This window comes from Lonchura striata, chromosome W (assembly GCF_050655825.1).
Source record: "Lonchura striata isolate lonStrDom1 chromosome W, ASM5065582v1, whole genome shotgun sequence".
NCBI lineage: Eukaryota > Metazoa > Chordata > Aves > Passeriformes > Estrildidae > Lonchura > Lonchura striata.
In genome coordinates this window covers 11,962,794-12,034,671 of record NC_140743.1, presented here as the reverse complement: position 1 = coordinate 12,034,671, position 71,878 = coordinate 11,962,794, and the positions used below count along the sequence as shown (strand labels likewise).

At 46.6% G+C, this 71,878-nt stretch overlaps 1 protein-coding gene across 1 annotated transcript; it reads right to left on the bottom strand.

The window, feature by feature from the left end:
- Positions 1-35,102: 35,102 nt before the first annotated feature.
- LOC146763062 (protein FAM219A-like) lies at positions 35,103-62,950 on the bottom strand. The gene is made up of 5 exons (XM_085571137.1): positions 62,927-62,950; positions 62,151-62,183; positions 37,988-38,088; positions 37,559-37,613; positions 35,103-35,258 (listed from the first exon to the last, which is right to left on the bottom strand). The coding sequence occupies exons 1-5, from the start codon at positions 62,948-62,950 to the stop codon at positions 35,103-35,105; spliced, it is 369 nt and encodes a 122-aa protein (XP_085427263.1).
- Between the last annotated feature and the right edge of the window lie 8,928 nt (positions 62,951-71,878).

Genomic DNA, 71,878 nt, shown 5'->3' with positions numbered 1-71,878 from the left:
TTTCCATGCCTGGACACTGAAGGCAGTGTCGGCATCAGCTTCAAAGTCCTGTGATTTACAACATATCAGTAAACTATGAAGGGCATAATCAGAAGCTTGAACATTTTTCCTTTTCAATAAAGCTTTCCACATGGACAAAACAGTCTTTTCCTCATTTGATAAATTATTTTCCATTATTTTTCCCAGTCACTCACCTCAATTTTTTTTTCTCTTTTTTTTTTCTTTTTTATACAGCCCAGTTGTAATCACGATGGATAGTCACCAGTTGTCGCTATAGAGAACCACACGGCGCAAAGCACCAGAGCTCTGTCAGAAGGCTGTTTAGACTTATTTATTGAAGCAACATGTTGCTTTTATAGTTTTACAAGATATTTATATTTACTAAACAAACACATACACTGCTGTTTAAGTTCGACAAGACAGGAATCTGTGAAGGAGGGCTAAAGCCTCCTGTGCAATGGAGAAGGTAAACCCCCTCCCTCTGAATTATTAGGAGTTTTAAATTAAAAGGCTCTCAGGCAAAGATATGGGAATGGGAGTAACAATTCTTTATTAGGAGGAAACTAGACAACAATTTAAAATGGCAAATGCAATTGGTATAAACAAAACCAGTGAAAAAGTCCAGAACTTGAGGAGTCGGGGTGCCAGTAGCAGTCCTGCTGGGACGATTGCTCCCCTTGCAGTGGTTGATGAATTGCAGCTGCAGTGGTGATCTTTTGAAGGGTACAGTTTTCCTCTGAAGATTTGGTGGCAGTGGGGCCGGTCTTCCTCTGCGCCGGGGTTGCCTCTGAGCTCTGCCGCCGTCGCCTCAGCGCGCTCCGGCTGCTTCGCTGCGAGTGCCGCTGAAGAGAGCTGTTTTTCTGGCAATCCCCCAAAGTAAAGAGCTGCTCTGTCCCCAAAAAGGTACCCCCTTATATCTAATAAAAGAGTGCTTGGCTTCCCCCTCTGGGTGGAACATCTCACAATAGGATGGTGTTACGTTACCAGCCCTACATTGAATCAGTCAATGGCCCACTAACAAACTATTACCTCTTAGGAGCAAAACCGGTTCTTGGAAAAGATAACAAACCTGCCCAACAGGTTTGCCTTCAACAGATGGCAAATAGAATACAAGCTTATCTTACAACCCAGGACATTATCCACCCCTTATTCTACTTCCATCTGCACACCATGAAATCTTACACCCAGTTCTCACTTAAGACTAAGTTTCCCTGTGGTACACAGCGGGTCTCCCCATCTTTCTGCATTACTCACTAAGTGTAACTAGGTCTTTGAGCAAAGACAATCTCACGAATGGGTTGGTCTTTGCCTGAGGCGGGATTAATCTAAACAGTTTTCCCTAAAATATTTTTCATATGTACTACAGGGACCTTATCTCCATCTACTGCGTGTAAGGGTTCTGATTGGGCAGGGCCAGCTCTATTGACAGACCTTCGGGTGTTGACTATCTAGGTTGCTTTTGCCAGGTTAATTTCTCAGTTTCTAAATGTTCCCCCACTAAGTGCCTTTAGGGTAGTCTTAAGGAGTCCGTTGCACCGTTCAACTTTGCCGGCAGCTGGAGCATGATAGGGAATATGATATATCCATTTGATACCATGTTCTCTGGCCCAGGTGTTGATAAGGCTGTTCTTGAAATGGGTGCTGTTGTCAGACTCAATTCTTTCAGGGGTGCCGTGTCTCTACAGGACTTGCTTTTTTAAGCCTAAGATGGTGTTCTGGGCAGTGACATGAGGTACAGGGAAAGTCTCCAGCTATCCAGTGGTGGCTTCTACTATGGTCAGAACGTAGCGCTTGCCTTGGCGTGTCTGGGGCAGTGTGATATAGTCAATCTGCCAGGCCTCTCTATACTTGTACTTGGACCACCGCCCACCATACTATAGGGGCTTTACTCTTTTGGCTTGTTTGATGGCAGCACACGTTTTACAGTCATGGATAACCTGGGAAATACTGACCATGGTTAGATCCACCCCTCGGTCTCGTGCCCACTTGTAGGTGGCATCTCTGCCCTGATGACCTGAGGCATCATGAGCCTATTGAGCCTGGAACAACTCCCCCTTATGGTGCCAATCTAAGTCTATTTTTGACACCTCTATTTTTGCTGCCTGATCTACCTGCTCGTTGTTTCGGTGCTCCTCATTAGCCCGACTTTTGGGGACATGGGCATCTATATGATGGACTTTCACCGTCAGCTTTTTCACCCGAGAGGCAATGTCTTTCCATATATCAGCAGCCCAGACTGGCTTTCCTCTACGTTGCCAGTTGGCCTTCCTCCACCTTCCCAGCCAGCCCCACAGAGCATTGGCTACCATCCATGAATCAGTATAAAGGTAGAGCTTTGGCCACTTCTCCTTTTCAGCAATGTCCAGAGCCAGCTGAACGGCCTTGAGCTCAGCGAGTTGGCTTGATCCACCTTCTCCTTCGGTAGCTTGTGCAACTTGGCGTGTGGGGCTCCATACGGCTGCTTTCTACTTCCGGTTCATCCCTACAATGCGACAGGAACTGTTAGTGAAAAGAGCGTAGCAGGTCTCTTCTGCTGGTAGTTGGTTGAATGGTGGAGCTTCTTCAGCCCTTGCTACTTGTATCTGATCCTCATTATCAGTGAGACTAAAGTTTTAACTTTCTGGCCAGTTCGTAATTATCTCTAAAATCTCAGGGCGATTTAGGTTTTTAATACGGGCGTGTTGAGTGATGAGGGCAATCTATTTGCTCTATGTGGCGTCAGTGGCATGGTGGGTAGTAGGAACCTTTCCTTTAAACATCCACCCCAGCACCGGTAGCCGGGGTGCCAGGAGGAGTTGTGTTTTTGTGTCAATTACCTCTGAGGCGGCTTGAACTCCTTCAAAGGCAGCTAAGATTTTCTTCTCTGTGGGAGTGTAGTTGGCTTCAGACCCTCTGTAACTTTGGCTCTAGAATCTCAGTGGTCGGCCTCGAGTCTCCCCAGGCACTTTCTGCTAAAGGCTCCAGGACAACCTCTGCTCCTGGCTGCAGAGTAGAGAACATTCTTGACCTCTGGTCCCGTTCTGACTGGGTTAAGGGCTATAGTATGAGCGATTTCCTGCTTGATCTGGGTGAAGGCTTGTTGCTGCTCAGGGCCCCAGTGGAAATAATTTTTTTTTCGGGTAACTAGATAAAGAGGGCTCACAATCTGGCTATACTCAGGAATGTGCATTCTCCAGAAACCTATGGCACCCAGGAAAGCTTGTGTTTCCTTTTTGCTGGTTGGTGAGGACATAGCTGTGATCTTGTTGATGACCTCAGTGGGAATCTGGCGCCGTCCATCTTGCCATTTTACTCCCAGGAACTGGATTTCTCGGGCAGGTCCCTTGACTTTGCTCTTCTTGATGGCGAAGCCAGCTTTTAGTAGTATCTGAATGATCTTCTCACTTTTCTCAAACACTTCTGCCGCTGTGCTCTCCCACACAATGATGTCATCAATGTATTGCAGGTGTTCTGGAGCCTCACCCTTTTCTAGTGCAGCCTGGATCAGTCCATGGCAGATGGTGGGGCTGTGTTTCCACCCCTGGGGCAGTCGGTTCTAGGTGTACTGCACGCCCCTCTAGGTGAAAGCAAACTGAGGCCTGCATTCTGCTGCCAGAGGAATGGAGAAACACGCATTAGCAATATCAATGGTGGCATACTACTTTGCTGCCTTGGACTCCAGCTTGTACTGGAGTTCCAGCATATTCGGTACAGCAGCGCTCAGCGGTGGAGTCACTTCATTTAAGCTACGATAGTCTACAGTCAATCTTCATTCTTTGTCAGATTTGCGCATAGGCCAGATTGCGGTGGTGTGTTTTTCTTTCATTTGATATTTGTTTAATATCTGTTTCCCCCCCCCCATCTCCAAGTGGTCAATCCTCCCTTTCCCTGCCCCTTTCCCTAGAACCTTCCCTGTCATTCATTCTAGCCCTCTCCTCAGCTTCCAGATGTTAGTTCTGCCCTAAACTCCTCCCCTTCTATTCTCTCATTGGTTGCTGTTCCTACACCCCTCCTCCTGAGTTCTGTATAAAACCTTTGCCCCCCCGCCCGCCGGGGTCTTGGGGCTCAGTGAATAAAACCATCTCGTTCACCCCCAAGTCCCGTGTCGCCTTCGTCTGTCCCCGCGCGCCACGAACTGAACTGCAGAGCTTGCAGGGGAAAGCGGCCGCCCGTTCTCTTCCCTCACCGCCCAGCCTGGCACGGCTCGGAGTGCCGCGGCGAGAGGAGCGCGTACCGCGCCACAACATATGGTAGCAGAGGATGGTTCCCTCCTTCGTCTTGTAAAAAAAACGGGCAGATTCGTGGGGGCGCCCACCTCACAGAAGAAGAAGGAGGGAAGAGGAACATCTACGGCCGTAAAAGCTCTGCCTGATGCTAAGAGGAGCTGAGCGCCGAGCGAAAAACTGACGCTCCGGGACCCTCTTTGTTCTCGCCATCTTCCCGCCCTGGAGCAGCCGCGCTGCATGGGCAGCCGGGCTGCAGAGCTTTTTGGTGGGCAGACTTACCCGAGGACACAGAGAGAGCGGTTCTGGCAGCGGCTCGGGTGAGCCTGAAGAAAGACTGACCGAGAAGATGTTCGTTCCTCTGTCAGCAGCTGCAGTGAGACCAACGGAGGCTGATAGTGGCCGAAACCAAGGCTTCGGGGACGAGTCTTGGTTTAACGGGAACACCCAGGCTTCCGGAAGGGCCAAAACTGGGAAAGAACATCCCCAGTTTTCAGCGCGACTTTTCCATCGAGTCGAGGAGAAGATTCAAGCCATCTCCGTCCGAGCCTGCAAGGTAAGGTAGGCTACACGGGGTGGAGGTCGCCCCGACGGACGGCTGGGTTTGCCGCTTTTTTTTTCTCGCGTTTTAACCCCCGTCTGCGCCCAGACTGGGGCTGTAGCCTTGCATGTCCCTGGCAAGCAGGTGGGTTTTCTTTTTCTGGGGGAAGCTAGCACTGAGTGCTATCCTTCACCTAGTCTTCTGTGGGGACCTAGATTAGATCGCTTTTTCTTCTCCTCGAAAATGTTGTCTTCTCTATCCTCCCCTCCCCATTCTGGGCTGGACGGAGGGGGTAGAAAAGACACCAGTAGGGAACAGCTAAGAGGGCGACACGTTAGCTATAGGAGAGTTGTTAAAAGGGGCCCTTTACACCCACGCATTGCGCCGACATCCAGCTGCGTCGGGCGCCCCCCCCCCCCCCCGCCCCTATAAATTTCCCCTTTTTGCTTCTGTGAAGCTCCCTATGCCCCCATCCCCTCGGACTTTCCTAAAACCCTTTCCTATCCTCCCTTGGGGATTGCTGTGGCCGAGCCGCCCCAAGTGCCCTGCCGGACACTGCTCAGGCCAAGTTCAGTGTATCTGGCACCCCCTCCCAAGATGGCGCTGGCCACGCCGCTCGGGACCCATTTCCCGCCTTGACCCTTCTTTTCCGCCCCTGGTTTCCCGCCAGTCCCATCTCTCTCCCAATAGCCCTGCACCGTCCCTGCACGAGGCTAGTCCCTATTGTGGGGAGGCGGGGTTGGATATTCCCCAATCCTTCTTCTGGCTCTTCCTCCAGGGGGAAGGTTGGGAGGGATCTTCTTCCGAGGAAATGGAGCTGAAACCCGGGACTGAGGATCCGTCATTTTGTCTTCCCCGTAAAATGGCGGCGCCCCAGTCCACCCCTTACCGATACCCCCTGTTAATCATGGCAATCACTAATTAAGTGATTGTCTGATTCCCCTATCCTATTCCTTAATGTACCCTACGCAATACTCCTTTTTATTTAACTACAAATTCCTCTTTTTGCTTTTGTTTATTTTTGAATAATCTGTTTGTTGAGTTATATTTTATAGAAAAAAAATCATCCCAGTTAATTAATACTCAAGATATTATGCCCACCTCGCAAACAAACATTCAAATTGAACAAACCACATCGCTGTCCGCTGACTCTGCTTTAAGACAAGCGCCGTTATCCGCTGACTCTGCTTTAAGAATTTGAGAAGCTGAACATCGCAGGCGCCGCGACGAAGCAAATTCTAAATCAGATGAAGTCACAAATCCTGCTGTGCTTTGTACCCTTAATTTGGACTTTCATTTAGGACAATTTTATATATTCCAGATGAAGTTTTTATATGTTTCAGATGTTGTAATCACAATTAGTTTATCATTTTTTAATGTCTTTCAATTTATGTTTTTTTAATAATATGTAATGTTACAATTTGATTTTATATTAAGTTATTTTGTTGTAATTATAATTAATTCAGTCTTTTCTGATATTTTTTGACTTAAAGGCTGTGTTTAACCATTATTGCTACAGGAATCACTCAGCTACTATATCGCTTCAGGCTTGCTGCATTGCTGTGAAATTTAAAAATTTATTAGTTATATGTAGTTGATTTTTTATTATATTTAATTCCAATAATTCCATTTAATTATTTTATTTAAATTAGATAGTTGTAATTTTAATCATTCTAATTAAATTTTTTAGTTTAATTTCTGTCTATTATTTCATTATATTTCAATAGTTTCAATTATTTGCATTATTCTAGATTGTTACTCAGAGCAGCAAAACAGCAAGTTTTGTACAGTCTTATGTCTGATTTAGGCTGTTACTACTCTTCCTGCCCTATAAATGCAATAATGTGTCTTTCATGTCCTTTAAGTAATTTACAATGTTATCATATGATTTTATATTATTTGCATGTTTTATTAATTTACTTAAACCACAAAATTCTCCTTCTTTTTGTAAAGGAAAAGAGGGAGATGCGGTGGTGTGTTTTTCTTTCATTTGATATTTGTTTAATATCTGTTTCCCCCCCCCGCCATCTCCAAGTGGTCAATCCTCCCTTTCCCTGCCCCTTTCCCTAGAACCTTCCCTGTCATTCATTCTAGCCCCCTCCTCAGCTTCCAGATGTTAGTTCTGCCCTAAACTCCTCCCCTGCTATTCCCTCATTGGTTGCTGTTCCTACACCCCTCCTCCTGAGTTCTGTATAAAACCTTTGCCCCCCCGCCCGCCGGGGTCTTGGGGCTCAGTGAATAAAACCATCCCATTCACCCCCCAAGTCCCGTGTCGCCTTCGTCTGTCCCCGCGCGCCACAAACTGAACTGCAGAGCTTGCAGGGGAAAGCGGCCGCCCGTTCTCTTCCCTCACCGCCCAGCTTGGCACGGCTCGGAGTGCCGCGGCGAGAGGAGCGCATACCGCGCCACAACACCAGATGGGGTTGTTGAAGGGTGAGTGGGTTTTGCTGACCACCCCTTGGCTCTCCAGCTCCTGAATTATTTTGTGGATGGGGATCACGGCATCTCGATCCGTCCGATACTGCCGGCGGTGCACTGTCGAGATTGCAATTGGCACTCGTTGCTCTTCTACCCTTAGGAGTCTTATTGCAGAGGGGTTTTCTGACAGTCTAGGCAAGGCGTTCAATTGTTTAATGTCTTCTGCCTCTACAGCGGCTATTCTAAAAGCCCACTTGAGTCCCTTTGGGTCTTTGTAATAGCCGTTCCGGAGGAAGTCTATGCTTACGATACACGGAGCATCTGGGCCAGTCACTATAGGATGTTTCTTCCACTCCTTCTTAGTCAGGCTCACCACGGCTTCTACTAGAGTCAATAGTTGTGATCCCCCTGTCACACCAGCAATGGAAACAGGCTCTGCCCCCACATGTCTTGATGGTATTAGAGTACACTGTGCACTAGTATCAACTAAAGCATCATATTTTTGTGGCTCTGATGTGCCAGGCCATCGGATCCACACTGTCCAGAAGATCCGGTTTTCCCGTGCCTCTCTCTGGCTAGAGACAGGGCCCCTCTAACACTGGTTATCATTCCTTTCCTGGGCATACATATTAGAGGTCCCTTTAAGGGGGTCTGACAGATCGTACCTACAAGCTTGGTCACGGGAGGTTGAGGCTACCTTTACTTTGGTGGAACTCCCACGGTTAGAGTTTCCCTCCTTAAGTTGACGGACCCGTGCTGCCAGGACACAAGTGGGTTTCCCATCTCACCTCTCCATGTCTTCCCCATGGTCACGCAGGAAGAACTACAGATTAGCCCTTAGGGTGTACCCTCTCTCTCTAGCTGGGGATTGTTGGGCGCTGATTCTGGGGCCTGTGACTCTCACGGGTGCTGTATTAACTTTCCTTATCTCTTCCCTCATCTCCTCTTTAAACTCCTTAATCACGGCTGAGATATGAGCCTGCATTGGGCTATTAATCATACTCTCATAATTTTTAAGTTTGTTGGCAACAGAACCCACTGTCTCTCGGTGAGCGTCAGCATTGATTGTTGCAATGAAGGTGGTGTATTGAGATGGCCCAAGATTTGCCAGACTCCACAGCATTTGTCCCGTACACCTGACCTTGTCGGGGTCATTATTGTGTCGTCTATCCCTCTCAAAGAGTACCTCTAATATTGCCACTTCCCTCAGCTGTTGGATCCCTTCCTCGAGGGTCTTCCAGCGCATTCTATGATGGTGCTCTTGCATTCTCTCTCTGTGGACAAACCTCTCCCTGACACTCATTAAGAGCCGCTCCCAGAGAGAAAGGGATCCTGGTTCCCTTACAAAAACCTGATTTATACCCGAGTCCTGGGTCAAGGGTTCTAAGTTCCTTGCCTCACCACCATCTAGCTGCACGCTTTTACCCATAAGATACCAAACCCGGAGTAGCCAGGTAGCATAAGCCTCACGCCCTCGTCGCACAATGTCTTTATGCAGATTACGAAGACTTTCGTACGTCAGGGACTCGGTGATGATAGCAATCTCTGGGTCTCCTGTGGGTTGTGAGGTTCCTCCATTCCTGTCCCTATCTGCAGGGTGCTCTGCTTTCACCTTAGACTTCCTTGTTTCTACCGGGGCAACTGCTGCTGACCGTGACTGCTTTTGTGGTTTGCTGGAACCTGGACAGTTGCTATATCTGTGAGTTCTACAGCTGTACTATTAGACTGTCCCTCCTCAAGGCAAAGGGCCGGTTTCTCACCAGCTGGGGAAATGCACTCCTTCAGCATCTCTCGTATCTCCTTAACCAGAACCCTCACCCAATCTCGGCGGTTCATTTCTGAGGTGGGCTGTGGGGCAGGGTCAGGCTCTGGAGCAGCAGCATCTTCAGTCTGTGGTGTAGGTGTGAGGGTAGTTATCTAGGTTAATCTTCCCTTATCTCTGAATGCTAAATATAACAGGCCTATCAGCAACACCACCCAATGTATGGTATCATTAGTATTTAGAAAGGATCTTAACTCTTTGAGAACTGGTGGAGCAGACCCAAAAAGATGGTTAAAAGGTTGGGAGAAAGTTTGCCCAGGTGCTATTTCCTCGCAGTAGGTACCGTTATTAAAGTAACCCCAAAAACATACAGTTAATGTGTGATAGCTATGAATCCATGTACTTGCCTTCCAGAGGAAATTAAAGATCCATGAATTCCTCACCCAATTAACCCAGAAGCCAAACTTGATAACAGACACCGTAGCCTTAGTTATAGGACCCATTTTTAGATAAGGGTCTGCAAATGGGTAAAGTATAGCTACGATCACATGCCACCCAAACCAAGGTAAACTAGACCACATGGTGATGCTGAAGATGTTTTTACACGCAACAAAAACCCAAATTACTTAAGAACTGTTAATCTTTTTTCCTTCTCAATGCCCTTGAGCCCCACGTTGATGCGCCAAAATCTGTTTAGGTTCGACAAGACAGGAATCTGGGAAGGAGGGCTAATGCCTCCTGTGCAATGGAGAAGGTAAACCCCCTCCCTCTGAATTACTAGGAGTTTTAAATTAAAAGGCTCTCAGGCAAAGATATGGGAATGGGAGTAACAATTCTTTATTAGGAGAAAACTAGACAACAATTTAAAATGGCAAATGCAATTGGTACGAACAAAACCAATGAAAAAGTCCAGAACTTGAGGATTCGGGGTGCCAGTAGCAGTCCTGCTGGGACGATTGCTCCCCTTGCAGTGGTTGATGAATTGCAGCTGCAGTGGTGATCTTTAGAAGGGTATAGTTTTCCTCTGAAGATTTGGTGGCAGTGGGGCCGGTCTTCCTCTGCGCCGGGGTTGCCTCCGAGCTCCGCCGCCGTCGCCTCAGCGCGCTCCGGCTGCTTCGCTGCGAGTGCTGCTGAAGAGAGCTGCTTCTCTGGCAATCCCCCAAAGTAAAGAGCTGCTCTGTCCCCAAAAAGGTACCCCCTTATATCCAATAAAAGAGTGCTTGGCTTCCCCCTCTGGGTGGAACATCTCACAATAGGATGGTGTTACGTTACCAGCCCTGCATTGAATCAGTCAATGGCCCACTAACAAACTATTACCTCTTAGGAGCAAAACCGGTTCTTGGAAAAGATAACAAACCTGCCCAACAGGTTTGCCTTCAACAGATGGCAAATAGAATACAAGCTTATCTTACAACCCAGGACAACTGCCCATTGGTCATAAAGGAAAAACAAAGCTTTCAATAGGTTAAAGGAGCCATGCCACAGTGTAAGCCAAGCAAAGACCAGATTTCTTTGCTTACACTTTTCTCTCTTTCTTTTTCGCGCCGTTTTGGTGATAGCCTTTGTAACTTCTTTGAGAGGGATATAAGGCTTTCCTTATCTTCAGGAAGCCTTTGCTGGCTCACAAGAACAGCACAGAAATGTCTTTCCTACAGAACAGCCCACTAGAATGGGGGTACTCAGAGTCCTGGAGGGTCCTGGGGTGCCCCACTGGCTCAGCAGCACTGTGTGGAGCTAGAGGCTCTTAGCCCACTCAGGAATGGGAATGGGGCCCTGGTACCTCTGCTCCGCCAGCCCAGCGTGGTGCTTATGCCACTGGTGATGTCATAGTGTGAAACCAGGGAGATGCATTCCCAAGAATAGCACCCCCTGGGTCAGGGTGCAGCAATTGCTGACTAAATCACTTCATGGGCACAGCTTCGCCCTCCTGTGGCAGCAGCTCTCTGGCTATAGAGAGCAGCACACAATTTTCCCAGGCATTGCCTGAGAAAGGCTGTGAGAAGATCAGAGAAAAGAATGATAAATAATTCTTATCTTCACTTGCTGCACCTGTTGCTGTGAACATGTGGAATGTGTTATGGAGATTTGTTTACCAAAGTGTGGTTTCTTAATTAGCCGATCATGTTTGGATTGAAGGACCAATTGTGTCCACCTGTATTGTGACTGTTTATAAGGGCAATTGGTTCCTTAATAAGTATAAAATAATAAAGTAATTGATCAGCCTTCTGTGAATTATGAAGTCAATGCTAATTATGATGACACCCTCCTGGCTTTGTCCTGGCTCTGGGCTTTCTCCCCTCCTGCAGGCAATTAGCTTAACAACGGTAGGAAACAGTTACAAGATAATTTTATTTTGGGAGGTGCAGAACTGGCAATTGTTGCTTTTCCAGCCCCTCTCTCCCATATTTCCTTGGAAATCCTGCAGCAACCCAGCTGCATGTACACAGCACAGCACTGCACCCATGCAGCCAGTGGTTAGGGCACAGCACCAAGTACTTCTGACCCAGCCTGCTGGGGTAGCCAGGGGAATTGCTGCCTGTTCTATATGCCCTTTTAAATTAAGAAGATGGATTTGGGTGACCCTTTGTGAGTTGTTTGCTCTCTTGTCCTGAGTGCTGTGATGGGCTCTGCAATTGGAGTGGGCAATCAGAATCTATCTCATCACAAAGGCAGCCGGCTTATGCCAGGGAGGGATTTGCATGAACTAGGTTTGCTTTTCACTGAGACAGGGAGCCAAGCAGAAACCCTCCTCTCTCTTGGCTTGTTGCATAGTGTCCAAGATTGAAGCACCAAGATGTTACCTATTACCATCCAAGTAGCAGTTGCCTCTGGGCAGTTTTCCTTATCTCCTGTTAATAGGCCCATCAAGGTCTTGCCACATGACTCAGAGATAACACTCTCCAGGAGCCAGTTGTGTTTAACAGGTAATTAAGAACACACCTCATGACTCAGAATAACATCAGCCCATTGTGGGATGCTCCGCCCAGGGGGAGGAGCTAGGCGTTCCCACCTGGATAAATCCGTGGATTTCTAGACAGAGAGGCAGCCTTTCCACAGGTTTCTGGGAAGATACAGAAACCATATCTGCCATTTCAAGAGGACTGTGGCCGCTCCAATTTGGACTGCTACCAGCACGCTGGCCAAAGGGGTGTCAGGTTGTATTCTGACTTTGTCAGTGGTCTTCCTTTTGTATCATTGCATGTATTTTTGTCTTTTTTTCCCAATACATTGTGTTTCTGACTTGGAGTCTCTCACTGGTTTTGCTTTCAAACAAGAACACATAGTACCAACTCAGAGCCCCACTCTGCTTGAGGCTTCAGCCTTCTGAGGGCTCTCAGAAGCCATACCCCTCTGCTGTCACATTTTTGGGGATGATGGGTAAAGACCTGTGTCTGTCTTGGCTGGGTGGGTGCCAAGCCATCCCCCTGAAGGGCTGCTGAGCCCTGCCCTGTTGAAAGGAATGCTGGGTCTGGGCATCTGGGCAAACATGATTAATGAGCCATTGAAATGAAGAAAACAAGTTGCTTTTGATATTTAAACCCAGCTGGTCTCTGTTGAGCCAGGATCATGCTCTCCATCAGTCCTGTCCCCTCCTGGGAGCCAGTAGGAGGCTGGGTGGGAAGGGTGGACCCAGGGATGTCAGTGATGCTTCCCCCTCCCCACTCCCATGGCCTCAGAGCCAGCTGAGGCACAAGATCTGGAGGACATCACTCTGCAGAGAGATAGGGTTTGAATCTCTTGGTTGGGGGGGATTCACCCTGCGCTAGGTCAGCTTCCAACATGAGACAACTACATGAGGTTCAATAAGGCAAAGTGTGGGGTCCTACACTTGGATCACAGCAACTGCATGCAACAATACAGGCATGGGGGTGTGCAGAGGGAGGTAAGATGTAATTGAGCTACAGGCCGTGGGATGTGCCTGTAGAATGCCATGGCTGCACAGGGAAGCTCGTCTCTGCCTGACCTTGGTGGGAAGAAATGCAACATGGCAGACACCCTTCAGGGAGGAGCCTTGCCAGACAAGTGATGATCACCCCCATTTAAGGACATTAGGAAAGTATGTTGCTGACATGGCAATGTATGATATCTTATTTAGTGAAGAAATACCATATAAGGAAAGAAATACAGTGTCTTGAAGAAGTGTATAGAAACAGCTTGCTTTTCGCAATAAACATCTCAGTATCTCCATCGATCTGAGTCCATGCAATCAGTCATCACAGGGAAGAGTAGCTTGAGAGCTGTTCAGCAGAAAGGGACTTGGGGGTGCTGGTTGACAGCTGGCTCAATATAAGCCAGCAGTGTGCCCAGATGGCCAAGAAGCCTAATGGCATCTTGGCCTGTATCAAGAATAGTGGAACCAGCAGGACTAGGGAAGTGATCATCCCTCTGAACTCAGCACTGTTGAGTCCACATCTTGAGTACTGTCTTCAGTGCTTTTAAAAAGGACAGGGGAGCTGAAGTGTGTCAAGAGAAGGGCAACACTTGTCAAGGACCTAGAAAGCATGTCTTATGAGGAATGGCTGAGGGACCTGGGGTTGTTTAGTCTCAAGAAGAGGAAGCTCAGAAGGGACCCCATTACTCTACAACTACCTGAAAGGAGGCTATAGTGAGGTGGGGGCTGGTATCTTTTCCTGTGCCTACAATGAGAGGACAAGAGGAAATGGCCTTAAGTTGAGACAGGGGAGATTCAGATTAGATATTAAATCATTTTTTTCACTGTTAGGGTGGTCAGACATTGGAATAGGTTACCTAGAGAGGTGGTGAAGTCACCATCCTTTGAGGTGTTTAAAAGGCATTTGGTTCTGGCACTGGATCATGTGGTTTCAGTGTTACAGTGACAGTGTTTGGTTAACAGTTAGACTTTATACTAGAGAGACTTTTGATGCTATGGGTATTGAAACTAATTAGGACAAAGTTGAATGCCTATGGGTAAGAATTAAGGGGAAGGCAAACAATGCTGACATCCTACTGGGAGTCTATGATCCACCCAACCAGGAAGAAGAGGTGGACAACTTATTCCATAAGCAGCTAGAGAATGTTTCAGGATCACCAGCCCTTGTTCTTGTAGGTGATTTTAACCTACCAGACATCTGCTGGGAGTTTAATACAACAGAAAAAAACCCAGTCTAGGAAGTTTTTAGAGTGTGTGGAGGACAACTTTTTGTCACAGCTGATGAATGAGCCCACCAGGGGAGGGGCTATGTTAGATCTGTTGTTTGCAAATAGAGATGGGCTGGTGGGAGATGTGGTGTTTGGAGGCCACTTGGGACATAGTGATCATGAAATTATAGAGCTCTGTTGTGGTTTGACATGGAAGTGAATTTTCTCAGGAAGAAGAGGGTCAAACCAATCAGTGGTCGGGGTTGGATATTGGCACCTGGAGTGACTACTGAAGGCATGGACACACCTCTGAGAACACAGGGGGGTAAAAGCAAGAACTCTTAGGAGAAATGGCTCTTTGGTTCCAGTCATCAAAGAGAGCAGACCTCCCCTGCCCAGCCACAGGCTGGGTGGGGGAGGGTGTCATGGTTTGACACTGGCACAATGCCAGTGTCCCCATGAAAATGTGATCCCTACCTTGAATGCTGTGAAGTGTAATCTAGAATAGAGCAAAGCAGGCCCAAGCTTAATAACAGGAAAAAAAACTTTATTAAACTACCACTACAAAAGAAAAGAGAAAACTAAAGAAGGGGGAAAAAAAACCACACAAAGATCCAAATGAAAACCTTGCAAAACATTCCTCCCCCCCCACCACCCAACTCCAACAAACCACAGTGAGACACAATCTGGACCCCAATCAGGTTTCCACCCTCCAAACAACCGATACTCAGTCCATCGAGGGAACAGAGTCTCTCCTGTGCCACAGACCCCCCAAGAAACACAGCTCCACATCCTGTGTTTCCATGTCACACATGGCACCGCCCGGAGAAAAAGTTTGCCATGGTGACCCTTCTCCTTTCCATGCACAGTGCTCTCACCACCAATGCATGGATGGTCAGACTGCCTTTAGAATTTTTCCTTTCAAGGATGCCCTGCCAAGAGGGGAGAAAACAACAGTTCAGTTTTTCATTGTTTGGGACCACAGTCCCCCCCCATTTTCCCCTGGGGCTGAGGGCTCAAGAACAGAGATTTTCTTCTCTTCTCTTCCCTTTCCAGGGCAAGGGGGCGCCACCACAAACCCCCTAACCTTTTCTCTGTTCACTCCACTTTTGTCTTTTTCCCAGCTGAAGCAGGTCTCTTGACTCACTGGCATCCTCCCAAAACACAGTCCCTCTTGAAGGAGAAGATTTGGTTCAGGTTGTGGCTAACATGGAAAAGTCCAGCCAAAAGCCACTCCTTTTCCCCCTCCCATCCAGAATTCCTCCTTCCAGCATCCCATCCCAGGGTCCAAGGTGTCCCTCTTCTTCTCTTTCAAACTGAGGAGGGGAAAGGAAAATTCACAAAGCTTTCATTTCTCAAGGAAGGGTTAAAAGTCCGAACTCCCAGGATGGCTCGATGCCCAGACATCCAGCAACTCCCACACAACTGGGCACCTTGCAGCAGCTCCCCCCGCTCCTCCTTCCTTGCGGCTTTCTCTCTCCCTCTTGGGAGAGGAACTCTGGGGGGGGGGAAATGGAGACATCCCAGATTTCTTCCACCCTTCCATCTGCAGGGGCCAGCCCGGTTCCAGTCCTTTCACCACCCTTGGGGCTTTCGGCCTACCTTTCTCAGGCCATGGGGGCTTCCCCTCCCCCACCCAGCTGGTTGCTGGGCAGGGGGAAGGTCTGCACTGCACGCTGACCGGAACCAAAGAGAGCGAGTTCCCCTGGGAATTCTGCTTTCAACCCCTCTGTGTTCTCAGAGGCGTGTCTACTTTCAATTGGTCAATATCTAAATTGACCTCTTCCTTCCGGAAAAAAATTATCTTTCCGTGTCAAACCACGACAGAGGGGAAGCCATGCAGCTTGGGAGAGGTAGACCAGGGTGTGAAGGGACTGGAATCGAGCCAGCTCCTGCAGATGGAAGGGTGGAGGAAGTCTGAGATGTCTTTGTTCCCCCCTCCCCCCCCCCCCCCCCAGCAGAGAGAAAGAGGCATAGAGCCTGAAGGAACCTGGAAATTTGTCAGCAGAAGAAAAGGAGTGGGGGGGGGGGGGGGGGGAAGGTGCCCAGCTGGGAGAGTTGGAGTTCTGGGCTGAGATTTCAGCCATCCAGGGAGTCTGAGACTTTTAACCCTTTCCTGGGAAATGAAAGCTTTATGAAATACTACTCCCTCTTGATTTGAAAGAGAAGAGAGACAGCCTGGGACCTGAGATGTTAGGAAAAGAAGGTTGGGGGGAGATGATGGAGTGGCTTTTGGCTGGACTTTTCTTGTTAACCATAGACTGAACCAATTTCTCCTGCAACAGAGACTGCATTTTTAGGGGGATGCAATGGTGAGCCAAGAGACCTGCTTCACCAACTACCAGCACAGGAATGGAGTGAACAGAGAAAAGCTGAGGAGGGTGTGATGATGCCCTCTGTCTTCAGGAAGAAGAAGGTCTCTGTTTGCACCCTTGACCCCAGGGGAGGTGGAAAATGGCAGGGACTGTGGTCCCAAAATGAGAAACTGAACTGTTGTTTCTTTTGGTCCTTGGCAAAGCATCCTTAAAGAAGCCCTAAGAGCAGTCTGTCCATGCACAGTGGTGAGACCACTGTGACATGGAAAGGAGATTTTCTCTGGGCAGTGCCATGTGTGACATGGAAACACAAGAGGTGGCAATTGTGTTTCCTGGGGGTCTATTGTGCAAGAAAGACTCCTCTCTCCCTTGATGGACTGAATATTGATTATCTGAATGGTGATGACTTGATTGAGGGTCCAAGTTGTGTCTCACTGTGGTTTGTTGGAGTTGGGTGGAGGGAAGAGGAATGTTTTGGAATTTTTTCATTTTGGATTTAGTGTGTGTCTTTTATCATACTAATAGCTTAATAAATTTCTTTATCCTTTATTTCTAATCTTGGGCCTGCTCCACTCTGTTCCTGATTGCATCTCACAGCATTTCTTTGGGGAGGGTGCATTTTCATGGGGGCACTGGCATTGTGCCAGTGTCAAACCATGACAAGCTCTTGATATTTGGTAAAATGAGGAGGAACATCAATAAGGCTTTTACATTACACTTCCAGAGGGCAGACTTTGGCCTATTTAGGAGACTTATTCAGAGAGTTCCTTGGGAAGCAGCCCTTAAAAACAAACGCGTCTAGGAAAGGTGGGTGTACTTCAAAACAGAGATCTTGAGGGCATAGGAATAGACTGTCCCTGTGTGCTGAAAGATGAATCTACAAGGCAAACATCCAGCCTGGATGGACAATGAGGTTTTGAAGGAACTCAGGAATTAAAAAAAAAAAAATGTATCATCTCTTTAAGGAGGGACTGATTTCTCAGGAGGCATTTAAGGGAGCTGCTAGGGCATGTAAGAAAAAAATTAGGGAGGCCAAAGCTCAGTTTGAACTTAATTTGGCAACTTTTCTAAAGGATAATAAAAAAATGTTTTTACAAATATATCAGTGGTAAAAGGAAGGGTAAGACCAACCTTTGTTCTCTATTGGATTCAGGAGGGAACTCAGTAACTGCATATGAGGAGAAGGCCAAGGTGCTTAACGCCTTCTTTGCCTCAGTCTTTAGTGGGAAGACGGCTTGTCCTCAGGATAACTATCCTTCTGGGTTGGTAGATGGTGTCAGGGAACAAAATGGTCCCCTTGTTATCCAGGAGGCAGTCAGAGAACTGCTGAGCCACTTGGATGTCTGTAAATCTATGGGACCAGATAAGATCCATCCCAGGGTGATGAGGGAGCTGGCAGATGAGCTTGTAAAGCCACTTGTCATCATTTGCCAACAGTCCTAGCTCACTAGTGAGGTCCCAGATGACTGGAAGCTGGCCGATTCAATACCCATTCACAAGAAGGGTAGGAAGGAGGATCCTGGTAATTATAGGCCAGTTAGCCTGACTTCAGTACCTGATAAGGTAATTGAACAGTTTATATTGTCATCACGCAGCACTTACAGGATGGCCTGGGTATCAGACCCAGCCAGCATGGGTTTAGGAGGGGTAGGTCATGTTTGACCAACCTGGTCTCCTTTTATGACCAGGTCACCCTCCTGGTGGATACAGGAAAGGCTGTGGATGTTGTCTATTTGGACTTTAGCAAGGCCTTTGACACTGTCCCCCACAGCATACTCCTGGAAAAGCTGGCAGCCCATGGCTTAGACAGGAGCACTCTTTGCTGGGTTAAGAACTGTCTGGATGGCCGGGCCTAGAGAGTGGTGGTGAATGGTGCTGCATTCAGTTGGTGACCAGTCACTAGTGGTGTCCCTCAGGGGTCTGTGCTGGGGCCAGTTGTTCAATATTTTTATTGATGGCATGGATGAGGGTATTGAATCTTCAGTTAGTAAATCTGAAGACAGCACTAAGCTGGGAACATGTGTAAATCTGTTGGAAGGTAGGAGGACTCTGCAAAGAGACCTGGAACAGTTGGATGGATGGGCAGAATCCAGTAAGATGAAGTTTAATAAGTCCAAGTGCCGAGTCCTGCATTTTGGCCACATTAACCCCCTGCAATGTTATAGGCTGGAGACAGCGTGGCTGGACAGTGGCCAGGCGGAAAGGGACGTGGGGGTACTGGTCAATAGCCAACTGAACATGAGTCAGCAGTGTGCCCTGGTGCCCAAGAAGGCCAATGACATCCTGGCCTGTATCAGGATTAGTGTGGCCAGCAGGACCTGGGAAGTCATTCTTCCCCTGTACTTGGCACTGGTGAGGCCACACATTGAGTACTGTGTACAGTTCTGGGGCCCTCCGTTTAGGAAGGATGTTGAGATGCTTGAGTGTGTCCAGAGGAGAGCAACGAGGCTGGTGAAGGGCTTGATACACAAGCCCTATGAAGAACAGCTGAGGCAGCTGAGGTTATTTGGTCTGGAGAAAAGGAGGCTTATCACTCTCTACAACTACCTGAAAGGTGGTTGTAGTCAGGTGGGGGTTGGTCTCTTTCTCCAGGCAGCAACTGATAGAATGAGAGGACAGAATCTTAAGCTGTGTCAAGGGAAATATAGGTTGGATATTAGGAAAAAGTGTTTTACAGAAATGGTGATAAAGTATTGGAATGGTCTGCCCGGGGAGGTGGTAAAGTCACCATCCCTGGAGGTGTTTTAAAAAAGACTGGATGTGGCATTCAATGCCATTGGTCTAGTTGAGGTGTTAGGGCTGGATTGGACTTGATGATCTTGAAGGTCTCTATGTGTGATTCTGTGTGAATGATCTTAAAGGTCTCTTGCAACCTCAGTGATTCTATGATTCTATGAGCTAGTGGCTCCCAGTGGCTATCCCCTGTTCCCAGCAGTCCCTAGCGTTTCCAGCTGCTGATGTTGGACTCTAAAATCAGTGCTCGGCTCTCATGCCAATAGCTTTAGAAAGCAGAAATGGCTGCAAGGCTGGAGAAAAGGTTATTTCACCCACTGATGCATAGATCCAGCACCTCCTTCGTTATTTCACCCATTGATGTTATCTAGATGCAGCACCTCCTTCTGCTTCTGTCACTGTTGAGAGGAGAGGCATAGCCTAGATGCAGGGGATGAGTCCTGATGTCATAAGGAGAAGCCTTCCCAAATGCTGGCTGGGGACTGGCTGGCCCTGGAAGGTTTAACTGTGCCATAAAGCACAGCTCCACACCAGTTGCTTCTACTGAACCCAAGCAATTAGTATTTGCCATGGCATGAAGGCTAGTACCCCCTGATTTCAGTATCCATGATTGCTGGGGTCTCAGACAAGATGGTGTGGTTCATATGCTCTCACCACTGTTCGCTCCAATGACAGTCTGGCAGGCTAGTTTTCATATGTATACTTTTTAATATTAATTCTGTTGCACTATACACAACCAGTAGGAATGATAAATGCTGCAATGGAAATGTTAAAAAAAATTATACATATTTCATGTTTTTAAAATCCCCCACTGTTTAAAATAAATGAATGCATAAAATTGATGGTAGAAAAAAGAAAACCCCAAACAAACCACAACAAAATTGATCTGTTTAATGCAGTACTCTACATGAATGGGAACAAAAGTACAACAGTGTGCTACAAGTTCTAAACAGGAAAAAAGAAAGAAAAATTCCCCCTGCCCTATACAAGATGCAGATTGATGTTTCAAGAGTGAAAAATCTCCCAAACATAGATAATAAAACCAACGGCCAAGTTAAGTGCAACATTAATGCACTCTGCATGTCAAATGATTAACAGGTTCCTTACATGAGCTGAGGTCAAGCTACAACAAATTTATCTTCCTACTTAAAGGGTTATTCAGGTCAAACCCTATATTTAACCGTACTTTGCATTTGGATGTTTGAACTATGTTTCGCTATATGCAAGGACAGCTGGAAATTGGTTTCCTGCTCTGAGATTTACACAAAGGTTATGAGGTCTCTCCTCCTGAAAGATATTTCCATTAAATGCATCCAAAAAGGATCTTGCTTTTGGTGACCCCCAAATGCCTCTCCTGAGGCACTAGACACCACATGGGGAAAAGAGACCTGTGAAGTATTTGGGTTGATTTTCATCCAAGCTAAGGGCATGAAATGCAAGTACAGATTTGATCTGAACTCTGAGGAGTGCTGTCTGCCAGAAATAGCTATCTGGAGCCTGCTGAAAGCACTTTACCAGCATGGGAGAAACCCAGCCTATATCCAGGCCCTGGATAGAGACATGGTGTTTGCCATTAAGGTTAGTGTGAAGCTCCATACCTGTCTGGACAGTCAATTAACTAATTATTAATGCAGCCCAGAACTTGGCCACTGGAAGGTGGACAATAATCATAATACCAAAAGATCCCACTCTCTCTCAAAAAGGAAAAGAAAAGGGACAGTAGCTACTTCCTTCTGGTTTCTCCCAATGGATCCCAATCAGCTTCCACCTATGCAAGATTGGCAGCACCAGATCTCACCATCATTGACAGAGTACATTCACACTAAGGTTCATGTCTGTAAGGTGCTGCCAGGGGGAAAAGAAACTACTTGGGACATGGTTGGAGCTTCCTGTACTGCCCTGCTAGAGTGTGTGGGGAGGAAACTATGGTACATGAGGAAAGAAGCCCAAGCAGAGTTACTTAAAATTTAGACTTGTGATGGCTAACAACTGTCTGGGCTGCCTTGGGATTGGGTGGGAGAGGGGAGTGCAGAACTGGGCTGAGAGTCACTTTTGGTATAACTGCCTCTGATGCTCATCACTAGTGCATGAGGGAGGGGGAAGATGATCACTGCTTTGAGAAAAGAGGAATGGAAAGAGGACGTGTGCAATATAACAAAGCTTGTGACTCTAGAACATGGATCCACTGGACATGGATACCAAAGTTTACCTGTGACAACTATCTATCTTTCTATTGTCACTGTTGCTCTCCTCCCCTTCATGGTCTGATTCTTCTTCAGTTTGGAAAGCTGGGGCTGTTTGACATGATTGTCAGCACTGATTCTCCCATCCCAGTTCCCACAACACATGGTGACTCAACTACAGGATGTACAATGAGGTCTGTAAGTCACATCTTAAGCACAGACTAACTGCATGCAAGTGGTGTCTGCTTTCAGAACCCTTCAGAAAGCTATTTAATGTTGGCTCATTTCCTTCTTTATTAAACTGAAGGTTCAATAACCCTTGTGTAAGGAGTAAAAATGGTTAAAAATGTGCAAAAAGGAGGAGAATAAAATTTTTCTGATTTTTCTTCCCTGCAGACTTCATCCTTCATCTTTCTCTCTGCACAACTACAGCCCTACCAGTGCACTCTGTCCCAGCATGGTAGGGACACAGCTGACTGGCTTTCCAACTGTACCTCTGTTGTGGATTTCCAGTCCATTTCACATGGGCTTATAGGCCTGGGACCTGGTGCTTGGGTCCCAGATTTCCCAGAGTGCTGAGCCTGGGAGGATAAAAGCAGGTGGCTCACACCAAGGTTTTACTTTAGCCTAGCTAACCCTCAGCCCCACTGCCTTCAGGTGGGTGAAGAGAAACCTCAGTCTGCTCTCTGTCTCAACCACCATCACAGATGTTGGATGTCCTGCTGGTTTGATGGTTGCCTTATATTTGTCTCAGGACAGAGTCAGCTGCAAGCCAAACACAGCTGCTACCCCAGCTTTTCAGTGCAAAAACCATGAGCCCAGAAATCAGTGAGCTGGGGATGGAGATGAAGGTGATAAAAACCAGAAGGGCTGTTGTGAAGAGAGCTTGTCCAAGTTTTCCAGCTCTCTCAGTGGGTCTATATTACATGTCCCAAAAAGCTTCACATCTCCTAGATCATGTGAGCTTGAAGAAGGTGGGTAACAGATGGAGAAGGTGGAGTTGCAGCTCTTTTCAGAGCAGTGCAGAAGGGAGAATGCAGCCCAGTTAAAGAGCAATTCTTCCTAGTGAGCTCATCCAGGGGCAGCTGGATGGGCAATTATGGAATGCTGCTTTGGGAGGACAAACATCTCAGCTGATGATAGCACTTATCTCAGCATGGCCTTTTCTTTTCCTGGCGCTTACTCTGCTGGTTTCCAGTAACACATTTGAGACAGTCACATTTTAATGAGACTTATTTTGCACCTTCCCTCCCTGATGCAATCCTACCACCTGTATCACCATTTGTTGTTGTATTGTGTTTTTATATTTCTGTAACAGTTCTGTAATGGTTTGCCCCTCCACCCCCATTTTGTCCCAATGGTTCCACCCTGAGTTTTCCCACCGTTCCCTCAGTGTCAATCTCCCTGACAATGCTTAGTCACTCCCCTCTCCCCTCCCTGGTGCCTTGTCCATCACTCAGCTCCCCATCCCATTCTTCCAGAATCTTCTACCCTGGGCGTCAAGGGATTGGATGAGAGCCCAGGGTCCCTCCTTTAAGTTTCCCCCATTGGTTTTTGTATTTGTCTATCCTTTCACCTTCCACTCCCCCAAATCCCCCCATTGGTCAATGGGTGTTCCCTTACCCTTGTTACCGCCCCGGTATTTAAGATGTTGGCAATGCCTCGAGGGCACTTTTGGCTGCTGGATACTCTGTAATTTGGAGCTTCCGGGAGCCTGGATTAAACCTGAAACTGTTTCCCCAGCCTTGAGTCAGCTCTCTCATTATCTCCTCGGATGCCACCTCTCCTCCAAACAAGGCAGACAGTGTAACTTTCTGCCTTAGCCACTCCCTGACTCTCCTCGAGATACAGGAGAGTGTCCCCTGCAGCTTACTGTGCCTCTGCCAGGCAGGTGAAGCCAGAGAGCTTCATCTTAGCACAGCAGCAATTTGTTACTTGGAATGACTCCACAGTCCAGGAACAACTGGTGAGACAGGTTCCTTCCAGGAGCAAATCCATCTTTCACTGGAGCAGCTTTTTACAGAAAGAGAAAAGCTCAGTCACCACCAGTTTCTGTTGGCAACCGGGTCTGGGAAGCAGTGAGAAGAGCTGCTCTCCACAGGCACCAGGGAAAGATCCAACTTGTCCTGGTGCCCATGTTGCTCTACAACACTCAGAAAGAGTGCAACTGAGATAGTGAATGGTGATGGGAGGGAAGAGGGCATTGAATGGCTCCTTTGGGATATTCCCATGGCAGTTTCATGCTCTTACTTTTAGCATCCATTTAATGATCTGAGGGTATAAACTGGCTCTTTTTTTCCTGGGCTCTTCCTTTACTATTCTCCCTTAAAGCTCACACAGGGTATGGCCACTATTACCTAGAATGAAGTAAGCTTTATCACCTGGCTCCTGCTTGGCTCAGCAAACACAGGCTGCATGTGCCAATGTAAACATACCCTGTCTTTGACCTTTACCACCCTTCAGAGATGACTCTTCACATGACCCTATTTCTACTTCTCACATTTCAAAAGAACTATCTGCATAAATGGGCAGTGCCACAGGGCAAACTTGGCTAGGTTGAGCCTAAGGGGAAGGCATGGGAAAGTGCTCATTTTAAGGTGCTTTTCACCTTTAGAACATGGCATCCTTGTCACTTCCTTTCAAGGATTTCCTATGTAAGGGATCGCTCCAAACCTTAAACCACATCTCATCAGACAAACCCACATCTTTGACAGAGCTGCACAAGCCCTGTAGCAGAAGAGTCAGCAACTCAGCATAGAGGAAGAGGTTGTGATTTGGGATTACCTACACAAGATTAATGCCAGACTGACCAGGTGCAGGTTTCTCACAGGGGCTGGCATCTGTTTCCAGTCTTTGTTGGACTCCTAAGGTCCTTAACTTCATTAGCAGTGGATGGTGCTGTTGTGCCACCAAATCTTTTTACACATTCTTTCTGGCATCATGCAGACTGAGAAGTCAGTTGTGCAAGAGTCAGCTGCCAAATGTGTGAGAAACAAATCCTTGCCAAACATCTGCTCCCAAAGTTCTTTAATCTCTTTACTAACCTCCACTCTGCAGTCTTCTGATGCATGTAAGCAACATCAGAAAATGGTAGAGGGAAAGCAGAGTTGTGCTGCTTTTCTTTGTAGTACTTTGAAAATACATGCAAAACTTCTATAGAATGCTTTTTGCATCTTGCTTGCAGAATTATCCTATCAATGGTGTCCACCACACACTTGGCAACATCCATGCAGATGGATGCAGGGTGGTGATAGAATCTTGGGAAGACAGCTTTCTCCACTGTGCTGCAGAAAGGAATGGATATCAAGAGGGGATGTGACTTGTCTGAGGTTAGAGCAAATGTAGTATGTGCCAACAGCAGTCTGACACCACCAAAGACACCTTCAGCATTAATAAATCTCTCCCATGGGCACCAAGAGACACAGTGTCAAGACAATATCAACAGCCAAGCACTGTGAAAATGTGCTTTCTTCAACTAGTTTTTCTGGTACTGACCTTCAGACTGAACAGTTCTAGTTCTGTCTTGTGCAGGACTCATTTTTTTCTTAGCTGAACACACTTTAAGATTTCTGAAATCACATGGGACTCGCAGGAATGAAGTATTAGCTGAAGTCAATATACATGGCTGGACTGAACTCAGGAGTATGGTATTCTTGGGCAAAGACTGAATCCCTGAAGAGCATGGTTAGACTGTGTTATGAACAAAACAGCCTTGCTGGGACACTTGGCTTGAGCTAAGTACTAACACTGAAATGTTAATTAGCTAATTACTCCTGGGAATCACCTACAACCCCACCCACACTAGGACCGGGATGCAAAATAATCCAGTGGAATCATGGGAGGGGGTTTTGGGGAAGAAAAACACCCCTAAATGGAAAGCTGGGCACAGTGGAGGGGGCTGGATGGGTGTACTGGTTGGGGAAAAGGGAACCCCATCCCTAGTCTGTGTTTGACCTGTCACCATAGCCTGCAGAGGACCAGACTGGACTGGGCTGTGAGAAGCAGGAACAAAGGAACAACTCTTCCTCGTGTTACCAGGAGGGAAGGAGAGGGGATAGCTGCTGCTGGACTTTGGCAGCAGGCTCTGCACATCCCCCCACCCTTCAGCTACCAGTGTACCAGGAGGAAAGGAGAGAGGATGGTCTGCTGATAGGGACTTCAGATACAGACTGCACACCTCTTCATCTCTGGCTACCAGTGTGCCACACAGACTTCAGGGACAGACTCTGCATGCCTTCTCCCCCTTCGGCTACTGGGAAAAAGCTACAACAGCAGGGGTAAGCTCTGTGTCGAGCCCCCTGCCAAGCTGATCTTTTTAATAAAGAGCTGAACATTAATAAAGGCATAGACCATGTTCATTACAGACTGCAGATTGAATTCTATGTGTTTGGGGATCATTTAATGTGGAGCTAAGGACAGAGTGCATTGGATATGTGACACAACAGCTCTAACTAGTACTGACTCACAGTGAAATGTCACCTATTTGTCCCTATTACAAGTAAATGAATTGTATCATGCTAGTCCTGACTAGCCTTGCCATAAGAAAGGATGCCCTGCTCTGTTCCTATTTCTGTGTCTGTTACAGTATAATTATAGTTATGCAAATGTATCAGGTTTAATGAATCAATTAAGAACTGATCTTCTCCCACAGATAAAACCCTCTGACACCTCAGACTCACCCCTGATCTTGTAGATGGACTGGTTTCAGTAGGAAGCAGTAACTGCAGCTCCATCTCACCCCTCCCATTCTGAAACAGACACCTTACAAAACATCTCCAGTGCCTAAACAAACCAAGGATGTATCTCTGGACCCCTCTGCATTTGCTCTCCAGACCAGTCAGTTCTGCCATGCAGTGCCTGGCACTTTGATCAACTTGTCTTTTGTTTTATCATAGTTTAAAATAACTTATTAACCAAACATAAATTTTTGGGTTTCTTCTGGCTCCATGAACACAAAGAGATGCATGTCCTACCATAGGAGGAAGCAATGACTTAAGTTTTATAATGGAAAGTGTGGGAACTCAAAATGTCTCTTAGACATTTTTAGAGGTTCCAGGCCTTGGTCAGAAGCATTCTAGACCCTGGCAGACAGCTGAAAAACAACTGTGATTTTGAGTTTGAGCCATGGAATGAATTACCAACTTTGGAGGTGGAACAAGCAATCACAAAAGGTTAGATAGTATAGTATAAGTAGTTACGAAGTAGAGGGGAAATTTTTTTAGTATTGTACAGGGGGGTTTTAGTGCATGTACAGGGGGGTTTTAGTGCATGTACAGGGGGGTTTTTACTTTGTACATGGGGGTCAGAAGTTCTAAGATGGAGGAAAGTGGGCTGAACCCATCCTTCTTCCTTCTTCTTCCTTAACTCCATATTCTTGGTGATGTTGGCACTCACAGATTGGTTTAGAGTAGGAAAACACTTGGCAACGTAGGTAGTAGGTATTGGGGAATAATTGTAAACATGTTATACGTAATATATCTTATAAAAGATAGCAGCAACCCTGGGCGGAGGGAGAGACGAAGAAGACAGCAGATAGAGATGTGTGTGTGTGCCTCTACCCAGGCCACTGATCAAATAGCTGCAGTCCAAGAACATAATCTGTTAGATAACTAGCAATAAACTGCCTTGAGACCGAACAGCTAAGCCTGTGGAGTTTTTCTTTGGAAGCACGGGTTGGAGGAGGAATTTCACCACCACATGTGGCCCCAAAACAAGGCTGGGGTTCCCACATCTGGCGTCCCTGGTCGGGCATCAACAAAAAGAAGAAAAAGAAACATCAAACAACCTCCAACCTTCATCGGCAGAAAAAGAAAGAAGAAAAAAAAAAAAGAAGAGCAGTACACACTCTCCGCATTTTCAAGAAGAGAGGGAGCGGAAAGCTCAAGATAAGAACTTGACCTTCACCAAGGCATTTCGTCTGGAGGACAGCCAGGAGGAGAGAAACCAGAAGCGCGCCTGGGATTCCTCGCCTGTGGCCTGCTGGACGATGGACAGTGCCATCTCCGGACTGACTTCATGCTGACTCAGCTTTTGGTGAGAATGGTTGAAATTAAGAACATGGGGAGGGAAGGAATTTTCCCAAGGACACACCAAAGATATTTTTTAGCCCTATAGGGCGAAACTTCTACCCATCAGGTAGAGACAGCCCAAATGAAATGAAAGCTTTGTTATCATAGGTGCGGTGTAGTCACTCGCACACAGATATATATTTTTTCTTGGGATTGAATTTTTGGCAAAAGATCAATAAGTAACTTTATTACTGAGCCACAAAAGGACAAAAAGATAAGACTGCTGCAAAACTTTTGCTTTTAACAAGGACAATATTATAGCCAGCTCTACAGCACAGCACGTCCAGCCGGACAGCTGGGGTTTCTATGGGAGCACAAAGGGGAAAGATCGCCCAGCCAGCAGCTCGGGGCAGTTTTCCTCACCACAGATCCAGGGAAAGCAGGACTGCCTTCCATGGACAATCAGGGGATGGTCTGTCATCATGCCCTGTGTGTCCGGGTTCCCACTGTTCCTCAGTTTCCCTCGAACCTCAATCCCTGAGCTCCTCCAATGCAAATCCCCCAGACAGAGAGATAAGCCAAGCACAGCCGCAGCCCCCGGTGGGGGAAGGGACCAGCACTGCTCGAGTCCAAACCCGCGGCGAGAGGGGCAGCGGCGGCGGCGGCGTCTCCGGTGGGGGAGGGTGCAGAGTGAGTGCAGAGCAGAGAGGGAAGAGGAGGGGAGAGGAGAAATCTCTCGTGGCTGCTCGGGCTGGGAGTTCAAAACAGCCCGCGGTGCAGGCGAGAGGGGGGACAGCGGGAACAGCGCAGACACGGGGCGGCGGGGGCGTGGGTGCAGCGGCCAGGCGTCCCGAGCGTCCCGTGGCGCGTTCGGTGTCGAGAATCCGTGAAGCCGCAAGAGCGGCCACCCAAGAGGCGGGGGGCAGCTCCCGGACCGCGGCAGCCAGACCCGCTGAGGAAATAGCAGAGGGACAGCGAGAGGCGTCCCTTGCTGCAGCTCAGGCGGCGGGCACGCGCGTGAAGGTTGAGCGGAGCCTGAGAGCCACGGGTGCAAGGAATTCTCGCATCTGGAACGCGTGGGACGGGCGCAGGCGGGGCGGGGCCGGTGCGCGCGGGCTGTGGGTGCTGGGACAGTCAGGAGAGGGGCAAAGCGAAATGGGAAACATCGGTGCCGGAATGGGAACAGAGAGGGTGATTGCGTCAGCCTGGGGGGGATGGCAGTGGCTCTGAACCGGGCGGTGCGAGCCGGAGTTAGGCGAAAGCACGGCCGGGACCAGAGCAGGAGCGTCCTCACCCCCGGGGTGGCGCAGGCAGGGACGGGGCGTGGCCAGGATGACTCAGGGCATGGTCCGTCGCGGTTCCCATGGCAACAGCCAGCACAAACCCACAGCCACCCCTGTGAGTTTCAGACGGCCAGAACAGAATAGTTATTGCATCAAAAATGAGTTACACATAGATCGGTTGTTAGAAGAAATGTTAGACTGAAAGTTTATCAGGAATTAGTACGGGGTTTGCGAATGTAAATCAATTGTCGGAAGTACATATTGGAGAGCGAAGTGCATGGAACCATGGCGCGGGGTCTTTCGCATCTCGAGCGCGGCACAGGCACTGACAGCGTCAGCGGCGGCGGCGGCCGCCAGCCAGCCAAGTGCCCACAGGCTGCGCGGTGACGGCGCGGGGGGGGAATCCCGAGCGCGGGACGCGGCGCGGGGCGCGGCGGCGGCGGGGAGCGGCGGTCGCGCGCTGATGACGTCAGCAGAGCGCCGAACCACGCTGAGACGGGGACAGACACCGGGGCCGGGCGGGACGACCCAGACTGGGACTGGAACGGTGCCAGGTTCAGTCGGGCGTGAGAGAGGACATTCCCGAGCTCACGGCCGTGGCCGGGGTCGGCGCGGCGGGGTGCAGTCGGGGCTGGTGTTCCTTCTCTCGTTCCCATGGCGACACAGACAGAGACGGGTGAATCCAGAATACACACTGCGTTTGCAGAAGTTAAAGCGAACGCAGAAGTGTCAGAGAGGGACAGATTGCAGGCACGGGTCCAGCGCAGCCGACGCTGGGCGTGAGCGGGGACTGGGCAGAGCCAAGGCAGGGATCTCCTTGGTCGCTGCCTCTCCACAGCAGAGCTGCGGTGTGACATGCTGAAGCTTTTTCCACTGCAGTGCACATCAAAACATTAACAACAAATACACGGCACAGCCCAGAAACCACAGCAGTCAAAGTAAATAACTTTTTGCAATCACATCTATTACACCAAATGTCCCACAGCAATGATGAGATGGAATTCCAACATTCACCCAAAAAATAAGATACAGCTAAGTCGCCACTTGAAATCAAGGGTCTCCTTCTTCAAACTTCTCCAATGTTTCTAAATGCTAACCCCAGATTTTTTAGTTAGGTGACAGAATTGATCAGCACATGCACCCATCCGGTGTGGTGAAATGATATTGTTTATAGAACATAATGTGAAAAAGAGATAGTATAATGAGAATTGAGATAGAGAATTGAATAGCATGAAACTTTAGTAATTTATTATGTTAAGGTTTAAGTTAAGTTGTATTTTAGCATTTTATTAATAATAGAATTGAATTTTATATATAGTTTAAGTTAAGTTTAAGTATTGTTTAATTAGAGTATATCACTTTAAGTTTATCTTAGTTTGGGCCCTGAAAAAGTTAAGTTTATAAGTGTTTAATTGATAATGAATTTATATATTGTTAATTTGATATATATATGGGTTTCATAAAGTTAATATAATTTAGGGATTTTTTACCAATATTTTATATGTTAAGTTTAAGTAGTGTTTAATTCAAAAAATTATTTTAAGTTTTTCAAAGGTTAAGTTTGTTCAATTAACAAAGTTTAGTTGTTTTTCTTTAAGAATAATAAGGTTTTGACTGAAAGAGTTTATGAGATGATAATGAATATTAAGTTAAAGGGAAAACAGTCTATCGGATCTTTGGTTTTATTTTAGTCTTTTCTGTTTTATTGTAAGTTTATCAATGTATAAGAGTCTTGAAGAAATTTATTCTGAGTTTTTCTGAGATCGATTTCATTGTTTAATGATCACTTGCTTATTTTGTTATTTCTTTGTGTAATGATACAAAGAGTGTTTGTTTCCAAATTCTTTCTTTTGCGTTTAACTATTTAAGTGTTTTATAAATGTTATTGTTAAGAAATGTTATCATGTTATCAGGTGAAGCTCTGTGCTTTGTTCTTTCATAGCGAATTTTCGTATGTTTTATTGTTGTTTTTGTAATCTCATCCAGGTTACATGTCATTCTGAAGTTTCATTTTGGACTTTAACTATGTTGTGCATTTTTCTAGGTGAACTCTCTGGTTTGATTTTATATTTCTTGTGAGTGGAATCATTGCATTTCTATTTTTTAACATTCTTGAATGTTTTTCAGAAGATCTCAGAGACAGATGCCTGAAGCATTCTGACAATGTTTTGTTAATGTTTATTTTATGGTTTCTTTCAATTGAAAACACATCTGTTTCCTTCAAAGGAGTTTCAAGAAGAATGAATCCTCGTGTCATTTGATCAATTTATCAGTTTGAACTTTGAGTGTTTATTTTATATGAAAATGTTATAATAAGTTGTTATGTTTTAGGTATCATATATGTAATGTTAGTATAAGCTTTGTTTAAGATAGTATGATAAAGAGCATCACTCCAATTTAAAGTTTGGGTTTTGGCCAGGCCCTGATTTTAACTTGGACGGATGAGTTTGCCAGCAAAATTCAGAGGTTTTTGCACAAAAATGAATGTTGTATAGATCATTTTGATCCATCAATTCGATCCTACAAATTTGACAGCTGACACAGCTTTGGAGTGAGACTTGTCAGCCCTGCCCGGGAAGGGAATGCCAATTTTCACTGAAACAAGTGTTTCAGCTGTTTGCAGACTCTGAACCACTGGCACAATGTTTCTGATAATTATGCTTTGTTCAATTTTATATATGTTATTTAGAATCTTTCTTTTGAACTCTTTTGAATTGTTATTGATTTTGATAAGTTTTCTGCATTTTATTATTAAGATATTTTGTCTTGTTCTATATTATGTTTTATATTTTAACCTTCTTGTTTCAAAAGAGAAGAAGAGAAAGAGAGAAAAAAGAAAAAAGGTGTAAAGAGAGAAAAGAAGAGAAGTGAAGAAGTGCCTGAAATAAGGCTGGAATAAGTAATGAAAATTTTGTATATTTTAATCTTTTGAGATTGTTCTTTTGTAGATTTGATTTCACTGATTGTCGAGGAAAATATGAGGAGAGTGCCAGACACTGGATGGATCAAATTGAAAAAAAAATCAGTCAAGTTAATAACTTTGAGCAAGGATCGTGGTAATGTTTTCATGAAGTTTAAAATAGATCTTTGTTTTTATCTTACAGGCCCTCAAAAGGTGTTCTTATAGATTTAGAGATAATGGCTCAGATCATTGTTAAGGCAAACACTGGATTGCTGACAATGTCAGGCAGAGATTTCCTAATCATTCATTTACATTTAAAGAAAGAAAAAATATTTTGAGTGGACAATCCAAAGTCACAAGATTTCTCAATCACGTTGTTAGAATACCCAGAAGTTTGCACAGTTCATTTTTTAGCTCACAATACGTTAAATGCAAAAATAAGTTTTAGAGAAAAATCAAAAATAAGTTAAGAATTAATAGAAAAGATGACAGTGTTTACTGATAGTTCAAAGAAAACTCACAAATCACATGGAAAATTCCAAAAATAGAGAAATGGGAATCAGATGTAAAAAATGGTAAAAGACTCACCAAAAATTGTAAAATTAGTAGTAATAGTCAGGGTTTTTCAGCTATTTCAGAAGCCATCAATCTGATCACAGATTCAGTGTATATTGCAAATGTGACCAAACAATTAGAGGAATCACTTTTAAAACATATGGACAATGAAGTTTTATATTCGTATCTATTATGTATGAAAATAATCCTGATAGACAGAGAACATAAATATTTTGTTATGCACATCAGAATGCATTCTTCATTTCTGAGGTTTTTAGTAAAAGTAAATGTTCATGTAGACAGATTCACAGTGTCCATCTCACAAACACTGCCAGACATTTTTGAGCAAGAAAAATTGAGCCATGCATTTTTTCACAAAAGTATACAAACATTGATGGAATCCTTTCGCTTTCTAGAGGTCAGGCAAAGGAAATCATCAATGCTTGTCAGAGTGTCAGTTTGTACAGCATCCTGTATTTACAGGAGTGATCAATTTGAGAGGTTTGGAAAAAGTCTTCAGCTGTGGCAAACTGATGTCACAAAATATGCATTTTTTGAGAAGCTTGAAAACATTTGTGTTTCAGTTGATATGTTTTCACATTTATGTTTCAGTTCACACATTTTCAGGAGCAATTTTTGGATCATGACATACAGGAGAAACCACAGAATATATCATACCTTGAAATCCATTTGGATAAACAGAAAAGGAGGAGACAGGAGCAACATCTCACATGCAGTTGAACAAAGTTTTGTATGTGAATTGTCAGACATTTTACAAACAGTGCACGAGCAGTGCTAAGGGAAAATTCTTTAGTTTTGGTCAAAAACCCAGAGTCAGGACAAATTGAAAGTTCATTTACATTAATAACTTGGGGCAAGGGTTTTGTTTGTGTTTCTATAGAACGAGGATCGAAGTGGGTGTCGGCAAGGCACGTGAAACCTCATCGGGTGCAGATGCCAGTGAACATGGACCAGAGAAGCAGAGAAGCAAGCACGCAGACAAAGATGGACAGCAACGCTGCAGACGTCTCGTCAGACAACGATTGGCAACTCAGAGACTTGGGGTTTTTCTGGGGAATCAAGTGTTGTTTGGATGTTGCTGCATTGCGGGGTTTTTCACAAAGGTTGAGGACATGGACATGGGGTTCAGACAGATAGTGTTCATGTACTTCATTCCTTTGCTTGTTGCCTTGGGCAATGGGACAGGCTTTCCCATGAGACAACCAAGGGAAAAGGTGTGGGAGACTTTGGCAAAGGCAGCGGGTCTGGACAGCATTTGCCTGACCCATTCAGAACTGGGGAAACAATTTTTGACATGCTTGGTAGGTGTGCCAGTGAAGGAATGTCCAATTCCAGGGGACACCTTTCCAAAAAGGTTCTGAAGTCCTTTTCGGGTCCTGTGGAGGGATGGCGTGTCTGGACACTGTTCCTTCCTGTGGCTCACTTTGAACCTCCAGAGTTGGAAATTTTTGGATCGACAAAAATGGGATTTGGTACCGAATTCAATCCATTGAGAGTGGCAAAGATAGATAATCAGATAGTAGATATCATTCCAAATCAGTTCTTTCATAGAAATGCCTGGTGCAATCACACCAAAGTGATGAGCAAACTATCCCTTCAACACCCAGCCACTTTACCGAAGGGAATGTTTTTTCATTTGCAGGGACAGAATTTGGCTTGCTATCCCTGCAAAACTCAAAAGCAGTCCATGCAGCATTGAGGAGCTCTCATTGATAACACCTGATTTGAAAACTTTAAAGGAGCACACACACAGGAAAGAGAAAAGGTCCTTTGAACAATATAGCCAAATTGTGATAATGATGTCTGTACTTGGGACAAGGCTCGGAGAATTGCAGTTGCAATTTTCTCACCCCAAAAACAGCGTTGGGGGTGACCTTGACACAATTGGACCACATAGCATGCTGGATTGAGTAAACACAGTCGTGCCATTTCGTCTGCACTGAGTGACATGTTAACAAATATCAGCAGTGCAAGACAAGCGGTGCTTCAGAACAAGGCAGCAGTTGGTTATTTGCTGCTGTCACATGGGCACGGATGTGAAAAATTTGAGGGGACATGCTGCATGAACTTGCTTGATCATTCAAAATCTATTCATGAAAATATGAAACAAATGCAAAGTAGTATCAGCAAATTGAGAAAAAGAAACTTACAAGATTCTGGTGAAATGATTTCATTGGCTTTTTTAATCTTTCACCATTGTGGAAAAACTTTTTTAAATAGTGTTATATATTCTTATAGGGTTTGTAGTTCTACTTGTTCTGCCATGCATTTTCATGTGCATTCAAAGAGCCTTGAACAACATGGCAAAGCAGGTGTTTCTGGTTCAAACAGGGAGGGGAGATGTGGGAACTCAAAATGTCTCTTAGGCATTTTTAGAGGTTCCAGGCCTTGGTCAGAAGCATTCTAGACCCTGGCAGACAGCTGAAAAACAACTGTGATTTTGAGTTTGAGCCATGGAATGAATTACCAACTTTGGAGGTGGAACAAGCAATCACAAAAGGTTAGATAGTATAGTATAAGTAGTTACGAAGTAGAGGGGAAATTTTTTTAGTATTGTACAGGGGGGTTTTAGTGCATGTACAGGGGGGTTTTAGTGCATGTACAGGGGGGTTTTTACTTTGTACATGGGGGTCAGAAGTTCTAAGATGGAGGAAAGTGGGCTGAACCCATCCTTCTTCCTTCTTCTTCCTTAACTCCATATTCTTGGTGATGTTGGCACTCACAGATTGGTTTAGAGTAGGAAAACACTTGGCAACGTAGGTAGTAGGTATTGGGGAATAATTGTAAACATGTTATACGTAATATATCTTATAAAAGATAGCAGCAACCCTGGGCGGAGGGAGAGACGAAGAAGACAGCAGATAGAGATGTGTGTGTGTGCCTCTACCCAGGCCACTGATCAAATAGCTGCAGTCCAAGAACATAATCTGTTAGATAACTAGCAATAAACTGCCTTGAGACCGAACAGCTAAGCCTGTGGAGTTTTTCTTTGGAAGCACGGGTTGGAGGAGGAATTTCACCACCACATGTGGCCCCAAAACAAGGCTGGGGTTCCCACAGGAAAGCACTGCTGGCTTCACTACTGGATGTGACAGGCAGTGGAAGAGGTGGCTTGGCAACACATGCAGGTAGGGTTGACAGATTTAGTGAGAATTAGGTCGAGGTCCTCATCATCTGGGATCTCATCTAACTGGTACCCATCCTTTAGGAGCTGGATGTTCAAGTCTTGGTTGATCTGTTACAGACAGACAAACACTTGAGATTTCTTCCTTCTGATGGATAGAAGAGGAAAGAAGTCCTTTATTCTGGAATATATTTCCCTATCATTAGCAGCTATTCCATCAATTAAAGTCCCAGTTTTTGACCACAGGTGAGGGTTGCTGTTGGGGTTTTAGGAGTTCACTTATTGGTTTTTTTTGTGGGTTTTTTCCCCCGCTTAAGGCATTTTCCCTCATACATGTTGCTAGGAGACAATAACCAATGGCTACTTAAGGTAGACAAAAAAAGGCTCAGGGGAGGGGTGCAGCTGGCTACTCTCTTTACATGGGGTTTCTCGTGAATGGCAGATACTGTGAGATTTAGACTGCGAAAACGGGGTTGGGTGCAGCCCCTAACTCTCTTGTGCTCTCAGCATTCAGAGGGGAGAGAGGCTGCGGTCGATGTGGGGAGAATTTGTCACCACTGCGAGGTTCAATCTCCTGCTGCCTTTCTTCTACAGTGAGTGGTGCTCTGTTCATAAGAGCAGCCGTTGTACTGGGACTTCTCACTATCTGCTCAGGTGCCTCAGGGGAAAAACCCCGGGATCCCGAGCTCGCCTTTCCCTGCCCTCCTCGGAGTCGGTTCTGCCACTGCCCCGCCCCCACTTCTTCGTCACAGCTCCGATCTTTCACTACACTGTAGCCCTGCACTCCCTGCTTGCTGAGACGTCCCACAGTTCCACCTACAGCCGCGGAGCTTCTGATACATCTCTTCCACCACCCAGGGGTTTTTGCTCATTCCTGCCATTCTAGCTTGCTGCTTCCGAAAGTCCTGCTGGGGCACTGGGATTGGCTGCCCCTGGGGTGTTTGTAAAGCAAGCCTTTCTTCCATCCCTTCTCGTCTAGGTTAAGTCCGCCATTATCGCGTGCTCCCTGAACTCGTGCCACAGCTCCCCCTGCAGCCACAGGGGAATCATCGCACCTGCCCTGCCAACCAGGAGCCACCAGCGCCCCTGCCGGCTGTGATCATCACTACACCACAGGGGAAAGAGCCTGCGGCCAGGAAGGCTGTTACTGGGTTTCTGGTTACGTTTGTTGTTAATGCCATAGTTATTGTTGTTTGTATTTGTCTTGTTATACATACTAGTAAATAACTGTTTTTCCTATTCTCATATATTTGCCAGAGAGCCCCTTAATTCCAAAATTTTAATCATTCGGAAGGAAGGGTGTTATATTTTCCATTCCAAGGGAGGCTCCTGCCTTCCTTAGCAGAAACCTGTCTTTCAAACCAAGATACCTACCTTCTATTTTTTTAACTTCTTCCAGAATAGGAATATCTAGAGTGAGATATTCCAGAGTAGCAAACTGATACAGTATTTTATTCTGGAATAATATTTCAAAAAATATTAATTCTCATTTAAAGTAATGTAATGATAATGATAATAAACTGACTGGCAGCTGGGCAGTCCCTCCTTTCAGTCTGGGGCACTGTAGCAGTTGAAAGGTGGTAAAGCTTCTTGGCTTTTTGTAACCTCAAATTCAAGTGCTGTCTAGCCAGATCTGGGTAAACAACACTTCATCAGGGCCCAGAGATGGCCTAGATCAGCTGATCTGGTCCCCGCTCTTGGACATTTCTCTACATTTCAGAGGTATTTTGCCAAGGAAGGGATACAAAGGGGAAGAGTTCCCAGTGGCTTGTGGCCATAATGGCTGTTCCACACCTTGGATGTAAAATCAGATCCTGCAGAAGCAGTACCTGGAGTCTGAACAACTAATTCACAAGAGACCTTGAGAAACAATGCAAAGGGATTAACAAGCCAGAGCTTCCCTGCCTTTTCTCTTTGAAAGAGCAGAAGTTCATATCTGCAAGTCCTCCCTAGAATTTCTAGTGCTCCAAATAAACATTCACTGGCTGACTCTGACTCCCACAAGAACTGGAAATCACAGCACACCCTCAGATCCTTTATTCATGTCCTTGGCATGCATGCAGTTTCTGATCTGTGACAGAAAAGTCGATGCATTTGCACCACATGGGCCAACACTGCACAACTGAGCAGAACTGGGAAAAGCTTGAATGAATCCAAAGTTATCTGTGATAACAGCCAATGGGCAGATCTGTGTCTGTGCCATGGAAGTGTAGGGATGGAGCCAACTGGATTTCCAGGAAAGACAGAAATATGACAGTTTCTGCCATGGCCCCTTCGAGGCTCATAGAGTCTACACCACTGGTAAATTCCTTGTGGAGCTGTTTCTGGCAGCACAAGGCCATTCTAAGTTGTTTCTGGCTGTTCAACTATCAGCATTCATGGCAAGGATGGCAGGAAAGAATATAACTCACCTCAGCTAATGAGCATCCTGAGGAGGAATATCTGGACATGTCAAAGTCATCATCACTGCAAGGAATGACAAGATGCAGCAAAGAAGGAAACAACAGTTAGAGAGACCTGTATTCCCTGGTTAGCCCTATCTTTCTTGTGTCATGAAGCTGTACTTCATCCACAGAGGAATTAAATCAAGGGAGTCTGGAGACCAACTTTCATCAGTAACCCTAAGACCTTTCCATCAAAGTATTCTTTACTCATGTCTCTTCCTACTTGTTTACACATACAAACTTGTTACAGCATGTGCTGAAAGGCACAGCAAGGAAGAGTGCAAGTGTCCCACAGGAGCAGTTTCAGCAGTAATTTGCTTCAGTGCTACACTATAGCATGAAAACTTGCTTTCACTGTAATATATATACATAAAATCTTGTTAAACCTTTGCATACCTGTCTGTATCCAGGGCTACCAGTGGCTTTTCATCTGGACTCTGATCTAATGATGAATAGCCTTTATTGGGAATGACGAGCCTGAAATAATTAAATGTTGCCTGTTAACCATACAGTAAAGCTCAGTATCACACATAATCTAGAGCAAAGCCATATATTTGGCTTTCTCTGTTTCACTTATGTTTTGGGGAGGGCTCATAAGGTGGATCCCAGAATCATTTGTACTGGAAATTGTCACAGTCCCCCCCGTTGTCCCCTCCCCCTTTGCAGTTTGGGGGTTGGGGGAAGGGCTAGGTTGTCTCTTCCCTTCTGGTTTGGGGATCAAGGAGAGCATCCACATGGGTGGTGGAGTGTGTGTATCTGTCCGGGGGTACTACTACATTGTAACTTGGCACTAGGATTAGATCTGCCTGCCTTCACCACTTTCGTCTGCTGCCAGGGGTGGTACCTAAACTGATTACTGCCTATGAGTTTACAAAATGAGTAATTTTCTCTCTTCCCCTTCATTGGAACCTCCATCACCACCTGAGGAGGTTGCCAAGCTCACACTGGAATGCCCCCTGAAGCCATGGGGGAATCATCACACCTTCTCTGCCTCACCGTAGCCTGCTAGCACCCTTTACTGGCTGCAAGAGTCACTGCAGCTGTTGTCTCACCAGACCCACTAGCGCCCCCTGCCGGTTGTGGTCATAACTACACCAAAGGGGAAAGTGGTGCTTAATGGGTGGGAAAACTTTTGTTATTGAGGGTTTTTTTGCTGTTTGTTCTGTTCTTATATACATATATATTTTCTGGTAAAGAACTGCTATTCCTTTTCCCATATTTTTGCCAGGAAGCCCTGTCATTTCAAAGTTATAATAATTTGGAAGGAGGGCGATCATATTTCCATTCTAGGAAGGTTCCTGCCTTCCTTGGCAGACAACTGATTTTTTTAAAGCAAGACAACTTCCTTACAAGTCCTCCCTTATCAGTGAAGACATTTAAATGGGTGCAATTCAGAGGAAGCAGACTGTGTGTCTGGGTAGTTCTGAGCAGTTTCACAGGGATGAACACTGCACATGCACTGAGAACACACTCCTCCCTGGAAGAAAAAACAGTTGGGACACTCCACACTTCATTCTGGTTAAACTGGTCACTAGCACTGCTTGTTGTATCAAATTGCTCATTTTTTCCTCTGACACTAGCAATAAATAAATGTGAGAAGGAAGCTAGTGAAAGGAAGAGGCTTGGTGCTCCTACTATTCTTCTAGTGAAAATCAAAGATTCAATATTTCCTGCATGAGCTCCTACACAGCCCTCCACAATACAACACTTTTGAGGTCTCATTCCTAAATTTAATAATATGAGGACTATGATCTGGTGGGTGCAGCACAAATTCCAGTCAGACTAGCTCTTTTAAAATTCTATTATTTTATAGACTTTTACTTCACCAGAAGTATAACAGAGGCTGATGATGACTCTGCATCTTTAATTACTTGATAGATTTTGTGTGTTGAAATACAGGCTTCAGAGCTTTTACAATAAGGAAAATACATTAATTCAATGGTATCCACTTCACAACAGTTCTTTAATGCACAAAATTGAACATGAATGAACAAAACATCAGGGGATCTAGGAGAAGAGCCCTTTGTGGTGCTATTTAATCAATTTTAAAAAAATCATTACATCTTTTTATTGGAAAATGTCTTTTTTCATAATAATACCAAACTTCAATTTTTCTTCAACAGACAAAAATTGCAATTGTGTCTTTGCCCTCGATCAAAATCTTTCCTTTGCATCCTGATTGTTTTTATGCTCGCTTTCCACTGTCCTTGGAAAAAAGCCGGATTACAGTCAGAGCTGCTTTCATCTGCATGTGTTTTTGTATGAGATTCTTATCTTGGTGGTTTTAATCACTTAACATGAAATACATTATGACAAAATCTGACTTTAGGTTATCCCCAGAGCAGGCTACAATATCTGTCTGTGCAGAAGTGGTGCAGATGGTGGTCTGGACTCTGCCTGTGCTTTGAATGCAACCATTCACCCATACCAACCTGGGGACTTTGTATATATAAAGACATGGAACTCTGAACCCTTGAAAGAAAAGAGGAAAGGACCCTTTCAAGTCCTCCTGGTAACCTACATAGCACTTAAGGTAGAAGGAATTAAACCCTGGGTGTGGACTTGGGTTTTTATATGTTTTATTACATTTTTATTCTGTCATGGTTTATTCCAGTGTACCCACATACTGTATTGATTTCTCCCTGCGTTTTCCCGCCTTCCCTCATGTCTCCCTAAAAAATGCCAAGTCATTCCCCTGTCCCCTCCCAGGTGCCTTGTCTGTCACTTGGTGCCCCTTCCCCTACCTCTTGAAACTTCCATCCAAGGCACCGAGTGATTTGATGAGGGCCTGGGACCCCTCTCCTCTCTACCCCTCACTGGATCCCACACATGTCAATCCCAAGAGCCACTTCTATATGTTTTCCCATTGGCTGATCGGTTCCCCTCCCTCTTCCTATGTAACATGTTGCCAGCACCCCTCAGGGGCTCTTGTTGGCTGGCCCCCTTCAATGCTGTTGGATCCCCAGGACCTCAATAAACATTGGATTTTTGCCCCCAACAAGTGCCTCTCCTCATTTCCTCGCCGTTGGAATCAGCAGCCACGTCAGGACCCACAAAGCACTCTCCAAAGCCCAGCCGGGTACAGCGGAGGGTGCTTCCACTCGCCCTACTCGCCTTGCAGGAGAGCTATTCAGGGCTGAGGACAGTGGTCTGGGGTGGGGCCGTGGCACCTGGGTCCATCACACAAGGGTAAAACCAGCAACCACACATTAAACACAGCAGAAACAAGATTAATTAACATTGTGGAGGGTTTTTTTTTAATATATAAACCTTATTGTTTTAAGTATAGGGTATGATTTTCTAAGGGGATTTTATTTATTGGATCTAAATGAAGATGATAAATAATTGCATAATTATAACAGTAATAGAAACTATGTTGTTAATCTCTGAGGAAGGGAAATGTGTTCTTAAAGCTAGTGCAAGATTTTGGCAGATTACAGAATGTAACCTCTATAACAGCTTGTTTGCCAACACCAACCTCTGCAGAAAATTCAGTTCAGTGGGGAGCTTTAGTCAGCAATTTGACAAATATTTGGGAACATGTGGAAAGGAAATAGAACCCATGCCAATTGGTCAGGGATGGAAGGAGAATATTCCTTATAATGGACACGTAAGAATGATACTGTTGAGAATTGCAATATCTCAAAACCAGATCTGGAAATAACCTTAGGGAATATTTATTGGCCGACATACTGCACTAATACCCCTTGGAGATGTCAAATACCAGAAATATGGAATATCCCTCAAATGGGACAAAGGGAAGATATCCATCCAGTTCAGTGTTTTCTAGACTGGGAAGGGAATCCAGGCCTCCCAGAAGACCCCTTACAGGTAGGTATAAAATATTCTGATTTAATAAGATCACGGCAAAAGAATCCAAAGATAAAAGAAAAGTGGAATTGCACTCAAGTATGCACTTGTACTAGTAATAATCCTGACATACAGTGACTCATGATTGTGGCTCAAGATCTAAGGTTAGGATGTGTTTATAGAAACTATTCTACCTTTTTTAATGACACCTGGTGTCACCTAACAAACAAGACTTGGAGAGGTACAGACTGTCAACAGGACACAGTAAAATCATTAGGACCCAGAGTATGGGTGAGGAGTAATGGAATCCAGCCCACACATTTTCCCTTGGGAGAATCAAGAGTACAATGGACACTGGGAGTATTAATGTTGTCCCTTGTGGAAGGAGTCACTACTGGGAACCCAACTACGGGGAAATTTAAACGTGACAAAACTTGGAAATACCCCAGTACAGGAACCAAAATGGGATGGATTTTAGAATCCATCTTCACTCCACAGGTACCTACCTTCTGGAATAGACTAACCATGCACAGTTTGACTCTGAAAATGGAAACTTTAGCAAATGCAACTTAGTTGGGGTTCACTGAAATAAAACAACAATTGTAAGCTATAACTAAAACAACTATACAAAACAGATTTGCCTTAGACAATGCTGTTACATGAACATAGAGTATGTGGATACTTGAACTTAAACAATACTTGTGTCCACATTCCAAATGTGACTGCTTAATTGGATGATCAAATACAGAGGATAAAATCAGTTGCTGCATCCAGCAGAGAATTAAGAGCAAGATTAGAAAGTAACTTGTTAAACAAAATATTTAAAGGATTTAGATTTTCTCTAACTGGTTGTTTGCCTCTCTTTTGCAAAGTATAACTATGATCATAGTAATAATTGTGATTATGATACTTGCTTTAAACTACATAAAAAACATTATTGCTAATGCAACATGAGGAACTTATATGATGTTAGTAAAAAGACAAAGTGAGGCTTATGAAGGCTTGCAAAAGAAGACAAGCTTCACAAGCCTCAAGAGAGGGGAATGTTACCAAATGATAAACAGCCTATACCTGGTGAGCTAATACACTGCTTGTTCTCGAAAACTGCTGGCCTATGGAAACTGCACAAGGCCCATTGCGTAAGAAGGAAAACTGGAAGTTCACCAGCCTCAGTGTCCTGCCACCTCAGCCAGGTCACCTGGAACATTGGGGTCTACTACCACCAGGGGCCACCAGAGAGACCCCCAGGACAGAAGAACGTATATGTAAAGGGGAGGGGAAATATGTTAATGATTTCAGGGAAATTATTTTCATGGGTATGTTTAGTCCAGGACAATCAATGAATATGTATGCAAAATACAGTATATAAACAGAAACTGTCCTGTACTCAGCATGCATGACTTTGGGAGGAGCTATCCCCCCATGCATCCAGCCAAATAAAGAATGCCTGCTTCTTAATGCTATATTGCTGTTAAGGAATTCTTTATTTTACCAAATTTTTGGTGACACCTGTGCTCATAGTAAGTATGCCAGCAACACCCCAACCTTGTTCGTATATTATTTGCTCCTAGGGAGACTGTGTTATAGATTCAGAACCTTCTACCTCTAAGGCTGGCTGTGCCCCTGACCCAGAAGACTGAATAGTGAAAGCTACCTGGTACTAGATGCTGGATGTAAGAAATTCATAGAGAAAATACAGAACAAAAGCCTTAAGAAAGGAGGAGAAGGTGAAGTAGAGACTAGGAGAGGTAATGTGGTTTCCTTGAATGAAGGAAAACATTTGATGAGAAGAAGAGCAGAACTGTTAAAAATGTGGAAATGGCTTGAGCTTATTCTCTTCCTGCAGAGACCAGAGGAAGCCAATGGTTTAGTCTTTAAAGAACTACCATAACCTGAATGTTTTGCAGAGTATCCCACTGGAATATCTCCCATTTTACTGCTGTCATTATCCTGTGAAAAGTTGCTTGAACAAGCTTGCGGTATTTCTTCCTTCCTGGGGGTTCCCTATTTGTGGCAAAACAGACAAAACCATTCTGAAGTATTACTAGGGCTATGCTTGTGGTGCTGCTTGGCTATCAGAAAGCCAAGGGAGCTGGGAGATGAAGAGACATGGGCCAGTGAGACCCTGTGCCAGACACTTCCCATCCATGTGGGAACAATGAAGCTTGGCTATATCTGCTGCTAAAACAATGGCTGCAAACCTCTGTTTTGCAGATCCCAAGGGATGCTTCTAAACGCTGTGTGAAAAGTAACTAAGAAAAGCAAGTCTACTGCCAACAGACTCTCCCTGGCAGTGGAGGCATCCACATGTCCTCTGAACAGTGCTCAGGTGTACACAAATGGATGAACTGGTTGTTTAAAACTTTTGTTGATGGGTGTCATTGCTCAGTCCTTTCTCACCCAAATCACTCTTCTTTTCATTGACAGCTCAGAAAGAGCAGCATCTCCAAGAAGTCACTCATTTTACAAGTAGGCACCTGTACTTATCCCATCTTCTCTCCCTTACCATCTTTCTTCACTAATTTCAGTGTTTATAAACTTCTCAAGCAGCAAATCTTCTGCCATTCCTCTTGGGAAACTAGTGTTCAGCCTATTGCCAAAAGAAACCAATTTTTGTCAGCTTGTATTTGGAAGACAAGAAGCATGGAAAAGCCAGTGGGAGCATCGGCCCAATTTCTTGCTGACACTAAGGGTCTGGCTCCTTTGTATGATCTTGTCTTGGTTTGACAAGACAGGAGTCTGTGAAGGAGGGCAAAAGCCTCCTGTGCAATGGAGAAGGTAAACCCCCTCCCTCCGAATTACCAGGATTTTTAAATTAAAAGGCTCTCAGGCAAAGATATGGGAATGGGAGTAACAATTCTTTACTAGGAGAAAACTAGATAACAATTTAAAAAGGCAAATGCAATTGGTACAAACAAAATTTGTGATAAAGTCCACAATCTGACACCCTGAGGAGTCGGGGTGTTAGTAGCAGTCCGGTTGAAATGACAGCTGCTCCTCTTGCAGTGGCTGATGAATTGCAGCTGAAGTGGTGATCTTTAGAAGGGTATAGTTTTCTCTGAAGATCTGGTGGCAGTTGGGCCGGTCTTCCTCTGCGCCGGGGCCGCCTCCGAGCTCCGCCGCCGCCGCCTCACCACGATAGTCTCGCCGAAGGAGCTGCTTCTCTGGGAATCCCGCAAAGAGAGAGCTGCTCTGTCTCCCAAAAGGTACCACTTTATACCATAAAAGAGTGCTTGGCTTCCCCCTCTGGGTGGAGCATCTCACAATGGGATGGTGTTACGTTACCAGGCCTGCAGTGAGTCATTCAATGGCCCATTAACAAACGATTACCTTTTCGGAGCAAACCATTGTTCTTGGAAGAGATAATAAACCTGCCCAACCTCCAACAGATGGCAAATAGAATACAAGCTTATCTTACAAACCAGGACATTGTGTTACCAGTTGCTTGCCTTATACACCAAGTTTTAAGAAACCCATTTTATTGTGAATCTTTCAGTACAGCTATTTAGTATTATATAACTAATTTTTTATTGGTTTAGCCTTCAGTGTTTATATCCCATTACTTTTATTAAGCCAAACTTGAATCTATAATACAAGTGTTATAGATGCACATTTTAATTTTGTCTTTTCACAAATATTAAAAAGTATTTTATATGTGTAGTTTTAAAGAATATTTGCGATAAAAGCATAGTTTTTATTTCCGTTTATAATTAAGCTTAGACATAGTAGTGAAATAGCTGATATAATATGCTTGTGTTAAAATGCCTGCTTGGATGGGATAACATCCAATGAACATATGAAGAGAACACCTGCTACAGATATGCCAACTATCAGCACTCACCATTAGAAGGCAGTGTGGAACAAGGCCCAAAAACTGGAGGTGATAAGAATGGACTAAAACCACAACCAAGGAATATTCATGCTCTAAAAAGGTGGACCAAATAACAAGATATGCTAAACAGTTCTTGAAGCATGCAAACTAGATTGGGGAAAAGTTTACTATGCATAAGAGTCAATGAATATTCAATGGGCTGAGGAAAGGGAAAGGGTATCTCCAAAGATGTCTGGCCTTGTCTGAGTTCCAGGACGCACCTGGCTGTAATAACCATTGCTCTATGGACCCTGTCTCCTCTTGTCCTTTATCAAAAGTGAAAACCACGTTCACACTCCTGTGAAAATGTAAAAAGTTTAATGAAGGACAATAGGAGACAAAGACCATAGAGCAAAGGTTATTAGGGCCAGGTGCATCTTGGCACTCAGCCAAGAACACAGTGCTATCTTTGGGGATACCCCTTAAATAATTTTTCCTTCTATCAGCCTGTTGCATATTCATAGACCCTTATGCATAGTAAACTTTTTCCCCAAACTCGTTTACATGTTTCAAGAATTGTTTAGCTAATCTCCTCTTCTAATCTGCCTTTTTAGAGCATGAATATTCCTTGGTTGTGGTTTTAGCCCTTTTTTATCATCATCTTCAGTTTTGGGCCCTGGCCCACATTGTCTTCAGATGGTGAGTGCTGATAGTTGGCATATCTGTAGCAGATATCCTCTTCATATGTTCATTGGATGTTATGCCATCCAAGCAGGCATTTTTAACACAAGCATATTTATATCAGCTATTTCACGACTATGTCTAAGCTTAATTAATAACAGAAATAAAAACTATATCTTTATAACAAAATTACTTTAACATCACACATATAAAATCCATTTTAATATTTGCAAAAAGCCAATATTTTAATATGTACCTATAACAATCCCCCTCTTATTCTTTATAAATAATTTGGCTTGAGCAATATTCTTGTCCACTTGCATTCTTTGGACTGTGCTGGTAATTAGTCAAATAAAACGGGATTAAACAAGGAAGAAATATCAAACCAGTTGTAGCACGTAAGAAGAAGAAGCCAAATTTCTTCTACCATTCTATCGACAATACATTACCCCACCAGCTAGTTTTTAACATTGTTTCCCAATTTTGGACCAGTACCTGGGTTATTTTTCTGATATTTTTTGCTTTTTCCAGGATGACATCCCCTTTGACATCTATTTTCAACAATCTGATATATTAAGCTTTCCACAAACACCCCCTTCTTTAGTCAATAAATAGTCTAAAGCCAACCTATTCTGATACACTATGGGTTTTGTTTGGCTTTGGTGACTTGATATTAATTCCAATGCCGGAGCAGCTTTGCTTGTTTTCATCTCTATAACTGCTTGAAGTCTTAAAATATGATTCAGCATATAATTTGGGGCCAATACAGAGTTAGATTACTGTGCTGGTTTTGCCTTTTTGTTTGCTAATTGCCTTTTTACCAAATCTTGGACTGCATCCCTTAGGTCAAATGTGAAACAAATCCATCTCTCTCAGTTCTGACATTCAATTCCCAGACTATTACCACTTCTTCCTAAGTTTCTTGAAATCCAATATTTTTCCATGTTTTGCCTACAGGTACTTAATTTGGATGGGTTATAACAGTGGCTGTTGACATGGGTTATTGTAAAATGCAGAGGAAGCCGGTGGGAAGAAATGATGATGTCCTACTCCAGTTCAGAAGTGTCTTGGTTTGAAAAGACAGGAGTCTTTGAAGGAAGGCAAGAGCCTCCTGTGAAATGGAAAAGGTAAACCCCCTCCCTCTGAATTACCTCAATTTTAAAATTAAAAGGCTCTCAGGCAAAGATATGGGAATGGGAATAACAGTTCTTTACTAGGAAAAAACTAAATTAAAATAAATGTAATTAGTACAAACAAAACTACTGATGGAGTCAGAAACCTGACACCCTGAGGAGTAAGGGTTTTGGTAATAGTCCAGTTAAATGGTGGCTGTTCCTCCTGGAGTGGCAGATGAAATGCTGCTGATGCGGTGATCTGTAGAAGGGTGTAGTTTTCTCTAAAGGTCTGGTGATAGAGTAGATGGGCCTGGTCTTCCTCTGGGAATTCAGCGGGGAAGAAGCTGCTCCTCTGGGAATCCATTTAAGAGCCTCCTCTGATGTCTCAAAAAATGCTGATTTTATGCAGGTAGGAATGCTTGGCTCCTCCCTCTGGGTGGAGCATCTCACAATGAGATGATGTAACTTTACCAGTCATGCAGTGCGTCATTCAATGGACCGTTAACAGAAGATATCTCCCCAGAGGGAGACATTGGTTTTGGAAGAGATAAGAAAACTGCCTAATTTAACAGAAGATACCTGCCCCACCTCTAACAGATGGAAAATAGAATACATGCTTATCTTACAATCTAGGACATTCTCCACCCCTTATTCTATTTCCATCTGCATCACAATGAAATCTTACACCCAGTTCTCACTTAAGACCGGGTTTCCCTGTGGTACACAACAGGTTTCCCTACTTTTTGCATTATCCACCAAGTGTAACCAGGTCTTTGAGCAAAAACAATCTTAAGGATGGGTTTGTCTTTTCCTGAGGTGGGATTAATCTAAACAGTTTTTCTTAAAATACCTTTTATATGTACCGCAGGGATTTCATCTCTATTTACTGTGTGCAAAGATTCTGACTGGGCAGGACTAGCTCAATTGATGGACTCTGGGGTGTTGACTATTTAGGTTCCTTTTGCCAGGTTCATTTCTGTTTCTAAATGTTTCCCCAACACGTTCTTTTAGGGTAGTTTTAAGGAGTCCGTTGCAGTGTTTAACTTTGCCGGCAGCTGGAGCATGATAGGTAATATGATATATCTATTCAATACCATGTTCTCTGGCCCAGCTGTTGATAAGGCCGTTCTTGAAATTGATGCCGTTGTCAGACTTAATTCTTTTAGGTGTGTCATGCCTTTAGAGGACTTGCTTTTCCATGCCTAAGATGGTGTTCCAGACAGTGGCATGAGGCACAGGGTAGGTCTCCAGCAGTCCGGTGGTGGCTTCCACCATGGTCAGTTGTCTTAGTTTGAAAAGACAAAAGTCGGTGAAGGAAGGCAAGAGCCTCCTGTGAAATGGAAAAGGTAAACCCCCTCCCTCTGAATTACCTCAATTTTAAAATTAAAAGGCTCTCAGGCAAAGATATGGGAATGGGAATAACAGTTCTTTACTAGGAAAAAAAATAAATTTAAAAAATGTAATTAGTACAAACAAAACTACTGATGGAGTCAGAAACCTGACACCCTGAGGAGTAAGGGTTTTGGTAATAGTCCAGTTAAATGGTGGCTTCTCCTCCTGGAGTGGCAGATGAAATGCTGCTGATGTGGTGATCCTGTACAAGGGTGTAGCTATCTCTGAAGGTCTGGTGATAGAGTAGATGGGTGTCTAGGTTCGAGACAGGAGTCTGTGAAGGAGGGCTAAAGCCTCCTGTGCAATGGAGACGGTAAACCCCCTCCCTCTGAATTACTAGGAGTTTTAAATCAAAAGCCTCTCAGGCAAAGATATGGGAATGGGAGTAACAATTCTTTACTAGGAGAAAACTAGACAACAATTTAAAAAGGCAAATGCAATCGGTACAAACAAAACCAGTGAAAAAGTCCAGAACCTGAGGAGTCGGGGTGCCAGTAGTTCTGCTGGGACAATTGCTCCCCTTGCAATGGTTGATGAATTGCAGCTGAAGTGGTGATCTTTAGAAGGGTATAGTTTTCCTCTGAAGATCTGGTGGCAGTGGGGCCGGTCTTCCTCTGTGCCGGGCTTGCCTCCGAGCTCCGCCGCCGTCGCCTCAGCGCGCTCCGGCTGCTTCGCTGCGAGAACCGCCGAAGAGAGCTGCTTCCCTGGGAATCCCGCGAAGAGAGAGAGCCAGCTGCCTCTCTCCCCAAAAGCTACCCCTTTAAACCATAATAGAGTGCTTGGCTTCCCCCTCTGGGTGGGACCCCTCACAATAGGATGATGTTACATTTACCAGCCCGGCAGTGAGTCAGTCAATAGTGTATAAACAAACCATTGCCTCTACGGGGCAAACCATTGTCTCTGAGAGAGATAACAAAAACCTGTGCAACCGGTTTGCCTTCAACAGATGGCAAATAGAATACAAGCTTATCTTACAACCCAGGACAATGGGCCTGGTCTTCCTCTGGGAATCCATCAGAGAAGAAGCTGCTCCTCTGGGAATCCATTTAAGAGCCTCCTCTGATGTCTCAAAAAATGCTGATTTTATGCAGGTAGGAATGCTTGGCTCCTCCCTCTGGTTGGAGCATCTCACAATGAGATGATGTAACTTTACCAGTCATGCAGTGCGTCATTCAATGGACCATTAACAGAAGATATCTCCCCAGAGGGAGACATTGGTTTTGGAAGAGATAAGAAAACTGCCTAATTTAACAGAAGATACCTGCCCCACCTCTAACAGATGGAAAATAGAATACATGCTTATCTTACAATCCAGGACAAGAAGAGTGAATTATTTCTTTATTATAACTATGCTATAATACATTATATACTATATAAAGGAAGATACTAAAATTACATACCTACTTGTTCTAACTACTGTATCTAACTCACACCCGTGACCCTGTTCTTGAGAATCCAGATACAGGTGGATCTGATTGGCCATCAGGCTCAAACAATCCTCGCCAGAATCCAATCAAGCAATGACCCCAGGTAAACAATTCTCCAAGCACATTCCACATGAGCAAAACAAAGTGCAGAAATCGAAATTGTATTCTCTTTCTTTCCTCTGCACTGCTCTATGAAAAAATCCTGCGAGAGAAAGAAATATGCTTGCCACAATGGGTATGTGCAATAGAAAAGGAACTTTGGTTTCTTTCCATGTAATGCTTTTGGTAGCATTTGTGACATGATCTTGCCGGTATCCTGAAAGGGAAAAGACAACAAATGAGTGACAGAAAAAGGAATAACAGAGGTCTGGTGTGGCTTACACTCCCACCTTCCCTGTCTATGGGGTTGCAACCCATAGTAGGTGTAGATTATCTTCTCGGTGGCAAGTACAGTGGTCAACCCAGGCTTGCCCTCTTTTTTCCTTGTCACTTCCTTTTTACTAATTTCCAGGCAAATAGTTTTTGACACTCCTTAACTGTGTTTTCCCACCATTCCTCAGGTATCTCCCATTCAACAGGCACTAATAATTCCCACCCACAAAACAAAGTTACTATTTCAGTTGTTTTGAGTTCTATCTGGATAGGGGGTAGATTTGGTGCTCGACACTTCCTGCAACAAGAGCATCGATTTTGTGAATGAAAATACCAAATTTTCCCACAATTTAAACATTTACATATAACCCAGCTAGTGTGTCCAGTATTGGGATGAATAGTACAGAGTATAGAGTATGGCACTGATAGAAATTCCTCATCTTCTTTGTATAAATCACAGGCTAAGGCCAGAATATGAGAACTCTCTGACTGAACCAGTCCTGAACCTCCTGTCTGAAGTGGAAGTATTCCTCCCCAAGGGGGGTATCAGAGGTGTCTTAGGACTTGTCCAGGCGGCACTTGAAACCACTGATATAAGCTTGGCCTTATTTCCCAATTAGGTGTGATTCTTTGTACATTCCTTGGGTCTTCCTAGTTCATTACCACACAGTCCCCATAAAGTATTCTTTTGGTGGGGCACATACAGGGGATTGTCGCTGTTGTAGTAGGGACGGCTGAATGATGCGACTAAGACTTCTATGTTGTCAGAAGGTAAATGCGAAGTTTATTGGACTTCTCATTCTTTTATAGATTGTTCTGAGAAGCTGGACCTCATTGGTTCTCAATCAACACCCTTCACATCATTGGCTGATTAGGAAAAACACCATTCTTGTAAACATCTTACAAGTAAACAACCCGATTAAAACACCAGCTGCAAAGATTAAGGATTATTTTATCTGAGTTTGCTCAAAACTCCCCAGAGCAATGCCTGGAAAAGTTTATCTGACTTTCTCTCAGACGAGACTCTCAGCAACCACAGGGGATGAATGTGTGTGAATGAGACGCAGGCTGGTTATTCCAGACCTGCAAAGTGATGGGGGAGGGGGTCTCTGAGGCCTGCATTTCCGATCTTTTGTGAGAAAAATGGCCAGCAAGGAGACAAAGCAAGAGATAAAAGGAGTGAGAGAGACCCTTGGGTTAACTGGGACTGGGTCTCAGGGAGGGGTTGGACCCCTTGGAGGAAGGGAGCTGAGGGTTTTCCTGGCACAATCCACTGGGAAAACGGGACAAAAGTGGGCAGCCCAAAAAGTTACTGGATTGAGGGATAAGATGCCCAAGAGCATCCAGGGTTAGACAGCACTGCTGGATTGAGAGATACCCAAGAAAATCCAGGGTTGGCCAATAACATTTTCAGATTTTACAATACCTGTGGGTGAATATTAACAATTGACTTGAAAGTTAAAGGCACCTTGTTGTTGTCTTGTTGTGAGTGAGAATGAGTGAGATATTAAAGAAATAAAAGTAAGTGTTAATGAAGGAAAGTATATGTGATATGGATTGTTGATTTAAAGTTTAACTTTATTTTCCAGAGGAAGGTAGATACTAATGAAGAGGAAGAATTTTCTGTGCTGTGAAGAGTGGGACGTTTTCGAGCTGTCAGGGGGATGGTTTGGAGCAGGGACGTGTGGGCAGGGCCCTGGGGAAATGAGATGGGGAACCAGAGAAAGGGGCTGGGACCCCCTGGAAATGTTGCCTCTACCGGTCTCCAGTTCCTCTGCTCATGCCAAGAGCTCCAGTCTCCCTACCCTAATCAATTTCTCTGCCTGTGTCACAAGTTTTAGCCCTTCCCACCCGTACTGGCCATGATCAGTCCTGTCCCCGCCATGACTCTGGAGCCGTCTGCTCCTACCTCTGTTTCCAGCTTTCCTGATGACTTCCGCTCCTAACTCTGTCCCTTTATTGGTTCCAGCCTCACTGCCAACCCTGGCTCTTGTGTCTGTGATTCCACCTCCCGCTGTATCTATGGGAGAGGTTCAAGAGGGAGGCAGAGCCCTGGTGTGGTCAGGGTCCTCGGAGAGGACTAGGGATGGCTGTTTCTGCTGCAGCGTGGGAGGGCACCTGCACTTAGAGGGAGACTTGGAGGTGCTTCAGGGGAAGTGCCTGGTGAAGAAGTGGGAAGGACATGGGCTCTGTTTTCTGGGGGAAGAATGCCGTCTGAAGCCTTTGATAACTTGGGAAGCAGACCCCCAAGAGGAAGAATTGGAATTTGTGGTTGATTCTGGGGTGGAGAGAACTTCTGTGGTGGAGATTCCAGGGACATATGATATGGGTGGTGGCACAGTGGAAGTGGCAGGGGCAGAAGGAGAAAGGTTTAAAATCCCTGTCATTGAAGACTGAGTAATTAAAGGAGAGACTGGCATAGGAATAGGAGATATCTTGGTGGTTCCTGGAGCGGGCATCAGCTTGTTGGGGAGAGACGTGCAGATGCAACTGGAAATGGGGGTTGTCCCAGAAGAGGAGAGAGCTGTGTGTTACCTCATAGCTAGCTACCAAGCCCCGGGATTGACTGACAGGGGCTTGTCCCAATCAGATCTTGTACGAAGCTGCAAGCATTTCACTGACCAGATCCCAAAGGGGCGTGGAGTTCAGACCAGTGAGAATATCCAGACTGGGTCTTTCAAAAGTCTTTATAAAGGGTAGCCTACAGAATAAACTCCTCTGTTGCCACACAAACATCTCGAGGTGAGGTGTCTCTGCGTCCTTGCCTCTCATCCCCCTTGCAAGCAACGTAACACATGGTGACCTCTGAAGTGATTGGGACTCAGCCATAGCCTAGCACAGAGCAAAGGAGACAGACGATGTAACAGCTGGTTTTTGGTCTAGAACCGGATTAATAAACAGCCTGAGAGCTGGGAGCTGGGGTAAAATCCGGACTACAGGACATCAGAGCCTGGATTGGTGCTTGGAGCCGAAGGTATACAGCTGAGAGCTGGGAATCGGGCTAAGACCCAGGGTACAGGACATCAGAACCTGGAATAGCACAGCCTGAGATCTGGGAATGGCGTAAAAGCTGGAACAGTGTAAAAACTGAGACTCACTGGCTAGACAGTGGTAAAAAACCCCCTCAGCAGACAGCAGAAAGTACTGCAAGGGTTTAAAAACCTATTTTGTGGACTGGAATCGCCTAGGAGACCATGGGAGCTTGGATCTCAGGACCAGAAAACACTGATTTTTTATTTCAAAAGAAGAGGGAGTTTTTTCCCCGGGGAGAGGGAACCCCGGCAGATGTCGGCATTATCCCGGGAGCCGGCGGGATGGATTGCAAAATCCAACCATGTGGAGAGATGGCGGCCACCACAGCCCCGGCTTCTCCGAGGTGCCCTGCACCCTCCTCAGGCTGCAGTAATCACTATACAGCCACTTTGGGCTACCATATCGCTTACCCAGGCAGCTACACCATGCTGCCCTGCTTGGGGAGAACAGACCACGGAGTGGATACTTCTACCCAGGGCTACCGTGCCATGCGGCCGCTCGGACCCCTCCTGGGACCAGGATAAACCCTGCAGCCATTGTGAGAAACTGCATTGACTTGTTTGTTCATCAAAATTATGAAATAAGGATAAAAGGGTTGGGGGGTCAGGGCATGGAATTTGCAGGCTTGGGCAAGGCTGGTAACCGCAAACAAAGATTGTGAAAGATCTTGCAGGACTGGCTGGAACTGATAAACGCAGCGGAAGGAGACCCATCACCCCCACTTGTGAAACCAATCTCTGCTGGAACTGATAACCGCAGAGGAAGGAGATCCATCACCCCCACTTGTGAAACCAACTACTGCTGGAACTGATAACCACAGTGGAAGGAAACCCATCACCCCCACTTGTGCTGGATAAAAAGGGACTGAAGAGAAGAAAAGGTTGTCAGCTTTTGGCGGAGCCAGGCTCCAAGCTGCACCCAGCGCTGTTTGCTTGCCATCACTTGCTGTAATTAATAAAATTATTAATTGATCTTAAAAGTGCCGCGCTCCCACCCCAGTTCCCTTTGTCTCAGCCCCGGCTAGCTCTCAGTCTGGGGCGAGAGTGGGCGATGGAGGCACCCTCCGCCGCTCCCAGCTGGGGTTTGGAGAGTGCCTTTGTGGGTTCCGGGCAGCGCTGGCAAGCCTCGCGGTGGTAAATGAAGAGCGGATCCTGCTGGGGGCTAAGTCCGAGTTTATTGTAGCCCAACGGGGCCAAATGTCCTAGAACGATGCCAGCCAACAGGAACAAGCACAAGGTGCTTGCACTAGCTTATAAACTGTAAGGGAGGGGTATCCAACGACCAATGGGGATAGGGATAGGGGGTGGCTCCGGGATGGGGGGATATGGTGGGGTCCAATGGGGGAAGGATATGGGGGAGCCCCAGGTCCTCGCCCAATCACCCGGTGCCCTGAGTAGAAGCTTCTGGATGGATGGGAAGGGGCACCGAGTGATAGACAAGGCACCCGGGGGGGGGTAAAATGCCTCTTTCAGGGTGATGGATAGATACTAGGAAGGCGGGAAGGGCGGACAAGGCGGGAAAACTGGGGATAAACCAAGTTGCACACGGGGGTACAAAGGAATAAACCAATACATAATACAGGGATAATAAAACATATACATAACGCAACTCCACATCTCCTCCTTTTTTTGTTTAAAAAGAAAGAAAGGTGAAGAGGATAAAGTAAGTCTTTAAACGGGGGCTTCACAGTCACTGGGCTCATTTTGAAACTAGATGTTTCCTTTTTCTGGAAATTCTTCTTCTTGAAACCCTTCTTTGTTCAAGGGTTTCAGTTCATCACTATGTTAAAGCTTGTAATAAACACAATGAGTCCCAGCAGCAGCAAAAGTCCTGTTTCTTTAGAAAGCAACTGAAATTAATAGTCGAGGTAGGGGAGGTCTAACTCAAAGGGGAACAGAGAATCCCAGGAGCCAGGGAGGGAAGAGGGGGGACCAGGTGAGGGGGACCTTTTCCGCCGTCGGAGGGCGGCGTACCCAACTTGAGGACTGTCCGGTTTTCTCTTCTGGGTCTTAGGGACATATGGTCTGACGAATTTGGAAGGGACCCATCTCAGGCCTGAGGGCGTGGATACGCAAGCGTACCCCCGTCCCCAGGTGACCAAGTCATAGGGTCCTTCCTGCCGCCAGGTCTCAGGGTTTTTAATGAGAACTGGCGGCTTTTCCCTGACCTTGCTCTGCTCGTAGGAATTAAAGTGCCTCGCGATGGGGGGGTTGAGGCACTCGAAGGAACAGTTTAAGAAATTGATGGTAAAAAGGGCCCGCGCTAACTGAACCTGGGGAGACTCATTTTTAGCTGACGACTGTTGTTGTTTAAGCATCCTTTTGATGCTTTGATGAGTCCTCTCTACTACGGCTTGACCTGTTGGGGAATAGGCGATGCCAGTTTTATGTTCTATTCCCCATTGCTGCAGGAAGCCTGCGAATTCCTTGGATGTGTACCCGGGGGCATTGTCTGTTTTTATCTGTTTTGGGACGCCTAGCATGGAGAAGGCTTGTATCAGGTGTTTCTCTACTTCCTTGGCCTTCTCCCCTGTGTGGGCAGAGGCGAAAACTGCTCCAGAGAAGGTGTCCACGGAGACATGGACGTACTTCATCCTCCCGAAGGAGGGGATATGAGTAACGTCCATCTGCCACACCTCACAGGACTTCAGACCCCTAGGGTTAGCCCCTGCGCTCACCGATGGTAGTGGGAGCGACTTACAGGACGGGCATGTGGCCACAATGGCCTTGGCCTGGTCTCGGGTTAGATGGAACTGCCGGACCAGACCAGGCGCATTTTGATGGTAAAGCTGGTGGCTTATTTTGGCTTGCTGGAACTTGTCCGGGAGCGGCGCCAGCTGTGCGGGGGCGGCAGCGAGGGAATCGGCACGGCGATTGCCCTCGGCCAAGAACCCCGGCAGGTCGGTGTGTGACCTGATATGCATCACATAAAACGGTTGCTCTCGGTGGGAGACTAGCCTTATCAGCTTAGAGAGCAACTTGTTAAGGGCATCGTTGGAGACACCTTGCAGGATTGCATCCTGTGCTCTAGACACTACACCTGCTACATAGGCCGAATCAGTTACCAAATTAAAAGGTTCAGAGAACCGCTCAAAAGCTCTAACGACTGCGGCCAACTCAGCTACTTGAGGGGATCCTTCTACTTCAACAACATCTGCCTCCCACTGCTGAGTTTGAGGATCTTTCCAAGTTACTACTGACTTGTGGGACCCTCCGGACGCGTCCGTAAAAACTGTTAGAGCCTTTAAGGGTTTTTTGCTCTGAATTTGTTTTGTTGACAGAGTGAATTGGATTTCCGAATTGAAAATTTTGTGGGCCGGTCTCAAAACAGAAATTTTTCCGGTGTAGCTGTCCAGTGCAAACTGCAATGATTCATTCTCTTGCAGCAGGTGTTCTAACATTGCCTTTGTGAATTGGCCCGATTCTAATTTCAAAGGAATGTGGATGTGATCAAAGTCACACCCCGCCAGCTCCCGAATCCGCGTTCTCGCTTTGCGGATTAGCTCTGCCACCAGCTCTTGTGGCCGTGTCAACCTTTTGGATCGTGAATGACTCAGGAATACCCACTCTATGATGGAGAGTGGGTCCCTTTTGTCCTGATCCTTGCCCTTTCCTAGGGTGTCTGCCCATTGGAAGATGACACCGTGGAGGTGTGGCAGTCTGCCCAATATGATGAATCTGAAGGGCAGGCCCGGATCGTACCTGTGGGCCTGCCTGGCAGACATTGCCTCCTGAACCTTCTGCAAAGCAGCTTTGGCCTCTGGAGTGAGTTCCCTGGGAGAACTAGGCTCTTCCCCCCCTTTCAATAAATTGAAAAGAGGGGCTAGGTCTTCGTTGTTAATACCTAACCAGGGTCTCACCCAGTTTAAAGACCCACACAGCTGCTGCACGTCGGCTAGAGTCCGAATTGAATTTTTTATGGCCAATTTCTGCGGAACAATGGTCCGCTTGTTTATTTCTAAACCCAGGTACTTCCAAGGTGGCATTCTTTGAATCTTATCCTCTCGCAGCTCGAACCCTACAGCAACCAACGCACTGGTTGTCAGTTCAAGCGCGTGTGTAAGTAGATCGCTGTTGGGGGCACAAATAAGAATATCATCCATATAGTGCTGGATGATCACGCCCTCGGTGGCTGCACGCACAGGGGACAGCAATGAAGAGACGTACCACTGGCAAATGCTTGGGCTGACTTTCATGCCTTGGGGAAGAACTTTCCAGTGGTATCTCTCCATTGGGGCTTCTCGGTTGATGGAAGGAACCGAGAAGGCGAACCGTGGTGCGTCATCAGGGTGTAGGGGAATTTGGAAAAAACAATTTTTGATGTCAATGACAGCTAATTCCCAATTTTCTGGTAACATCGTGGGGGACGGCATCCCTGGCTGGAGAGGACCCATGTCTTCTATTACATTGTTGATGGCGCGAAGGTCATGAAGGAGGCGCCACTCGTCTTTGCCAGGTTTTTTCAGGACAAAGACGGGGGAATTCCAGGGAGATGTTGTTTCCTGGATATTCCCTTTGGCGAGTTGCTCCTTCACGAGCTCTCAAAGCGCTTTTAATTTTTGTTTATTGAGCGGCCACTGCTCTACCCACACTGGTGTATCTGTGAGCCAATTAAGTTTCCGGGTAGGACGCTCCTCAGTGACTGTTGCCCGAAAAACCTGGGGGGTCGGGATGTTAATTGTGACCCCCCACTGGGCCATCAGGTCTCTCCCCCATAAGGGTTCTGTGTAATCTAATACGAACGGGCGTAAATAGGCCGATTGTCCGTTCGGCCCCTCAAATTTTACGATGTTTTTTGATTGCTTTGCCAATTGAGAACCCCCTACACCTTGAATTTTCCCCGCCACGTTTTGCAATTCCCAGCGTGACGGCCAATCCCGTGCGGGAATGACTGTCACGTCTGCTCCTGTATCTAGGAGACTGCTTAGGTGTTTGTACTCCCCATCCTTCCGCATATAGCAGGAGAGCTTTGGTCTTTCCTTCCCTATGACCTGGGCCTGGCACACCTGGTAGCTCTTCTTCGCTGACTTCTTCCATAGATCCTCAGGGTGTGCCGGAGGCCCAGATGCTGGAATGGCTTGGGCGATGATTTGGCCCTTGGGAAGGAAGACTGGAGGATGGGGGCAGTGCAGCCACACCACTAATCGCTCGGTGTTCCTGGATGTCAGGGATGGTGCAATAGTGACTTCGAGAGGCGTGAATTTTGTGTCCCCAAGAACGATGTACTTACTGTGGAGGTTCCTCCAGGTTCCTGGGTCCTCTGTGTCGACAGCGATGGAGTGCCAGTCGCTGTCCCTTAGGTGCAGAGCCTCAGTCAGGGCCAACCTATATGGGGAGAAACCAGATACGATGTTAAGTATCGGCTTGGGCTGGTTCGGGCCTCGACCCAGCCAAGCAGTGGGAATGAAATCCACATCTTCTCTCATATAGGCTGGTTTGTCAGCCATAATCTGGTGTGTCAAGTCCAGTGAAATGTCCTCAGGTGGGCATTGCAGGTAGTCGTCCCTCCCCTCCTCTGATGTTATAGAACCCACCATATTTATGTCCTCGCGCAGGGAGGGACTGCGCTGATGACTCATTTTTTTTTGTTTTCCCCCCGAGTTGGGGGCACTCTTTTCTTGTCGCTGCTGTTTAAACCTAAAAAACTCGTCCCTCAGCGGGCATTGGGAAGCCCAATGTCCCTTTTGCCTACATAGATTGCAGGCCTGATGGTGCTGTTGTCCCCTCGGGGGTGCTCCTGTAGGGCGGCGATCTGGAGAAGGGGTGGCTGGCGGTGTCACGGCTTCAACGAAGGCTACTCTCTTTGTTGGTGGTTTAGGAGTCTCTGGAATGTCTTTAGCAGGAACTGTCACCTTTCTCGCACAGACTTGTAGCATGCTTTGAAGGGTAGGCTCAGGGTCCAGGGGCAGACTGAGGATTGCTTGCCGGCACGCGTCGTTAGCGTTCTGCCTCGCAACTGTGGCAAGCATCCCCTCTCGCAGCCTCTCGTCCGGGACCTGAGCCTCCATCGCGTGATGCAAGCGATCCACGAACGCGACAAAAGGTTCTAGGGATTCCTGCTTTAGGGACAAGAAGTTAATAACCGTACCGCTGGGTCTTAACTTAAAAAACGCCTTTTCTGCTGCCCTAGTGCTGACTTGCAGCGCCTCTCTGGGGATTTTTTCCGCCTGCTTGGTCCCCATTTTCCAATCCCCCTCCCCGCACAAGTGGTCTAGCGATATTACAGCCCCATCCTCATCCCTAGAGCTATCTGCATTGGCCCAGAGGTCAGGTAACACCTCTCTGATCTCCCGCTTCCACTCGGACTCCCAGATGAGGAATTCTCCGTGGGTAATTAAACAGGAGAAGAGAGTTCGCATGTCTGCTGGGACATATTCTTTGGAGGAGAGGGTTGCTTTTAATAAGCCTCGGAAGTATTCACTTTCCATCCCGAACCCCTTCTTGGCCTTGCAGAGCTCTTTGATGGTCTGCTGGGGGATGGGGGACCACTGTGCAAGGGGCCTACCCCCCTGCCGCGGGGTACAGGTGACAGGTGCGGCCGAGAAGGCAGGTAGGGATTGGGGTGGATCGGGGTTCCCACGCTCCCCCCCCCCGGAACCGAAAGCGTGGGAACTGGAAGTGGGGTCGTGGGAACCAGGGGACGAGGCGTGGTCTGGAGCAGGAGGAGTGGTATGGTGGGGACTCCCCTCCCCGGGGGTGGAGCTGAGGGGTGGGGTGTTGAATAATTCAAGGAAGGGGGAGTTGACGGGGGGTGGAGGAGGGAGGTGGGCGGAGAAATCCGGGGAGCAGAAGGGGTTGGTCTGCCGAAAGGGATTATGGGAGGGGGAAGGACAGGGATCATGGGAAGAAGGAGCACGAGTGGCGGGAAAACCCACGCGGTCACCTCCATCTTGTGTCCTGGGGAAGGGGGAAGAAGGGGAGCTATTTCGTGGGGTTTGGGGATGGAGGATGGGGGATGAGGGATCTTCGGGGGTCTGGGATAACTGAAAACGAACGGAGTCTCTACGGGACGGGGCTGTACAGCGCGGGGAAGAAGGGGAACGGGTAGAAGCAGAGACAGTGCCTGCACCGCTCTGCGGGGTGTCTAGGGTATTCTCAGAGGGGCCAGAATCTGCCTGCGGGCAATGCCGGGATGCCTGTCTGATAATACCCGACTTCGGGAGAGAGGGAGAGTTTTGCCGCAGTTTTCCCGCAGCGCCCGCCGCAGCCGCAGCCTCGGGAGCAGCGACAGCAGCTGCCCTGCGCCCCGCTGCAGCGGCGAGCGCTGCATCGTACTGCAGCGACCGAGCTGAGGGACAGGGAAGCGGAGTAGGGTTATATGAACTACCCGCCGAACTGGGGATCGGTTTGTTTGCGGCTGGCTGTGGCAGACTTTCGTAGCGATATTTAATTATATCGCGAATTTGGAGAGCCAAATGGGTGAATATGGAGAGAGAGAGATCTGACTGTCGCAGGATCTTCCCCGTTACCTGTTCCCAAAAAGGGGCTTGGTATAATTTAGCTGGCGAAATGTCAGGGAAAGTTTGCGACAACCACTGAACAAACCGTTTTACTTCAGATTTTTTAACCTTAATTCCCCCCACTAAAAGGATACCCACAACTTGGGAATAAATGCTCTTCTGCGGCACGGACAGCCTTGCACCCATGGCTGTTAGATGTTAAATCGTGCTGCAGCGCCTACGATTGGGAAAACACGAACGAAAAACAAAAGACCACACTTCCGGCTTTGTCGCGGTCCTTAAGCTTCCCGCCCGGAAAGGGAAGCACCAAAAACAGGAATTTTTTCCCCGAACCCCGGGGAAAAAGAAACCCACCAAAAAGGGATCCTTCCCCTAAAACCTAGGGGAAAGGAACCAACCAAAAAAAAAAGGACCGGGAAAGCCCCAGGGGCCCCTATACTCACAAACCACAGGGGTCCGAGAGGGAAGGGTGGAAAAGAAAAACCAATCGCAGGGCTTCTCCGCGAGAGAATCGACTCCGGAGGTGCTTTCCAGAGCTGCCGATCCTGTCCCCAAGAGTGCCACCCACTAAAACGTGGGTCTGCTCTCGCCGGGGTAGCTGACGACCAGGAGGACGATTCTTCAGGTCTGCGCGACCCTAAAATCCTCAAACGAGGGTCCAACGCCGCGAAAACGGGGCCGCTCGTTGGGCGCCAGCTGCCGCGCTCCCGCCCCGGTTCCCTTTGTCTCAGCCCCGGCTAGCTCTCAGTCTGGGGCGAGAGTGGGCGATGGAGGCACCCTCCGCCGCTCCCAGCTGGGGTTTGGAGAGTGCCTTTGTGGGTCCCGAGCAGCGCTAGCAAGCCTCGCGGTGGTAAATGAAGAGCGGATCCTGCTGGGGGCTAAGTCCGAGTTTATTGTAGCCCAACGGGGCCAAATGTCCTAGAACGATGCCAGCCAACAGGAACAAGCACAAGGTGCTTGCACTGGCTTATAAACTGTAAGGGAGGGGTATCCAACGACCAATGGGGATAGGGATAGGGGGTGGCTCCGGGATGGGGGGATATGGTGGGGTCCAATGGGGGAAGGATATGGGGGAGCCCCAGGTCCTCGCCCAATCACCCGGTGCCCTGAGTAGAAGCTTCTGGATGGATGGGAAGGGGCACCGAGTGATAGACAAGGCACCCGGGGGGGGTAAAATGCCTCTTTCAGGGTGATGGATAGATACTGGGAAGGCGGGAAGGGCGGACAAGGCGGGAAAACTGGGGATAAACCAAGTTGCACACGGGGGTACAAAGGAATAAACCAATACATAATACAGGGATAATAAAACATATACATAACGCAACTCCACATAAAAGGCTGAATCAAATTATTCACCTCAATTTATAACAAATTGGGTGCCGTGACTCGGATAGGAACACCTGGAGAGGAGGTCTCCTAAGGAGGCGCCCCACTGCCTTTGCTTTAACAGTGGCCTTACCGGACAGTCCTCCCTGGACTCTGACCGACGAACCTAAAATCCGATAGCAAGCAAAGAACTGCCGGCGACCCCCTTAATCTTGGTGCACGAAGCCCCGGGCGAAGACACCGGATGGTGTAAGTATTTTCCGAAGGACCTGGTGTCCAGAGGAGGCCTGTTCTGGGAGAATGGGACTGCTCGGTCGGGGATCGGGGATCCTGGAGTGTGACAAGTGTGGTGTATGAGAGGGGGGCTGGCAGCTCGGACTCCCCAAGCAAGTGCGGACCTCATAGTAGTGTGGTTCCCATATCTGGCAACGGACTGGGCCACGAATTGAGGGAAGCAAGTGTGTGTGTGAGAGAAGGCACTCCAGAAGATGGGTCAGAGGAAAAGCAAGCCCACTGAACCCATGGGTGGGGGAATCCCGGTAAAACTTCCCCATATTTCAGAGGATAGTCCATTAGGCTTAATGATTAAATGTTGGAATGCCTTTCCTTCTAGGAAGGGAAAAGATAAAGTAAAAATGGCTCATTACTGCATGGAAGTTTGGCGGGGGAAACAAATAAGAGGGGATCAGTTATGTTGGCCGGTATTTGGGTCTTTTGAGGATTGGATCTGTCAGGCCTTAAATGTTTACGTTAATTCAAAAGAACCCTTTAATCTAGAAGAAAGTGGATATGCAGCCCTCTGGATAAGAGAAGAGACAAGGGCAAAAATATTTGCTCTCAATATTGAGAGGAAGAAAAAGAGGTCAAAAGAAATTGAATTACCTCCAGGCATTCCCCCTCCCTACATACCGCCACCACCCCCACCTCTTCCATTGCCACCTCCACCGCCACAAACTTTATACCCCCCCCTCCCGGAACCTTTGCTAATCGACCACCCGGGTCCCTCGGCACCCATCCAAGAATTATTGGAGGATGAGGGACCGGAAGGTGAAAGGTTGGAGGAAAATATCCCTGAGGGTCCTCGGCGAGTAACCCAAAGCCAGACCCGACAAAAGGGAAAGCAAGAATTGGGTATATTTCCCCTTAGAGAGCATGGAATGGGAATGGTGCCTAACCCGAATGCAGCGCAACCAGGACAGCCTGCCCAGATTCTGGGAATAGGGTACATATCCATCCCATTATATTCAGGGGATGTTAGGGAATTTAAAAAGGAAATGGGACATTTGTTAGAAGATCCTTTAGGGGTGGCAGAGCGGTTGGATCAATTTTTGGGACCTAATATTTATACTTGGGAGGAGATGCAATCCATGTTAGGGATTTTGTTTTCTGCAGAAGAAAGGAGAATGATTAGAGAAATGGGCATGAGAATCTGGGATGATGAACATCAACAGGGACCATTAGCAGATATTAAATGGCCCCTACATAATCCCCAGTGGAATAATCAAGACCCGTTACACCGTACCCATATGGGCGATTTGCAAAATATAATAATACAGGGAATAAGGTGTGGGAACTCAAAATGTCTCTCAGACATTTTTGGGGGTTCCAGGCCGTGGTCAGACGCAGTCTGGACCCCAGCAGGCAGCTGGATTTAGCTGTGATTTCGAGTTTGAACCATGGAATGAATTACCAACTTTGAAGGTGGAACAAGCAGTCACAAAGTGCTAGATAGTATAGTAAATGTAGTCACAAAGTAGAGGGAAATATTTTTTGGTAGTGTACAGGGGGGTTTTAGTGCATGTACAGGGGGGTTTTTACTTTGTACATGGGGGTCAGAAGTTCTAAGATGGAGGAAAGTGGGCTGAACCCATCCTTCTTCTTTCTTCTTCCTTACCTCCATGTTCTTGGTAATGTTGGCACTCACAGATTGCTTTAGAATAGAAAAACAATTGGTAACGCAGGTAATAGTTATTGGGGAATAATTGTAAACATTTTATACATAATATATCTTATAAAAGATAGCAGCAGCCCTGGGCGGGGAAAGAGAAGAAGAAGACACCAGACAGTCAGGGTGTCAGGAGTGTGTGCCTCTCTGCCTGGGCCGCTGACCAAAGGGCCGCAGCCCGAGAACTTAATCTGTTAGATAACTAGCAATAAATCATCTTGAGACCGAACAAGAAGAGGCTGCGGAGTTTTTTCTTTGGGAACACGGGTTGGAGGAGAAGCTTTACCACCACACGAGAACCCAGACCAAACCCGGGGTTCTCACAACTGGCGTCCCTGGGTGGGCACCAGCAAGAAGATCTAAAAGAAAACATCAAACAACCTCCAACCTGCATCAGCGGAGAAGAAATAAAAGAGAGAAGAGCAGAGCACACACTCGCCGTAAATTCCAAGACGAGAGGGAGCGGACAGCTCGAGATAAGAACCTGACCTTCACTGAAACAACTCGTCTCGGGGACTTTCCAGGGAGGAGACGACCCAGAAGCGCGCCTGGGATCTCTCACCTGTGACCTGCTGGACGGTGATCAGTGCCATCTCCGAACTGACCTCGAGTCGACACAGTTTTTGGTGAGAACGGTCAAAATTAAGAACATGGGGGGGGAATTCTCCCAAAAGGAAAAAGAAATAGTATCTGCCTTCCAGGGCATCATCTCTGCCCATCCGGTAGAGATTGCTCAAAAGGAGCTGAAAGATTTATTATTATGGGTGCGGTGTAACTTCCCACACTCAGATCCAGATTTATTGTATGAGCCAAATTTTTGGCAGGAAATTAACAAGCAATTATATTATCAGGCTATAAAAAATAATAAGCTTGCCGCAAAACTTTTATCTTCAGCAAGAACAGTTTTAGAGTCACTCTTACAATGCGGCAGCTCAAGCCAGGCAGCTACGGCTCCTGGTGACAAACAGGGGGGGGGACAGTCCGGCCAGCAGCTTGGGACAGACCCTCTCACCACAGACACAGGACAGGCAGGATTGCTTCCTGTGGAACATCAGGGAGATGATACCCCATAGCGTCCCGTGTCCCCGGGTTCTCACTGTTCCTCAGTTTCCCAAGAGTCCCTATGCTCCTCCGACGCAGAAATTCCCCAGACGGAGGCAAGCGAGCCAGGCACAGCCGCGACCCTCAGTGGGGGGAAGACATTGCCCAAGTCCAAACCCACGGCGGGGGAGGCAGAGGCGGCGGCAGCAGTTCCAGTGGGGGAGGGTGCGAACGTGAGTGCAGAGCAGGGGGAGGAGGGAGAGGAAAGTGCCTCCACATCTGCACAGGCTGGGAGTTCAAAACAGCCCATGCAGAAAGCGAGGCCGGGGAGAGCGGCGGGGGCGGGACGGATCGGGGCGAAAGCGGGGGGTGCGAGTGCGGCGGTGGTACGCTCGGAGCGCCCGGTGACGAGTTCAATGTCGAGAATCCGTGAGGCCGCAGAAGCGGCCGCCCAAAGGGCGCAGGAACTTGGCTCCCTGACCGCGGCAGCCAGGGCTGCTGAGGAAGCGGCAGAGGGACAGCGGGAGGCGTTCCTTGCTGCAGCTCAGGCGGCGGGCATGCGCGCGAAGGTCGGGCAAAACCCGATAGCCATGGGTGCAGGGGATTTCTCACATTTCAAACGCGCGGGACGGGCACACAGGGGGCGGAGCCGGCGCGCGCAGGCTGTGGGTGCTGGCACGGAGCCAGGAGATGGGCAAAGTGAGACGGAGACATCAGGGCTGGAATGGGAACAAGAGGGTGATTGCGTCAGCCTTGGGGGGGATGGCAGTGGCTCTGATTCGGAGGCGGTGCGGGGCGGAGTGAGGCCAAAGCATAGCCAGGGTCGGAGCAGGAGCGTTCACTCCCCTGAGATGACGCAGGCAGGGATGGGGCGTGGCCAGGAGGTAAACATTCCTCAGGGCATCGTTCCGTCACAGTTCCCATGGCAACAGACAGCCCAAGCCCACGGCCAATCCCTGTCTGCTTCTGACATGACCAAATTAGAACAGTTGTTACAACAAGAGTCAGTTTCATCAACTGCAGGGATTGCAAACGTGAATCAGTTATTAGGAGAAATGCTCAACAGTTTATCGGGAATTAGTGCGGGGTTTGCAAATGTAAATCAGTTGACAGAAGAGATGCTAAAATGTTTGTCTGAAGTGCAGATTGAAGAGCAGAGTGCGGTTCCGACCTCAGCTGGTCAGGCGGCAGCGCCATCTAGCGGCGGAACCACAACATTGCAACAGGCTTCGCAGAACTTGTCGAGTCGAGGCACTGCGCCACCCAGTGGTGGGACTGTAACATTGCAGGACTTTTTTCCAGTTTCTTATAAGAAAAAATCCAGGGTGAAAAAAGTCACATCTGCACGGCAGCAGGAAACTCCACTGACACCGGAACAGTGCGGGACTCAGGACACTTCTGCTGAGGCGCAGCAATGGGAGGAAACGATACGCATCACCGCTTCGGAGGGTGTCCCAGCTTGGACAATTCCAAAATCAAGGTCTGCCAAACTTTCGGGGCAGGGAGAGTCAATTTTAATATCAAAGGGGGTTGTTGAATTTCTTTTACGATATTTAAGCACAGCCTTGGAGTCACAGCCAGAACTGTTGGTTCATCTTCCAAAAATATTCAAAATAATGCAAGGCAGTCGTGTGTTCTCCTCCACAGCAGATGCTTCACTTTTCTCCAGAGACTTCCAGCCTTCATCTTCGCAGATGCTGCAGACGCCGTTGGTATCGGTGAGTGCTGCTGCACCAGAACTGCAGCCACAGCAGATGACTCCACTCTACAGTTCTTACAGACACCCAAGCTCTCATGTGGCAGAAGGCGTGGAGGAGATCCCTGGAGGAGCTGAGAGCCAGATACCAGGGCGGGCCGAATGCAAACCTCACCATGGCGCAGCTTGCTGGTGATCCTCCTGAGGACGATCCAACTCAACAGGCGGTGAGGCTCCCGCGTCACGTGCTCAGCGACATCAAAGAGGCAGCACGGAGGGCAATTCTTCAAATTGTTCCAGCAGGGGTCCAGAACACAATCTACACCGAGATCAAACAAGGTCCTGCAGAGCCGTTTTCTTCATTCGTGGATCGTCTTTCTCAGGCGGTAGAGCGGCAGGTGAGCGAGGAGGGAGCGAAACCACACCTGATCAAACGCCTCGCGTTCTCCAATGCCAATCCAGAGTGCAGACGGATCATCAGCATGATGCCGCACCAGGCCACCTTGGCAGACATGATCGAGGCGTGCAGCAAGGTGGGGACACCACAACATGTTGCTTCCATCATGGAGGAACACTTGGGGGATCAAATTGAAAAACGTGTTAGGGAAGCACTTGCAAATTATACAAAGGGCAACCCTAATGCAGAGAGACGGTGCTTTGGGTGTGGGGCACAAGGACATATTAAAAGGAACTGCCCACAACTTTCAAAGCCCAACAAGTCACCAGACCTTTGCCCTCGGTGCAGGAGAGGGAAACATCTCGCAAGTGAGTGTCACTCACAGACAGATGTGGATGGGAAACTTCTTCCTATTCCGGGAAACGGGAAAAAGTGCGCAAATCAACGCCAGCGCGCTCAGACACAAATCCTGGCAGTGACACAAAACCAGCAGGGTCAATCCTCGGGGAGCAACAAACAGAACCCCTCAGCAGAGCAATCTCCAAAATCCCCAGCGACCCAGACTTGGTACCACCCGGATTCCAATGCGTCTTGGCAACCTCCAAATTGACGTGTCTTTTGGACAATAGCCATGCAGTGATACCTACAGGTGTCACAGGGACTTCTTGGAAAAGGCAGGATTTTTTAATAATGGCCAGGGACAGGAGCAGTATTCTTGGACTTGTTGTTTATCCATCTTTGATTTCAGCAAACCATAATGAGGAGCTGATGGTCACGGCAAAAGCCTTGCGACCACCTCTGACAATTCCACAAAACACACCGATTGCTCGAGCTATGGCTTTGCCATCTCATCCAGAAAGGCAAGCCATGCCGGTGTTCAACAAATGGGATTCTTTTCCTGGTGATCAAGCAGAAGTGCATGCATCTTGGGTGAAACATTTGAGCCGGGATCGGCCCATTGTTACTTGTCAGTTGACTTGTAACGAGAAGACAATTGCTATTGCAGGGATGCTTGACACAGGAGCGGATGTTACAGTTATTTCATACATTTTTTGGCCTCAGGAATGGGACTTGGTTGCACCTTTGGGTTCTCTCACAGGCATAGGGGGGAGTTCCCTGTGCATGCAAAGTGAGAACGCAATTGTTGTCACAGGTCTGGGAAAAAAGACAGCAGTTATCCGTCCTTTCATCGTGCAAAAGCCCATCACAGTATGGGGAAGGGACCTTTTGGCACAATGGGGACTGAAATTAGAATTGGATTTTTGACAGGGGTCACTGTGGCACTCGCCACTTTGAAACTGACCTGGAAAACAAATGATCCTGTTTGGGTGGATCAGTGGCCCCTGGAGCGGAAAAAATTGAGTGCATTGAAAAAGTTGGTCCAAGAACAGCTGCAGAAGGGACACATCAAACCAACAAACAGCCCATGGAATTCCCCAGTGTTTGTCATTCGCAAGAAAACTTCAGGGTCTTGGAGACTGCTTCATGATCTCAGGAAAATCAACGAGGTCATCGAGGACATGGGGCCACTGCAGCTTGGGTTTCCATCTCTCTCGATGATCCCGAGGGACTGGTCACTTGTGATCATTGATCTCAAGGACTGTTTTTTCAGCATTCCACTTCATCCAGATGATGCTCCACGCTTTGCATTTTCTGTCCCAAGCATAAACAGAGAGGAACCTTTGCAGAGATACCACTGGATGGTTCTTCCTCAAGGACTCAAAAACTCTCCAAGCATTTGCCAATGGTACGTGGCCCAAGCTTTGCATCCAGCACGAGAAAAACATCCAAAAAAAAAAATTATCCATTATATGGGTGATTTGCTCATTGCAGCACCAACAAAACAGGAGGTGCAAGAAGTTCGTGACTGTGTGATTGCGCAGGTGCAAAAAGCAGGACTGGAAATTAGTACACCAAAAATACAGGAAATTGCACCTTGGAAATACCTAGGGTGGAAGATCACGAAACAAACAATAAGGCCACAGAAACTGGAAATCAACACAAAGGTCACCAATCTCCAGGACTTGCAACAGCTTTTGGGAGAGATCAACTGGATGAGACCGATCCTGGGAATCACCAATGATGACATCTCGTCGTTGCTTGATCTTTTGAGAGGGGACAATAACATCAAATCTCCCAGAACTCTGACGCCTGAAGCAAAAAGGGACCTTGAAAAGATCACAGACATGATTCAGCAGAGACAAGCACATCGCTTTGTAGAATCATTGCCTTTTCATTTAGCAGTGTTGGGGGAAACATCACAGTTATATGAGTTGATTTTTCAATGGGATTTATCTCAAATGGACCCTCTTTTGTTGATAGAGTGGGTTTTCTTAGCTTACAGGCCCTCAAAAACAATTCTCACGGATCTAGAAATGGTAGCACAGATTATTATTAAGGCGAGAACCAGATTGCTGACAATGTCAGGCAGAGATTTCTCAGTTATTCATGTTCCTTTGAAAAAAGTATATTTTGAATGGGCGATGCAGAAATCACAGGATTTTGCAATTGCTTTGTTAGGTTATCCAGGAATTTGTACTGTTCATTTTCCAGCTCACAGGATGCTGAATGCAAAAGTAAGTTTCAGAGAAAAACCAAAAATAAGCCAGGAACCAGTGGATGGGGTGACAGTGTTCACCGATGGTTCAGGAAAAACTCACAAATCAGTAGTTACATGGCAAAATTCAAAAACAGGGGAGTGGGAATCAGACATAAAAATGGTACAGGGTTCACCACAAATTGTGGAATTGGCAGCAGTTGTCAGGGTTTTTCAATTGTTTCAGGAACCTCTCAATCTGGTCACAGATTCAGCATATGTTGCAAATGGGGTCAAACGGTTGGAGGGGTCACTTTTGAAACACACTGACAATGAAATTTTATATTCATATTTGTCATGCATGAGGACAATTTTGGAAAATAGAGAACACAAATATTTTGTTACACATATCAGGGCACACTCATCACTCCCAGGGTTCTTAGCAGAGGGAAATGCTCAAGCAGACAGACTCACAATGACCATATCTCAGACATTGCCGGATATTTTTGAGCAGGCAAAATTGAGCCATGCATTTTTCCATCAGAATGCACAGGCATTGATGGAATCGTTTCGCCTCTCCAAAAGTCAGGTGAGGGAGATCATCAATGCTTGTCCAGACTGTCAGCTTGTGCAGCCTCCTGCGTCTACAGGAGCTGTCAATCCAAGGGGATTGCAGAGTCTTCAACTCTGGCAGGCTGATGTCACAAAATACCCATCTTTTGGGAGGCTCAAAAATATCCATGTCTCAGTTGACACATTTTCAGGGGCGATATTTGCATCATTACATACAGGGGAAACCGCAGAACATGCCTGCAGACACTTTTTGCAAGCTTTCGCATCACTCGGGGTGCCACAAGAAATAAAAGCAGATAATGGTCCAACTTATACAGGCAAGGTGCTTGAAAAATTTTTGAAAAAATGGGGAGTGAAACACATTTTTGGTATTCCTTATTCTCCCTCAGGTCAAGCAATCATTGAGACAACACATCACACCCTGAAATCCCTTTTGGATAAACAGAAAAGGGGAGAGGCAGGCTCAACACCTTATATGCGGCTGAACAAAGCTCTGTACGTATTGAATTTTTTAAATGGTTCTTTCTCAGAGGCCACACCACCAATTGTTAGGCATTTTACAAACAATACACAAGCAAAGTTAAGGGAAAATCCTTTGGTTTTGATCAGAAATCCGGAATCAGGACAAATTGAAGGTCCATTTACATTAATAACTTGGGGCAAGGGTTTCGCTTGTGTTTCCACAGAGCGAGGACCGAAGTGGGTGTCAGCGAGGCACGTGAAACCTTTTCGGGTGCAGACGCAGGTGGACGCAGACCCGAGGAGCAAAGAAGAGAGCACGCAGACGGAGGCAGACAAGGACACTGCAGACATCTTGTCAGACAACAATTGATTATTCAGAGACTTGGGTATTTTCGGGGAAATTAAGTGTCATTTGAACATTGCTGCACTGCAGGGTTTTTCACAAAGGTTGGGGACATGGACATGGAGTTCAGACAGGTAGCGTTCATGTGTCTCATTCTCTTGTCCGTTGCTTTGGACAATGAGACAGACTTTCCCATGAAACAACCAAGGGAAAATGTGTGGGAAACTTTGGCAAAGGCAGCGGGTCTGGACAGTATTTGTCTGACTCATTCGAAGCCAGGGAAACCATTTTCAACATGTTTGGTAGGTGTGCCAGTGAAGGAGTGGCCAATTTCAAAAAATATCCCTCCAAAGGTTTTAAAAACCTTTTCGGATCCTATGGAAGGGTGGCATGTTTGGACACCATACCTTCCTGTGGCTCACCTGGAACCTCCAGAGCTAGATATTTTTGGGTCAACAAAAATGAAATATTGCATCAAATTTGATCCAGTGGGAGTGGCAAAGACAGATAATCATACAATAGATGTCACTCCAAATCTATCTTTTTATAAAGATGCATCATCTTGGTGCAATTACACCAAGGTGACAAGCAAAGCATCCCTTCAACACCCAGTCACTTTACCAAAGGGAGTGTTTTTGATTTGTGGGGACAGAGTTTGGCCTGCTATCCCTGCAAAAATCAAGGGCGGTCCATGCAGCATTGGGGAGCTCTCATTGATAGCACCTGATTTGAAAAATTTTAAAGGAACAGACATGCAGGGAAAAAAGATCCCTTGATCAATATAGTCCGAATTGTGATGATGATGTTTATACCTGGGACAAGGCTCGGAGAATTGCAGTAGCAATTTTCTCACCCCAAACAGCATCGG

What these genes read in the sequence shown, in the direction of transcription:
- LOC146763062 (XM_085571137.1), bottom strand. Translation starts at nt 62,950, where the DNA reads ATGGAAGAGGTGGGGGTGGTGGCG. An exon ending in AAGAGGTGGGGGTGGTGGCG is followed by an intron (nt 62,184 to 62,926) that starts GTATGTAGGGAG and finishes ATCGGATTTTAG; the next exon opens with GTTCGTCGGTCAGAGTCCAG. An exon ending in CAGGATGCTCATTAGCTGAG is followed by an intron (nt 35,259 to 37,558) that starts GTGAGTTATATT and finishes TGTCTGTAACAG; the next exon opens with ATCAACCAAGACTTGAACAT.